General features: G+C 42.1%; 1 protein-coding gene across 2 annotated transcripts; it reads right to left on the bottom strand.

Moving 5' to 3' along the window:
- Nucleotides 1–22,918: 22,918 nt before the first annotated feature.
- SUB1 (SUB1 regulator of transcription) lies at nucleotides 22,919–44,812 on the bottom strand. Of its 2 annotated transcripts, none has more exon segments than NM_001105407.1 (5): nucleotides 22,919–25,932; nucleotides 27,609–27,717; nucleotides 38,536–38,658; nucleotides 42,131–42,203; nucleotides 44,766–44,804. In NM_001105407.1, coding segments are annotated over 4 exon segments (384 nt in total). In that variant the 5' UTR covers nucleotide 42,203; nucleotides 44,766–44,804; the 3' UTR covers nucleotides 22,919–25,852.
- Nucleotides 44,813–72,089: the final 27,277 nt, after the last annotated feature.

The raw sequence follows: 72,089 nt of genomic DNA on the forward strand, positions 1-72,089 counted from the left end.
CCAGTCATTTCCATTTGCCCTTCAGATTCCTCTGCCTTTGCATCAGTGTACAAATGCCTGCTTTTCTCCCCACCTTCTCCTCTCCTTACCCCCAGTTCAGTTCAGTTCAGTTGCTCAATCATGTCTGACTCTTTGCGACCCCATGGACCCCAGGGAGGCTTAAGTTTTTCTATAGACAAGAGGCAGGCAAAGGACATAGGGGGAGGGGGATTCTGTTCCTAGAAGGCTCCATACAGTTCTGCTCAACTACAACTTCACATCCTACTTCATATCACTGTGGATCAGTTAGTGACTCAGGTCCCAAAGAACACATAACCCCACATCTTTCCAAACTGCTCTAAACCACGTAGCCACTCTTCTCATCACCAAGACCACTAAACTGGCCTCACTTCTAATGTGGGCTCCTTCAGGGCACTGTTCACCCCACTGCAGGTCCTGACAGTTCACCTCTGATGGCTAGGAGGACACCCATTCCCACTCTGCATCCTTTAAGACCTACCTGGTACACTGCTACCCATACAGGTGATTTAGTCGCTAGTTCAGTTCAGTTTAGTCACTCAATTGTGTCTTTGCGACCCCAAGAACCACAGCATGCCAGGCCTCCCTGTCCATCACCAACTCCTGGAGTTCACCCAAACTCATATCCATTGAGTCAGTGATGCCTTCCAACCATCTCATCATCTGTCATCCCCTTTTCCTCCTGCCCTCAGTCTTTCCCAGCATCCGGGTCTTTTCCAATGAGTCAGCTCTTTGCATCAGGTGGCCAAAGTATTGGAGTTTCAGCTTCAGCATCAGTCCTTCCAACGAACACCCAGGACTGATCTCCTTTAGGATGGACTGGTTGGATCTCCTTGCTGTCCAAGGGACTCTCAAGAATCTTCTCCAACACCACTGTTCAAAAGCATCAATTCTTCGGCACTCAGCTTTCTTTATAGTCCAACTCTCACATCCATACATGACTACTGGAAAAACCATAGCCTTGACTAGATGGACCTTTGTTGACAAAGTAATGTCTCTCCCTTTTAATATGCTGTCTAGGTTGGTCATAGCTTTCCTTCCAAGGAGTAAGCGTCTTTTTAGTCCCTAAGTCATATCCAACTCTTGCGATCCCATGGACTGTAGCCCACCAGGCTCCTCTGTCCGTGGGATTCTCCAGGCAAGAATCCTGTAGTGGGTTGCCATTTCCTTCTCCAGGAGATCTTCCTGACCCAGGATCAAACCCAGGTCTCCTGCACTGCAAGCAGATTCCTTACCAACTGAGTTACCAGGAAAGCCCATTCAAGTAGCCCTTGATAAATGTTTACTGTAGGAATGAATGATTGAGAGGCTTGTTTTGATTCTAGGACATCAGGGCATTGAAAAGGTTTTGCTCATAGCTATTGCAAGGCCCAAATACTCAAAACTGAAAACATGGAAATTAAAATTTCTGAAGAAAAACTGAATCTCTCTTCCTGGCCTTTTGTATCATTGTTTGTTTGAAAACAAACAACAACAACCATAAAAACTCCTTTTGGAAATTCATCTCAACTGAGATCACAACACAATGCTCTAAGTTTCTGTAATTTTCTGTTTAAGGAATTCAGTGAGTTTAAGTCCTTCAAAATGCTCAAAGATGACTCCTGTGCACAAGGGTCAGAAGTTGAATCATAAATTGGCATCATCTCCCAGAACTCAGACCAGGGACCTGCTTTGAAGAATCACAGCAGAAGGCTAAAAATTATAGCGTCAATTGACTCAGGAAAATACGTGAAATCCTGGTGGTTTGCTGCTAAAATTCTCCTTTTTCTATCAGTTTTCATTTGGTAGATAAAATGCATGTATGAAAGATAGCCTTTTTTGAACATAGTCACAAAGATTAGATGCACATGATGTCTAGGTATAAATACGCCTTTTCAGCCCCTTCATGTTTGCTGTGGAACTCTGGGGGAGCCTACAGGGATTTTAGGATTTTCGTGTTGTCTGAGACTGTTGAGTAATTATGAAAAATAAACTCTCCAAGCAAGATCTGATTGAATTATTTGGTCTCCTCCTTCTTGGCTCCTGTATTGTGCTCATAGGATGTCTGTCATTTGGAAGGAAGGGTGATGCAAGATGGAGTAAAGTCACGACCATCCAGGACCTCGAGAGGAAGATGGCACATGAGCCATGTAGTCCACCAAGAGCGCCCAGCACACTTGGGTACTTGTTCTGGAGCACTGGGCAGGTAGCCGTGATTCACCGTGGTGCCACACACATGGAGACCAACGGGTGACGATTCCCAGCAAGGGGTCATCCTCTTCCGAAATCTTGAGGAGCCTCCTACATGGGGATCTATGCCGAGGGGTGGTCACTGCTGGCGGGTAAGTGGGGAATAGGGAAAAATAAATAAAAGGAGTTTAGAATTCTCTCTTGGGATAGAACTTAGAAGCTTTAGGTATCTTTCCTACCCAGGAACCAGGCAGCAAGGCAAGTCACTCCAGTGAAACCATTAACACGGACAATGTGGCCAAAGGATGACGTGCTTCCTGCTGTACTCAGTAACTCTCAGCTCTTTGTCATGTCCTAAGTCTTAGGAAAGCTTCTCTGCAGTGACACGAACTCGGCCGTGCTGTTGGTCTGAGTGGAAGGGTCTTGCTTCCCTGTTAAGGCCAGTTTTGTTAAAGGGGGAACAAGACTCCCCACCAGTACCACTACCCACCCCCACAGGTGGAGTTGGGGGTGCATATGAGAGAGCCCTCATGTGACAGTGGGACTTGGGGGACAAATATCAGGGCTATTGGATCTGGCTGTTCCTCCTCTCCAGGAAATTCTGTCCTCACCTTGAATGATAGCTTTTTGTTTATTTTATAAAATCAGGGGCAGGGAGCAATTACTCAAAGACACCACATTTTCCCAGATGAAATGATCTGATATATAAAATGAAAAAGGTTGTTACAGACTGAACTGTGTCCCCCTAAAACTCAAATGGTAGAACCCTAACCCTGCCCCCATGACGGGAAATGCCTAGTCACTCAGTCATGTCCAACTCTTTGTGACCCCATGGACTGCAGCCTGCCAGACTCCTCTGTCCATGCAATTTTTCCGGTTAAGAATACTGGAGTGGGTTGCCATTTCCTCATCCAGGGGATCGTCTCGACCCAGGGATCAAAACCGAGTCTCCTGTGTCTCCTGCACATGGGCAGATTCTTTACCGCTGAGTCATCAGGAAAACCCTTGAGGGGAGATAGGACTTTTACGTGAAAGTGAAAGTCATGTCCAACTCTTTGTGACCCCATGGACTGTAGCCTGCCAGGGTCCTCTGTCCATGGAATTCTCCAGGCCAGAATACTAGAGTAGGTAACCATTCCCTTTTCCAGGGGATCTTCCCAACCCAGGGATTGAACCCAGGTCTCTCTCATTGCAGGAGGATTCTTTACCATCTGAGCCACCAGGGAAGCCCTTTAAACAGGTGATTAAAGTCAAATGAGGTCATAAGTCTCATAGGACTGTGTCCATGTTTCCATTTATTCACCTGGTCTGTGGTGTTTTGCCATGGCAGTCCACGCGGACTAATCCAGAAGGCAGGACTGATCCAGAAGGTTCTAGAACATGTCTTGCCCTTTGCTGAGGTGCCTGTTAAAACTTGGGCTTTCCTCATAGCTCAGTTGGTAAAGAATCTGCCTGCAATGCAGGAGACCTGAGTTCAATTTGTGGGTCAGGAAATCCCCTGGAAAAGGACATGGCAACCCACTCCAGTATTCTTGCTTGGAGAATCCCATGGACAGAGCCTGGCAGGCTGCAGTCCAAGGGGTCACAACAGTAGAACACGACTTAGCGACTAAACCACCACCACCTGTTAAAACTTGACCTCTTTACAGGCTAGTGTAAATTCTCCAAGGACTGACCCCCTGGAGAAAGAAGCATCTAACAAACTTGCTATTGGCTTGAACAAAGACTCCTGGAGGAAAGGCACTCCCTGATTGAAAGACAAGAGCAGTTGTGTGGTTTAGCAGCATTTCCTTTTCCAGAAAACATCCACATTTTGAGGGAGAATCAATTCTTGTATCTGTAAACACCTCGATGGCTTTTTGCAGATTTCTCAGTAAGCTCTATATTCTTGCCTGCATCCTGGAGGGACTTTCAAATGCTTAGCTTGTTGCCCAGAAAACACTAGCCCTTCGGCTATTATTTGTCAACTTCAGCTGAACTTCAGAAGAAAATATCAATGACTGCATTTCTGAATTCTGAACTTGCTGAGGGCAGGAATGAGAGTGTTGGATTTATTCCCTTGTCCCCGCCCCCCCCCGCCCCCGCCCCGCCCCGGGGCACTTAATAGAGGGCATGCATTTGTCTTTCAGTAAGTGTTTGTTTAGACTTGACCTTTAACAAAACAAACACCCAGCCATTTGAAATATCTAGTGAAGACTGCTAGTTAGTTCTTTTCACGTTTGAATGAGCTTTTCTCATGTGTGCCTCAGTTTGACTCAAGTTTCTCAATCTGTTTTTCTTTTTTTCTTTTTAACATTCCTGGCGTTATGTCAATAGAACACTATAAAACAGCAGTCTTAACACAATCAGCAGAACATCTGAGTCACAACTAAGACCCAACCCAGGAATTTGAAATGCAAATAAACCATTTTTTTCCTGAATTTTCTAAATCAGAAGTACATAGTAAATACAATCCAGTAATACAAATGGTTAAAGAGACTGGAACTTTAACTTAAGCTTTGTTGTTTTTTTTTTTACAGTGTTGAATTCATAAAACACTTTCTGCATGATGCTGTTTACTTTCAATAATTTGAAAGCTATCTCTAACCCTTGTGAGTCAGAAGAACAGACTGAATCAGAAATGCAATAACTTTGATCACATAACAGCACAATGATCATATGTTAAGGTAAGTGATGTCTCTAAACTGTTTTCCCTTCATCCATTGGTGGAGGTTGGTGGTTTAGTCACTAAGTTGTATCCAACTCTTGAGACCCCATAGACGTAGCCCTCCAGGCTTCTCTGTCAAGAATACTGGAGTGGGTTGCCATTTCCTTCTCCAGGGGACCCTCCCAACCCAGAGATGGAACGTGCATCTCCTGCATTCAGGTGGATTCTTTACCACTGAGCCGTCGGGAAGCCCCTTCATCCATTGCTTTTGCTGAAATGCTTGTGTTGTTACTTTGAGACATCTCCCCGTACCATGATTTTGAAGTCATACGATAAGGATTTGTGGGGTCCACACTGGGGCATGGAAACACTTCTGCTCTTCCTTATCTGTGAATGAAATATTGACACATACAACTCAATGATCCCTGGGAAAATCATTGCTTCTAATTTAAACTCCTTCACGTTTGGAGGCTGATTCCTATTGTTCTCTGTCAGCCTGTGCACACACTGAAAACCCCTCTTGACTTTTGACCCTTAAAAAAAAAAAGAGCAGCTTGTGTTTTTGTTTTGGGGGTTTGTTTTTCTCTCCTGCCACCATCTCCTTTGTTTAGTCTGCCCATTTCTAGACACTCATGCCGAGTTCTGGCCTCTTCCAGTCCACATTCCTACAATCTCCTCTCTCCACTCAGAAGCTGACCGCATGGAAGTTGTTTCAAGTGCAGTGGTTTGGTTCATCTGCAGAATTTGAAAACTAAGGGCTTGTGGGCTCATCTAACATTAAATTTTTAAAATTCAGGGACTTCCCTGGTGGTGCAATGGTTAAAACTCTGTGTTCCCAATTCAAGGGGCTTGGGGTTCAATCCCTGGTCGGGGAACTAGACCCCACATGCTGTAACTAAGACTCAATACAGACAAATAAATAAATATTAAAATAATAATAATACAAGTAAAAAATAAAATAAAAATTCTTTATCCGTGTCAAAAAAAAAGAAAAGATTTGGCACCCCTGGGCCAACCTCTGGCCAAAGCGGAGTAGCAGCTGCTCTTTAGACCAGGCGTCCACTGCTCAGTCTAACCCAGACCCCACCGATCCCCTAGCGTAGCCGGCCCCCAGCTCATTTTGCTTCCCTCTCTGGTTTCTGAAGGCCTTTGAGTCCGAGGCCTCTTATCTGCATCCAGGGTTGCTCTGTGGACCAGGGGAGGACAGTAACACCCACCCACATTCCAGGTCACTAATCCAAACCTGCACAGTCCAGCACGCCAGCCACTGGCCTCACTGAGTGTTTAAAACATGGCTAAGGTGGCACAGACAGATTTTAGTTTAATTTTTTTATAATGGTTTAAAATAATAGCATATTGGTCAGTGCAGGTCTAGACCAAGAGAGATCATAAGATTGAAAGACTTTGTTACTCACACAGGACTGTTGCTCTATTATTAAGCTACTTAACTTCTCCGAGTCTCAATTTTCTCTTCTATGGAAAGGGAAGATATCAGTAACAGCACTGTGGAAGTGAAATGAGCGTCTCCCATAAGCGCACGTACGGTAAACAATGTATAAGAGATCTTTCTTGCTTTTCTCCTTTTGGGAGCCTAGGCAAGCAGTCAGGCAAGCAGCTGATCAAACTAGCTGGTTCTGTGCTGCAACCAGCCATATTCCCTCACACGTTTCCTTTCCACACATGAGAAAATTGAGGCTCTGAGAAGTTAAGCAGCTTGATAAACGCCCCCATGCTCATGAGTGGCAGACATAAGACTGAAATCCAGGAGACACGGGTTGGATCCCTGGTCCACGAAGATCCCACATGCCCAGAGCAACTAAGACTTGTGCCATAACTATTGAGCCAGCGCTCTAGAGCCCGGGAGCTGCAACCCACTGAGTTCACGAGCCACAACTACTGAAGCCCAAGTGCTAGAGCCCTTGCTCCCAACAATGAGAAGTCCTTGCGATGAGAAGCCAGAGCACTGAAAGGAAGAGTAACCCCATTTGCCACAACTAGAGAAAGCCTGTAGCAATGAAGACCCATAAATCTTTAAAAACAAAATTAAGGATCTGAGTGGAGTGCTTATAGAAATCTATAGTGTTGCTTCTGTATCTTTTTAAAGTCTGAAATTATTTCAAAAAGAATTTAAAGGTTTTTAAACTACAGATTGAGGTCTGTAGGGCCCTCATTAAGCCTCTGAGTTACTGTCACTTATAGAATTCCTGGTCACTTTCTCCTTATGTCTCAAAGATGACTTCACCCACTCAATATCCTAGTCTTTCTTTTCCCTGACCTATTCATCTAAAGCAAATTTTCTGCCTCTTCTCGGCCATCTCTGAAATCTTGAATTCAAGTACCCAAGTTATAGCTTTTTACCCAAAGTCCCAGTCCAAAAATTCTTTGAGTTCAACTGAGACATCCAGTCCACTAATAATACCATTTTTCCAGTATCCATCACCTACCCCTCCCCCCCACATCATATACTACCCTCCTCCTTTACCCAACTTCCAGATCCAACACTTAGATATTCTCTTGCAAACACTCAACTCCCTTGGCCATCTCAGCTTCTGTTCCACTCACCTGCAAGACTCAATACTCCTTAAACTATCTACAGAAACAGCTAACGTTGCTGGTGGGGAGTTGGGGTTGGGGGGTGTGGAATCTTACAAACATGCCTACTGGCCCATTTAAAACCACAAATACAAACGGACACTAATTCTCAAGTGGAAACTAACACAACCAGACACCCTCTTTTCAAAGTCTCAGTCCCAGTATTGGAATCAAGATCTTTGGTTATATTTCATTGCTGGCATTCCAATAATCATTGGGAAAGGAAGACAGTCAAAGTGTGACACAGAATGTCTTTGTGATTTATTTCTTTTTCATCCAGATAATTGTATTGTATTGTCATGATGCAAACAGAAAAAAAAATTTTTCATCTAGACTTTGTAAAATGAATTCCAATCCTTTCACATCTTTTTTTTTTTTTTTAATTATTATTATTTGCAGGCATCACCCAGATCACCCAGTCTTCTTAGAGATTCTTTCTGACATTGCTCCAAGATCATGTCCCAAATTCAGAAAGAACACTTGGAAATGATTTGTGTCTGTCACGTAAGAGATACCTATTTGGTCTCCAGCCTGTTTGGTACCTGGATTTCTGAAGTGGTAAGTGTCTTGCTGTTTGCTAATGAGATGACTGGGAGCTCCTGGACAGCCTCAGGGTGGGGGCTGATTGCCAAGGGAACCAAGCTAGTGATTAGAGAGTTGGAACTTTCAGCTCCACACCTTAATCTCTGGGGAGGAGAGATGATCAAGTTAATCACTATAGGCCAACGATTTAATCAGTTGTGTCTACAGTAATGGGGTCTTCATAAAAAATAAATGAAAATAAACCCTAAGCGAAGAGGTGTGGCGAGCTTCTGGGTTGTTGAACACATGGAGGTGCCAGGAGGCCCTGTTCTCCACCCTGGGCATCTCCTCCATCTGGCTGTTCCTGAGTTGTATCCTTGTACAATGCACTGTAATCTAGTGAGTCAACTGTTATTCTGATTTCTGGAGCTGTTCTAGCAAATTATCAAGCCTCTAGTTTATAGCTGGTCCATCAGAATCACAGGTGACAATCTGGACGTGTCAGCATCTGAAGTGGAGGAGGGAAGTCTTGAGGGCCTGAGCTCTTAAACCTCTAAGATCTGACTCTAATTCCAGGCAGTGTCAAAACTGATTTAAAGGACCCATAGTTGGTGTCTATAAATAACTGGAGAATTGCTTGCTGTAAGGGAGGGATAAAAATTCGTATTACGAGACCAGACGAATTTTTCCACACCAGTTTTTCCCTAACACCAGTGCCTAACACAAAGCGTGGTACTGGTCCAAAATGAATTAAGTACAGAAACTGAGAGTAGGTGCCCAGAAACACTTTACAGGAACTTGACATTGGTGCAACATCCAAGCTTGGGGTCAGCAGCAAAGGGCGGAGACCACTCAGGTATTTGTCTCCCTCTCAGGGGGAGCTGCCGGAGAAGGCAATGGCACCCCACTCCAGTACTCTTGCCTGGAAAATCCCATGGATGGAGGAGCCTGCTAGGCTGCAGTCCAGGGGGTCGCTAAGAGTCAGACACGACTAAGGGACTTCACTTTCACTTTTTACTTTCATGCATTGGAGAAGGAGATGGCAACCCACTCCAGTGTTCTTGCCTGGAGAATCCCAGGGACGGGGGAGCCTGGTGGGCTTCCGTCTATGGGGTCGCACAGAGTCAGAAACGACTGAAGCGACTTAGCAGCAGCAGCAGCAGCAGCAGGGGGAGCTGCAGGCCTGAGCCAAGCAGGAGTCACAAACAGCAGGACCTGGAGCATATGCAAAAATCTAAAAAATGTAAGCATTTCCTTTTATAACCTGTAGTTTTGACAATGATGTTGATTTTTAATCAGGTTTTTTTTTTCAGTTTATGGTTTTATACTGCCACCTAAATTGGGAAAATAATTTATATTGTTTATTAGCTTGTTTATTTTAAAAGATCTAATAGGAATGTTTACAATCATGATAGTAGATAAATTTTGGCAGTTTGGTTATTTACCAGTCATTTTTTTTTTTAGTTTGAAATACTTTGCAACTTTCAGAAGAGTTGCAAGAATAGTACAAAGAATCCCCATAAAACCTTTAACCAATTTTTAATATTTCACTAATCTGCTTCATAATTTTGTGTGTACTTATTAATATAAAATCAGATGTTCTAGTATGCTTATTGATGGAACAAAAAATGTGAATGACATAAAAGCTAATGGTTTAACATCAAGAATATTATCTTTATTATATGATTCTTTATTATATGATAATACAAAAGCTGATCATAAACAACTATTATCATTTGCTGAAGTACAGTGGTTACTGAAATGGGAAGTTTTGCTAAGAATGTTTGAACTCAGGAACAAACTCTTAATTTTAAAAGTTGGTTTCTTAAGTGGAAAAATAATTTGAAAAGGAATAAATACATGTATATGTATAACTGAATCACCTTGCTGTACACCTGAAACAAATACAACACTGTTAATCAACTGTGCTCCAATATAAAATAAAGAGTTTAAAAACATAAAAATAAAAGTTTGGTTTTGCTTTTTAAAGATATAATTTAAACAGCTATGTTTACTTATTTGCCTGATAGCTTCAGTACTTTAAATGATGTTAATGCTTTCATGTAACTTTTTCAATGGCAAATAAGATCTAATGGTTATAACTTGGAAAAACAAAATTTATAAACTGTAATAACATTTGCCATAACTTAACATTTATCAATGAATACTTCAGATAATGGATGGAATGTTTTTAATTATATTTTCATCAAAAGATGCAAATGTATCTTGATTTCATTTCTTTCATCAATATATGATTTACTTTTAACTATAACAATACAGAGTGAATTGTTAGAATTGACTACTTAGGAAGAATTGAAGCTCAGTTATGGAAATATAGCTTCACTTGCTTCACTATACATTAAGGTAAAATGTAGTATCTTGAACCTGTCCCTGTGAACTGACTTCTCTACTATATATGTTATGAAAACAGAATATAGGAACAGTTGATATATACATTAATCCCTGTCAGTAATACTATCATCAATCCAATTTAGATTAGATAAGTTTTAATAAGTGAGAAACAAGTTCATTTAACACATTAAAAGCCTATTATTTCTACACAGTAAACATTGATACACATTTACATCAAATACTTGGTACAAAACTTAAACAATGATACATATAGTGTTTGTTCAACACTTCATTCGGGCATTTAACATGAGGAACTAGAACCTCACTCTGTTTAGCTCTGTTTACACTCGCAGTGAATTGTGTGTACAGTTATTTTCTTTGCCCTATGTTCTGTTTGTTCTGATTATAAAATGCTGTGTGTTGACTCCTTAAAAAATCGCAACTTGTGTTTTCTGTGTACTTTTATATAACTTTTCTAATAATTTTTTGTTGTATTTTGCAAACGTATTGGCCACAACCAATTGGAAATGACGAATGTTTCACTACAGATAATTTGTGCAGCATGGCTACGCCTTGGACATTCCCTAGATTACCACTAGATGGTGACCAAGGATCTTCTCCCTGACGGCTTGCATGATCTTTGGAATGGCTCCTCCAATTGAGAAAGAAGGCATTTCATGTGCTAAAGCTTCTCCAGTGTAGTCTGGCAGAATTGTCAGACCTTTCCTATTTGTAAAGCCCATACAGAAGGCAATTCAGTCTCCCTTGTATGGAATGTGCTGCGTGCCAAGTCACTTCAGTTGTGTTCAACACTGTGCAACCCCATGGACTGTAGCTCGCCAGGCTCCTCTATCCATGGGATTCTTCAGGCAAGAATACTGGAGTGGGTTGCCATGCCCTCCTCCAGTCTTCCCAACCCAGGGATCAAACCTGCGTTGGCAGGCAGGTTTTTTACTACTAGGGCCACCATATGTAAGTGTTGAGATTGACTGATACAAATGAAGATATGGATGTTCATATTAATATGTTTTGCCAATTGTTGATAGGCTTCCCGCATGCACAGAAGCTTAACCATAGACCAAAACAACTGAAACAATTGCCATCACATCTGCCCATGACACTTACTGCCACTCGCTCAGGAACCACTCACAGAAAGTTCCTATATTTAAAAATAAGCTGTAGGAGTTCCCTGGTGGCCTGCTGGTTAGGATTCTGGACTGTCACTAACTGCCATGGCCCAGGTTCAATCCGTGCTTGGGGAATGGAGATCCTGCAAGCCATGTGGTATGGCCAAAATAAATAAATAATAAAAATAAACTTGATGCTATTACAAAAGCACAAATAAAATATGCCAAAGCTTCCCATTTATGAGAACCCAACCCTGATGAGCCTCCATAATCTACAACCAGAGCAATTCATTCCTTCAGCCACTGGAAGGGTGATAAAGACCTGCTTATCACCATTTTCATAAACTGCCAAGGCCTTTAGCTTTCAGCACATTCCTCCCCTGTGAAAAGACCTGTACCAATGGGGCAGAGGAGGCTTCCCTGGTGGCTCAGCGGTAAAGAATCTGCCTGCAATGCAGGAGAGCTGGGTTGAATCCCTGGGTCACGAATCCCCTGAAGAAAGAAATGGCAACTCACTGCAGTATTCTTGCCTGGGAAATCCCATGGACAGAGGAGCCTGGTGAGCTACAATCCATGGGGTCGCAAAGAGTCGGACAAGACTCAGCGACTACACAACAATCATGGGGCAGACAAGAAGAATGAAAACCTGTCTGTGGCCAAAAGTTTTATCATCCCCTGTAATAAATTATTCAGGCTTCCAGGTCAGCCACTTGTGGCTGGACTCCTGATGTCCAGCTTGGTTTTCCTGCCTTGGGGACTTACGCTGTCCACTCTTCAAGGTGGCCAACATCTCCTATCACCTTTCGAGTGAACAGGAGCTTCCTCATCGCCTTATCTAATTCTGACCTCATCTGTTTAAGCCATCTGGCAACCAGCTTTGGGAGTTGAACATGCTGGAAACCTCTGTCAAGGGCAGTGTGTGGCAGACTGGCGGCCCCTGGTAATTACCCCTGCACAGCAGAAGGCAGTCACCCACTGATGGCAGTAGTCAAGTTCCCCTGACAGCCATGAGCCTCTTTGGTACTGAGATGAGACAAAAAGAATATGTAGCCGTGTACTAGAGAGGAGGTTTGCCTGATTGAATTAAGGGGTCCAAACTTTGAAAAACTCTTCCTTCTTGGATTGATGATTCCTAGTTGATGATTTTAGGAAATGTTTACTTTTTTAAAGGTTTTTAAAATTAAGTACCATTTATTTATTTGGCTGTGTTTGGTCTTCATTGCTGGGCAGGCTTTTCTCTAGTTGCGGTGCACGGGCTTCTCTTATTGGGGAACACAGGCTCTAGGGCGTTCAGGCTTCAGTAGCTGAGGTCCCAGGCTCCAGAGCTCAGACTCAGTAGCTGCGGTACATGGGCTTAGTTGTCCGGTCACACGTGGGATTCTCCGAGACCAAGGATCGAACCTGTGCCTCCTGAACTGGCAGATGGATTCCTATCCACTGTGCCACCAGGGATACCCAGGAAATGTTTACTTGTGGCCATTGATATGATTGTTTTTAGAAGCCACATAGTGCAAGAGGAACAAACACTCTAAGTGAATCAAGTCTTTTGCAAGGTCAAAGACCAAGGTTTAAAGACATATTTCCTTTGATTCTAATCTAGAGGTCTGGGCAACAGAGACTCTTCATCCCCAAAACAGTTCTCTCTGTTAACTGTATTTGCCAATTACCAGTCAGTTTCCCATTAGATTATTCACGAAAGTGTGGGTAAAGATCAGGAAAACCAGAGGGTAACCATGCTCTAACCGTGGGCTACTAATAATAGAGGAGCTGTCACATCCCACCACCAAAAGGTGAAGGACAAGAGCAGTTACTGGAAACCCAACAGAAGAAACTCACAGGCAAGCATCAGTGATGAGAAACACTGCCAGCCCGATGTGACCCCAACTCCACCTCACTTTCCTTCCATCAGGGACCAAATCCAACCAGAAACAAGAGAGCACAGCCTACTGATATAATCTATCAACATCAGCCTCCCAGGACAGAGAACAAGGTGCAATGGGTCTGGAGAGATAGAACATATTGTTATGTACATATATGTATACAAGTATATGTGTGTGCATCTGTGTCTCAGTCTCTGTGTGTATGTACATATGCACTCCAGAGGACAGGTAGGTGGGTAGGCAGACAGAGATAGATACATAGACAGGGATGAGATAGAGACAGAGCTAGAGCTACCACCCAAGACTTTTTGCCTTCAGCATCCTTTCTGGTCCTTCACCTAATGGAAAGATCGAGCCCCTGTCACAGAGGAGGCGTGAAGTTCTATCAGCTACCATGTCAGTACTAGTTGCTATCCATTTTCTTATATTCCCATCTAGAGAAAGGGGAGGGAGACAAGAATTTACACAAAACAGTTATGATACTCCTGACATCAAAAGGCCTCTGTTGGTCGCTGTAGCTGCCTTTTCCCACGGCCCATTCTATGTGCCCCTTAACCTTTCCCAGCATCTTGGCTGGATCAGGATTACTTACCAGATGGCAAGTCCAAACTCTTCATTGCTACAGTGTTTGAGTCCTTTTCTCTAAAGGTCATTGCAGTTTTTCACTCACCAGGACAACTGATCAAGGGAGTATAAAATATCAATAAATGCCCAAGACAATTCATCAAGGGAATATAGTAAATGGTCAATAAATCCCCTGGTTTCCAAACATAGTTCTCCACAGCCATCAATCAATTCAATCTTACAAAACCTCCCTTCTCTGCCTCTGATTGGTCAGTGGCATGAGAAGCCCAAGAGGGCAACTCCACTGCCAATACATGGGAACCATTCTTCCCTTCCACACTAGGTCCCCAAAACTTACATGCTTTTCAAAGACTGCATAGAAAAGATGAGGGAAGAAGGTATTCTAATTAAAATGGAGAGGCCTGGCAATCCCCACCTTAACTAACCTAGCGACCAGAGTAAAACAACCTGGCCTGAGGTGCCTTCCAGTGTGAGACATGAAGTGCAAATCCTCACCCATGTATCAGCAGTGTTCCTCACCATGTATCAATAGTAGTGTTCCTCACCATGTATCAGCAGTGTTCCTCACCCATGTATCATAGTAGTGTCCTCACCATGTATCCAGCAGTGTTCCCTCACCCAATGTATCAGCGTGTTGCCTCACCATGTTATCAGCAGTGTTTCTCACCATTGTATCAGCAGTGTTACTCACCATGTATCAGCAGTGTTCCTCACCATGTATCAGCAGTGTTCCTCACATGTATCAATATAGTGTCCTCACCATGTATCAATAGTAGTGTTCCTCACCATGTATCAGCAGTGTTCCTCACCATGTAATCAGCAGTGTTCCTCACCATGTATCAGCAGTGTTCCTCACCATGTATCATAGTAGTGTTCCTCACCATGTATCAGCAGTGTGTTCCTCACCATGTATCAATAGTAAGTGTTCCTCACCAATGTAATCAGCAGTGTTCCTCATCATGTATCAGCAGTGTTCCTCACCCATGTATCAGCAGTGTTCCTCACCATGTATCAGCAGTGTTCCTCACCCATGTATCAATAGTAGTGTTCCTCACCATGTATCAGCAGTGTTCCTCACCCATGTATCAGCAGTGTTCCTCACCATGTATCAGCAGTGTTCCTCACCCATGTATCAGCAGTGTTCCTCACCATGTATCAGCAGTGTTCCTCACCCATGTATCAATAGTAGTGTTCCTCACCATGTATCAGCAGTGTTCCTCACCCATGTATCAGCAGTGTTCCTCACCATGTATCAATAGTAGTGTTCCTCACCATGTATCAGCAGTGTTCCTCACCCATGTATCAGCAGTGTTCCTCACCATGTATCAGCAGTGTTCCTCACCATGTATCAGCAGTGTTCCTCACCATGTATCAGCAGTGTTCCTCACCATGTATCAGCAGTGTTCCTCACCATGTATCAGCAGTGTTCCTCACCCATGTATCAGCAGTGTTCCTCACCATGTATCAATAGTAGTGTTCCTCACCATATATCAGCAGTGTTCCACACCATGTATCAGCAGTGTTCCTCACCATGTATCAGCAGTGTTCCTCACCATGTATCAATAGTAGTGTTCCTCACCATGTATCAGCAGTGTTCCTCACCATGTATCAGCAGTGTTCCTCACCATGTATCAGCAGTGTTCCTCACCATGTATCAATAGTACTGTTCCTCACCATGTATCAGCAGTGTTCCTCACCCATGTATCAGCAGTGTTCCTCACCATGTATCAATAGTAGTGTTCCTCACCGTGTATCAGCAGTGTTCCTCACCCATGTATCAGCAGTGTTCCTCACCATGTATCAATAGTAGTGTTCCTCACCGTGTATCAGCAGTGTTCCTCACCCATGTATCAGCAGTGTTCCTCACCCATGTATCAGCAGTGTTCCTCACCATGTATCAATAGTAGTGTTCCTCACCATGTATCAGCAGTGTTCCTCACCATGTATCAGCAGTGTTCCTCACCATGTATCAGCAGTGTTCCTCACCATGTATCAATAGTAGTGTTCCTCACCGTGTATCAGCAGTGTTCCTCACCATGTATCAATAGTATCCCTCATTCATTTATCAGTAGCATTCATCACCCATGTATCAATAGCATCTCACCCATGTGTCAGTAGTGTTCCTCATCCATGTATTAATAGTATTCCTGCAAAGACATTTCACCTGAATTGAGCCATGAGGAAACAGACAAATCCAGAATGTGGGATATCCTACAAGACACTTGGCTTGGACTCTCTTAAAAAAAAAAATCAGTGTTATTGAAAACATAAATAGTAGGTAATTATTCTATATTAAAAAGACTAATAACCAAATGAGTGCCATGAACCTTGACTAGATACCGCATCAGGTATCTAATTGTTAGGGGAACAATTGGGGATATTTAAACTGATTTTTAGGTAAAATTACCGAATTTTTCTAAGTTGTGAGAATAGTGGGATTTGGTAGAACAAAGTCTTTATTCTTGTGAAAGAAGCTGAAGTTCAACGGCTCTCTTCAGGAAGAGCATAAGCACAACTGTCTGGACCATGAACTTATCTACTGTTTCTTTCCATGGAGCCCCGCTTTTATTTGCAAGAACAGCTGACAAATTATGATTACTCTGACTTGTAGAGTTAGCAGACATTTCTCAAAAATGAACAAACTGAACCCAACACTTCAAGGAAAACAACAGATAGCATTTGTTGCCAATGGTGTAACTCAAACTTTTAAGCAAAAACTACAGTGCAACTGACCTTTAAGAAACTACCACCTGTCAAGTTTTGTGGTTGTTATCAAAGTGAAAGTTGCGCAGTCGGTCCGACTCTTTGCAACCCCATGGACTATACAGTCCAAGGAATTCTCCAGGCCAGAATACTGGAGTGGGTAGCCTTTCCCTTCTTCCCAACCCAGGGATCTAACATAGGTCTCCCAAGTTGCAGGCAGATTCTTTACCAGCTGAGCCACAAGGGAAGTCCAGTTGTTATCAAACAGTATCCATAATTATCGAAAACTCTATTAAAATACTGCTCCCTTTTGCAACTACACATTTCTGGGAGGCTGAGTTTTTTTTCACATACTTTGACCCAAACAACATACCACGAATAGTTCAGCCAAAAAGAGAGAATGTTCAGTGAAAGAAGCGAATAGGTGAAGGATATATGGTGTTTGTTCCTTTTACTATTTGTTCAACTTTTCTGTAGGTTAGAAAAGTTGCAAAATAAAATGTGTGGAGGGAGAAATTCAAGTCCAAGTTCATGGGGATGGAACACAAACATTCGTAAGTGGTCACTAAATAGAGAGGCCACTCCCATCTGTGTGTGTTAGACCCCCTGGTCTAACACACTTAGCAGCTACTCCCCCAAACGCTCTCTAGGCTCCTCCAGTAGACTGGAGAAATCATCAGATATGTTCCTCTGTTTCTATAGGGTTTCTCCAGGAGAAGCCCTGGAATTCTAGCGGAAATGTTAGGATCTAATGCTGGTTATAGAACTGGAGGCAGCAGCAGATGGTGTGGCCTGCTTCTGCAGGCAACAGAGGTCCAGGGAAATCTGGGGCCCAAATGGCATCTCCTTTCCCAACCAGTGCCCTTCACAGGTTCACAGGACTGGGCATTAATCGGTGCTACAACTCTGCAGTCCTTACAACCATCCTGGGCTTATCCCAGAACCACTGTGACCACAGATGACGGACCCTTTCAAAGCTGCCATTGAGGCTCTCTAGCTCTTCATGTGTCTTAATGTTTGTATTCACAGCTTTTACTTTTTCTTTCCTGGAGACCTGGGTTGGAGACCTGGGTTCAATCCCTGGGTTGGGAAGATCCCCTGAAGGAGGGCATGGCAACCCACTCCAGTAGTCTTGCCTGGAGAATCCCCATGGACAGAGGAGCCTGACGGGCTACCGTCCATGGGGCTGCAAAGAGTCGGACATGACTGAGTGACTAAGCGCAGCACAGGTGCTTTCCCGAGAGTGTCAAAAGGGAGGTGTCTGCAAAATCTTTAGTTAGAGCTAGCTATATTCATTCAGGAGCCACAGCCATTTGGTCTACAAAGTCTTGCTCTCTGACTAGAAGCTTCCATGCTACCACACTACTAAGTTTGAGTGGCTGTAGCCTCACCACATACCACAGTTAACTCTTGTCCCATTGCCCCCACCCGTCCTCTCCACATCTCAGATACAATTCTGAATATCAGCTTCCTGGGGTCATTTCTGGAGCCTATTACTGTAGCAGTCACAGTGCCAACAGGAAAGCAGGTGGTACGCTCAAATCACAACTTGAGCAGAGTTTGAGACTATTTACAAACATGAGTAGACTACAGGAAAAAGCAGAAGCAGCAACAGACTTTATTTCCTTGGGCTCCAAAATCACTGTAGACAGGGACCATAGCCATGAAATTAAGACACTTGCTCCCTGCAAGTAAAGCTATAACAAACCTAGACAGCGTATTAAAAAAGCAGAGATACAACTTTGCCAACAAATCCGTATAGTCAAAGCTATGTTTTTTCAGGCCCTCCCAGGGGCTTTCCTGATAGCTCAGTTGGTAAAGAATCTGCCTGCATTGCAGGCGACCTGGGTTCGATCCCTGGGTTGGGAAGATACCCTGGAGAAGGGAAAGGCTACCCACTCCAGTATTCTGGCCTGGAGAATTCCATGGACTGGATGCTACATGGGATCAGAAAAAGTCGGACACGACTGAGCAACTTTCACTTTCACTCCCAGGTGGCACAGTGGGAAAGAATCCACCTGCCAAATAGGAGATTCAGGAGACGCAGGTTCTATCCCTGGGTCAGGAAGACCCCTGGAGAAGGAAATGACAACCCACTCTGGTCTTTTTGCTTGGAAAATCCCATGGATAGAGGAGCCTGGCATGCTACAGTTCATGGGGTCACAAAAAGTCAGACACGACTTTGTGACTAAACCACCAACCCACGATTTTTCTAGTAGTCATGCACAAATGTGAGAGCTGGATCATAAACAAGACTGAGCACTGAAGAATTGAAGCTTTTGAATTGTAGTGCTGGAAAAGACTCTTGAGTCCCTTGGACTGCAAGGAGATTAAATCAGTCAATCCTGAAGGAAATCAACCCTGAAATATTCATTGGACGGGCTGATGCTGAAGCTCCAATACCTTGGTCACCTAATGCAAAGAGTATGCTGGGAAAGATTGAAGGCAAAAGGATAAGGGGGCAGCAGAGAATGAGATGGTCAGATGGCATCACCAACTCAATGGAAATGAATTTGAGCAAACCCTGGGAAGTAGTGGAGGACAGAGGAGCCTAGAGGGCTACAGTCCATGAGGCTGCAATTTCCTGGTGGGGTTCTGCACTGGCCAAAGTCAGCCAGGAGCCAGAAAGCAGGGGAGCCTGATGCCATGTCCGTTCAGGCTAGCCAACCAGGGCCAGAGTGGAGAGTGGATCTGAAGGTGCCCAGAAGACAGTGCATGCAGTGTAAAGAGCCTCTAGGTTCCAATTTCATGCTCATTAAAAAGGTGGGAGGAAGAAAATCAAGTCTGATTTTACATAATTCTCCTCTTTCCCAGTATCTTTAATTAGTTTACAATGTTGTGTTAGTTCCAGGTGTACAGCAAAGTTATACGTATATCCACTTTTTTAGATTATTTCCCCATAAAGGTCTACAGAGTATTGAGTAGAGTTTCCCACTATCTTCATGACAAATTGTAAGTTTTTCCTACATGATCACAAGGCCTATGGTACCTCAAGTTGGTGGCCAATAGGAAATCCTAGTCACCATGCACAAGAATAATTCAACCTACCTGTTTGGGGAGCTGTGGCTAGGCGCAACATCTAACTGGAGCAAACCAATACCAACTTTCTCAGAGTTTAATCTTGACTAAAGGGTTCAGCAAAGTCATCCACCCTGACACGCTACCAGGTGCTAAGGACACAAGTGTGGACAACAGCCCCTTCTACTGCGGCTGGGAATGTGGGGAAATTATTTTTTTGTCTGCACTGGGTCTTCATTACTGTGCTCAGGCTTTTCTCCAGTTGCGGCAAGAGGAGGCTTCTCTGGTTGCAGAGCTCAGGCTCTAGGGCACACAGGCTTAGCTGCTCTGAGGCGTGTGGAATCCTCCCAGACCAGGGGTGGAACCCATGTCCTGTGCAATGGCAGGCGGATTCTTAACCACTGACCTACCAGAGAAGTCGGGAATGATTTTAAGAAACTCTGAACAAGATGTGCTGGGTTAGGCGCTAATTCTACCTTATAAAGACAGTGAAAATCAAGATGAGGGTTACTTTGAGAGGGGCCATTGCTAAATCAATGACCCACAAGTCAATTCTGCCATCGTTCAAGGTCTATACTACAGGAACACAGGTAAACACAACCTCAGGTTTCGGAATGAGCCAGATGTGGATTGCAATTCTGCTTCTTCCACTTACTGTGTTGCTGTGACCAAATCAACTGTTTTCTGGAAACCTCAATTTCTACCTATAAAATATGAGTAACAAAAGTAACTCCTCATGGAATGATGACTATTAAATAGAAAAATTAGATTCTCAGTATCTGACATTGTCCATACTTCTCCATCTTGGCACTCAACAAATGGAAGTTATGCCACTGATAGTTTACAATAAGAGACGTTTTAAGGGGGATAAATTTCCAATACTTACAGGAAAGATGTAAGCACTCCATAGGTTTTTTTGCTGCCTAGAGATTGCTAGAGTTAAAAAGGTTTCAAAAATACAGACTATAATGTATTTTTTAATTTCTTTTAAAGTTATCACACCCATTAACCTTCTGGAGGCAGTTTTCTAGTGGAAGTGGCTTGCTGACAACACTACTTTGAATACTTCTTTTACAGCAAGTAATAGCTTTCTTTCTACTTAGAAATTCAAGAGCCATTGTTATGGGACTCCAATGTATTGAAAATATTCTCAACTGTTTCTAAGAGCTTTCTCTGCCTACCAGTTAATGACTCTATAGTGAGCAAGAAGCATTTCTCCATATTCAGGGGGAAAAAAGTGTCATAGATCAAAAAAGAATCTACTTATTAGTGCTTAGATACCAAAAGACCTTTGTTTCTGAACCAAGTTTTAAGGAAAACCATATGGCTTCTAAAATTATTTTTCAGTTAATAGTCTTCAAACCTCACCACCAAAAGGTACTTTCGAGCCTAGATCAAGGGCTGAAATTCTTAAATTCCTCAAAATCCTCAGATTTCTGCTATATATGTCTTCTCACTACCGTTTCATCTTTTTGGATCACTCAAAGTGTGAATAAATGAAAATGCTTTCTATATTCCAAGGCCAACTGTGAACAGAGGCAGCAGACCTCGAAGGTTCGTGACTGGCTCATGCATCAAGTTTGACCATACTGCCCAAACAGTGTTGGACAAGTCCACGGTCTAAACTTGAGAAGCTCAAGTGTGTGTGGTGTGTGTGTGTTGGGGAGTAGCAGGGAGTGGTTTGACAGCCAAAATGATCAGATTTCTGATGTCAAAACAGGGTGAAGTACATAACAAATTTTTTCTTTAAAATTATTAAAAGTACTCACAGTTAAGGTTGCACTGAGGAGTAAGTCACCAGAAAACAAAAGTGGAAAGTAACTGAAATTGCAGCTGAGGTCAATTCAAACATGCACTGAAACCAGCCAACTCTGCACATCAGATGCTGCACACACTTTCAGTCACACATCTGCCCCTGATTCACATGCTTCCACAGCCGCCCATTCCATCTTTCATTCACAACCAAGCTGTCTCCAACGCCTCAGTCAACCGGTTTCTAGGCCTTGTGCACCCTTGAGAACATCACTCAGGACCTACAAACTACCAAATCACCAGAGATGTCAATGTTGTAAAAGTGAAGGAAGTGAAGAACTGTGTCAAAGTGGAGACTAACAACCAAATGGGTTGTAAGCTTTTCCTATAAAGACATTATTGGAACAACTGGCAAAATTTGAATGCAATCTCTAGGTGAAGGGATATATGAGAATTCTCTGTATTGTTCTTGCAATAACTTATTTGGGAATTAGAAGGGGGCCAAACTGGAACTTCACATCACTTATGAGACACAGGAGCTACAATACACAGTATTTTAGCTAAGTTCTGGGTTGGAGGGTAGAAGCCCCTCGCATACAGCATTCTGTTATCAAGGTAGGATATAGTATCCAACCGCTGCGACTCAGGGAAAGTACTTATTTTCTACCAGAGTTTTTAAAAGTAAGTGGCCTAAATCATTTCCAAGCTAAAATAAGTTGCCAGACAAAAAAAGTATTCAAACTATCAAGAGCCAGACAGTGAAATAAGGAGAGAAAGGAATGCTTCATTTGAGGCAAAAACAGTAGTCCTTGTTAGTCCAGGACTAAATGGCTATAACGGGAGGTCTGGGAAGATATGAACTCTGTGATGAACTGACATGAGGTCAGGGGGAGTCCTGTGTAGCAAGATCTTTGACACAGAGGGCCGCAAGTCTTGAATAAACTGCTATATTGTAAATAATTCTGCATGATATTTTAACATTTCATGTTTCTCAAACTCCTTGTCTATACCATAACTGCTTTGAGCCATACCACAAAACTGCAAGGTCAGTGATTAACTGTGTAGATTCCAAGTACTATTTTCTTCCTGACTGGATTTTTGAGTCAATGTTTTATTAAAATTTACAGTTGATCAAGTGGAACCTTCAAGAGTTATAAGTAATCTTCCATGGATCTCTCTATCCCAGTGTAAGTTTCTCTAAATGGAAATTTAAACAATGAGAGATCTTAACTAAGCAAAACTACTAATCAAGAAGGGAAAAACAGTCTTTATAAATTAATTATAATAAGGAATAATCAGACCACAAAGCACTCACACAGGTAAAAGAAGCCATGTACACCTTAATATTTTTCATTTTTCCATTTGGGTCAAGTAAATGAAAACAGAAAGGACCTTACCACCCAGTCCCAGAGGTCCTTAGAAGATTTAACACTCAAAGGCTAATTCACATTCCAAAGCATTCACACAGAAAAGGTGTCCTAGTTAACAAAACCTATTCAACAGATAACTTAGCCATTCACCTTCGGGTCTGTGAAACTGGGATGACACAGAGGGCACATTTCTTGTTTTTATTTCAACATTTAAAATATTCACAGATGCAGTATTATATTCATTGACATCTCCATGGAAGATGTACCAAACAAAGCAGACAGGTATTCCACAAGTACAGGATTACATATTTGTTAACCATGTGAACGTTTACCACTAGAGTTTATCTAGAAAAACACCACTTTAAAAAAGAAAAAAAAGCAAAAAGTGTTTTGAGTGTTTCTCTGAATTTCCATAAAAAGTGAGCTGCAAATAATTTCAGGAGACATCCCAAGTATTAGCACTTTTAAATTTCAGAATTTCATAGTACTCTTCTAATATACCCCCATCAGGAACACATAATAGTTAATACTCAGTTCTTTCACTTTTCCCCTCAATAGCCAAGCCAGGATGTACCCTTTTTTCCTGTCTTTCTTCCTAAACACGTTATGCAGAATAGGCTGATCATCACAGCATTTTGACTGGCTAATGAGGTAGGAGCATTCTTTTTTCAAAAGAAGTTCTTAGGCATTTATGAAGCAAAACAAGAACAAAATTATAAGAGTTTTTTTCTAGTGGTTGTTCTTTAAATAAAATGCCAAGAGCCCTGGAAATTGGTCAGATGCTACTTGTAGTTTAAAAAGACATAGAAGAAAAATTCATTAGAGAGGCCCTACCACTGCACACATTCAAGGGCTGGCGTGAATTCAATTAATTTTGGCATCACTAGGTAAGAAACCATTGCCTCAAAATGCCATCCTTTCTTCCTGGAAGAAATTTTACCAAGAAGGTAAAGTTGAAACAGAAAACATTAGCCTATCTTTTCTTTCCAGCACAAGTTATTTTCTCTTCTTTTAACCCAGTTCTCATCCCTTTCTAAACACACACAAGATTGATAATTTCTGTATATTATATATTCAGTAATATATCAAAATGAATTTACCAAGAACCTTACCAAAAATCTGCCAGAGAAACACTCCTTAGGTGAAAGTGTTAATGACAATGTTAAACAGCTAGAAAATGCCTAGGTAACAGATTTCAGCACCATCTCTGTACTAGCAGATTGTTTCAAAATGCACATACCTCCTAATTTCACATAAACCTAGGAAAGTTACTCATTATTCCCTTTTCATTTATACCAAAATCAGAGTTATATGTTCTAACTACCCTTTCTGTATATATAATAAAGAATTTACAAATCTACCCAATTCAGTTACTCTGTTCCCAAATGACGGGGAAGTTTTCAAACAAGTATGATTTGTCTAAAATACGTATTCTGAACACTTTGGTACCTATTATGTGATATAGGCTAAAATATCAGAAAGGAGGATTTATTTCCTCAATTAATGCACATATTAGGGTTACTGCTTTAAAACATTTCTAAAAATATCTTTAAAATGTCAAAGAAACATAGCTGCCATAAAAAAAACTAGTAACTCCATGTGGCCTGGCAGATGGTTTTTGAAATAAGTCCTTGACAATTCTACTATAAAATGTTTTAGACGTAGTAATCAAACTTGGTATTATAGTGCAACTCACTGATATGGCAGTAACCTTTTGCAATTTGCTACCAAATGTCAGAAACAATTTTTCACGTCTTTAAACCTTTCTTTTTAACTGTTCTATCTAGAACTATGTCCTGTCAATGAGATTAAAATATCAGTATGTCATCGTCTAGGCTGAAGAGAATTCCTTCCTCTTCACTGCCCCCTTAATCTGTTACAGTTCCTTTACATTCTAAGGCACACCATGCCCTACTTATTGCTACAAAACCCCTGAAATCTGTGCCTCAGCCTATTTCTGCTTCATCATTATGGCTCAATGAAAATCAATTCAGAGTACCTGCTAAAACTTAGTTAACATTAAGTCTAGAATGCCATTGTCCAGTAGATGAACTGCAAAATAACCAAGTCTACTGAAGCAAAGGCCAAAAATCACAAATATGTGCTCAATATGCTCTTTCCCCTAAAAACTGACATTTACTATGACAGTTAAGCTCAGTGGTATCTCTGGCTGTCCATAATCCATACTCAATGTTATAAAATGTTAGGCCAGTAAGCTTTCATAATTTCTATTAAATCCTAGTCTAATGTAACAATATCTGATTTTATAGACATCATCCCATGGTGAGTATGTATAATAAGTGAAAGCAAATCAGACACCTAAGTTATTATTTTCTGCAGACTAAGCAATAAGATAACTACACAGAATACTACAGGTTATGACATACATTTACTTGCTCAGAGTTTTCAAACAAGCCATGTTGTTTATCAAACTATATCTCCTAATACTTAATACAATAGAATTAGTGATTGTAGTTCTCATATATTTTACTTACAAGTACCTTATTGAGATAACTAACATTTTGACAGCTTCAGACTTTCCAAATTAGCACAACATATTCAAGAGAAAGAGCAAAGGCAAAATGAAAATTGAACATGACAAGATAGTTATTAGAAAGAAACAGAAGTGAAGAAAAAGGGGGAAAGTGAAATATCACTGAGGTCGGGGGAAAAAAAAAATTAAACAAGTCCAGACATCTGATTAGAACAGATCAACTATGAATTTCACAAGTCAAAAGTTGATATATTCAATGCAAAGCAAACCCTTTTGAATGGAAAGGCTGAGCTAAAACTAAAAGGTAGATAAACTGTTATTTTTGGCCTTAAACAGTACCAACTCTTCTGATCAAAGAAGGCCACAACAGTTAAGATTGTATTACTTGATTTTATTTTACACTAGGTGGTGGACACAAAAGCAATCCTCCTTAATAAAACTGACAATTAGCTTCACTCAGAACATTTTTAATAATGCACATTTAAAAAAAAGTATTCATCTTACAAATTGTTCTGCAATCCAAATATACAACAGCTTGGAAAACAATGTTTAGAAAACAAAAGCCAATGTAAAAAGACAGAGTAAAACAACTAGAACAGTACAGGTTTTATATGGCTCTGATTTTACAGTTTTCTTACTGCATCATCAATGTCAGAAATCTGTTCCTTCAGCTGGCTCCATTGTTCAGGATTTAAAGATATACCTAAAAAAATGTTTAAAAATCAAAAGTTGAAAAATCTACTTAAGCTTTCTTGAGGATTTTCTACTTCCAACTAAAATACTGTTTTATCAAAACTGCCATTTCAAATGGCACAATGGCACACCAAGAATCAAATCTCTTACATTTATTTGTCATATTCATCACAATTACCTTTGTAGGTCATCCTTCTATCCAGTTTTACTTTCAACACCACATCCTACATAATGCCTATTACACCCAGTGAGAATAAATAATGATCTGAAGATTTGGCTCACAAACGCTTACAAACTAGCATTTTTTGGCTAGTTTGTAAGCTAGCCATACATGGCCAAGATTATATTTGGTTTGTGACACCCCATTTCTACAACCAGCTGTTTCCAACATTTGCTCAAAATTTCCACAGGAATTCAGCATGAATGACTTTGTGCTTTCTTCCAGAAGCACTCATTTCACTCTGGAAAAGTCCCTGAGACATGGGCCAAACACAACTTCTTAGACCACGCATACTAGGTTAAGAGTGCACTCTGGAGTCATGCTGCCAAGGTTCAAATACCAGCCTCACTGACACTAACTCCATTAAACCTCAGTTTCCTCACCTGTAAAAAGATGCTTATAACGCAAATAGCTGTTGTGAAAAACTCGCCAATGTGAATAAAATCTCAGCGTATCACCTGACAAACATTTTAAAAATTAGCTTATGACATGTTGTTCCTATTTAAGATAAAAAGTATGAACAGAAAGTACTTTGTACTTTAAACTTCTAGTGTTCTATTCTTTGACACATATAAAGAGAGAAACTAGAAGTGGAAGAATTAATAAATTTCTCAGAAAACTGCTAGGAGGCTGTGGAATTAAGAAGAGGGAGGAGAATGTGTTGGGACGACACTGAGGATTAATCAATCACTTTAGTAAATGTTTACAGTAACAAGAAATTTGCCATTGGCTACATTGGGGCAACTTGAATGATCAATCCAAAAGTGGCCTGAAGAAGAAAAGGGTGTGAAAACACTAAGGTTTTAAGTTTAATAAAGTCAAAATTCAATGAGGCAAACATGGTGCTTTTCAAAATGGCATGCAGGCAAAATAGAAAAAAATAAGGAGGCATTTTTCATTAGCTAAGGATCAATCTAAAGCAGCTAACTAGCCAAATATAAGGATTTCTATTGGTACACAAATGTTCTCTTGCTATTTCGTGAAAGAAAGTGTGCTTTTGTGATGATGTCATGCTTGGGACTGGATGAAGCACAAATGGAGGACAAAGTGGTTAAAGGATATCACCCTAGAATATCCTTTGGAGATGAATCAGAAGTCAACACTGTAAATTAGGATTTTCCATTCCTGATGCTAAACTTTCCCAATGTTCCCACTCTAGTTAGGAACTGAGATAATCTTCTTAAAGATACATTCAAATTAACAGTAAAGTGGCAACCAACTGAAGTGATATTAGGGGTATTACTGGGGGAGGAGGAGGTATTTCAACAGCTATATTTAAGACATCTCATAAAGTAAGTTAAATGTCACGTCCAAAAAGGCTACAGAAGACAAAGAGAATCAACTTGAGAATCTTTCAGTGCCAACCTATTCACTGCCAACATTATTTCAACTTCAAATAAAGTCCAAACAATTTCAAGCTTACATAATTCCAATATTAGGACCAAATTTAGGAAATTAAACCTTACCTTTTCTTCCTGGTTTCATTTCACCTTCGGCATCCATCCAATATTCTCTGATATCAATTAAGACTTTCCCTTTGAAGTCCCGAACACTAACATACCTCATTTTCCCAATCTACAATAGAAAAAAAAAACAAACCATATAACAGCTGTTCAACAATGATATCCATATTTATATTCTCACTTGCTGCACACTCACTCTACTTTTAATCACAAAAATAATTACAGTTCTCAATATCAACACTACATCAAAGGAGCTATCACTGTTCAAAAAGAAATCTTTCTAAGAAGATGAAACAAAGTACATCTCACATTTCCAATCATTTTTACATTAAATGTGGGACATACATTAATCAAGTTACTTGGCTTCAAAAGAGAAGGAAATACTGCCACATGGTATAACATGCATGAACCTTGAGATCTTATGCTAAGTGAAATAAGCCCATCACAAAAAGCTTCATACTGGATGATTCCACTTAATATGAGCTACCTGGAGCAGTCAGGTCATATAGAAAGTAGAATGGTGGTTACCAGGGGCTAGGGATTGGGAGGGGAGAAGGCAATGGCAACCCACTCCAGTACTCTTGTCTGGAAAATCCCATGAAGGGAGGAGCCTGGTAGGCTGCAGTCCATGGGGTCGCTGAGAGTCGGACAAGACTGAGGGACTTCACTTTCACTTTTCACTTTCATGCATTGGAGAAGGAAATGGCAACCGGCCGGGAGCCAGCGTGAGGAACTCCGCCCATGGCAAAGGTCATGAGGAAGGAGGCTCGGCATACACAAAGGCAGGATAGAGCCTCAGGAGTCCCCCTGGATATTCTCGAGCATCTACCCCCAAAACCAGAGTCTGCCTACTTTACTGCTTTGTGCTCTCACCTCTGACTTTACGGGGGGCTGTCCCCCACCACCATCTCGCTGTCTCTGAAAAAGAGTTAACTTACAGCTCCAGTTAATAACGTTCCTGGGCATAATAGGAGTGTTTAAATCCAAACCCCTCAGATGACTCTCTAACTTGCCTGACAAGTTTACCCGGACTCCTACAGCTATGCATAGGATTGTTTACAGTCTCCCAACCGCGAGAGGCACGGGAAGCTTAAGATATTCAAATAGCTTAGAGCCTCTCAGAGAGTTAGAAGCTGTCAGAATAAAACTAGTAGAAGATTTCATCGATGAGCCAGTGCTCGCTGCCAAGTTTCCACATCCCGTTTTGTATCCTTGAATGTGTATTAATTAATATAGTTGGTATGTAGAAAAAATAAGTAGTGGCCCTGGTGTTAGCAACTTTAGACCCTTAAGGTAATAAATTCTTTCCTTTGTTGTAAACCCACTGCACCTCTGCCCTATAGGAATGCAACTTTATCTAACACCTTTGGAGGATGGCGCCAAACTTTAAAATAATTACTCTTAGAGAAAATAAGTCTTATGGTTGACAAACCTTTGTCAGAGTCATAAAATGTTAACAGGCCTTCTGGCCAGAAGATGATGTAAATCACCTAAACCATTTGTACACGATAAGTTTGCAGAAAAGAAACCCTGGTTTCGATAAGGATCAAAGACTGATGACGTTGCATGATTTCACACCCCCTATTATCCTCTATGTGCAACTTATGGTATAAAAGCCCCTGTTGAAAATAAAGCTATGGGCCTTGCTCACTGAAGCTTGGTCTCCCCATGTAATTCTTTCTTTCACCTTCTGGCTGAATTTCCATCTGGAGCGCGGAGGCCTGCCAAGCCTACTAATTTTGCCTGGGCATCTAAGATCTGACCTGGGAGGCCTTAGTGTCTCCTCTCCCTCGGGAGAACGGGAAGACGCCTGTGGCCTACGTGGGTGGTGCAAACTTCTTGTCTTGAAGTTTTATTGGTTTTCTGCATAAACCAAGTTATTCAGCCTCTTTGCTCCACTGAATTTTCTCACTGAGCTATCCCTATTTAACCACACTTTATATTTCTAATTAATACTCAATTAAGCTATTGTTTTGCTGATGCCGTCTCCCCTTCGAATTCCCTGAATCCACCGGGGCAGGACCCCGGCAGCAACCCACTCCAGTGTTCTTGCCTGGAGAATCCCATAGACAGGGGAGCCTGGTGGGCTGCCGTCTATGGGGTCGCACAGAGTCAGACACAACTGAAGCGACTTAGCAGCAGGGATAGGGAGAAAGGGGGAGTTGTTATGTAATAGTTTTACAAGATGAAAAGCTCTGGAAATCTGTTTCACAACAAATGTGAAAATATTTAACATTACTGTATGCTTAAAAATGGGGAAGATGGTTAAGTTTTATGTTAAGTATTTTTTTTACAATAAAAATCATGAGAAAGCAAAATCTAGTACAAACTACAACCGAAGGAATCCACAGACTCAGCCAGCTACACTGGTTTAGCAACCATTCTAAATGTAAGAATCCAGAGTTCCAGTCAATGGGAACAAGAGAGCTTTTTCTTTTAGACATTCATTTCAAATGACATTTTAATACACTCTGCTTACAGTCTCAAACTGAGAACTTAGAACTTTTCATAGAAAACTATTTTTCAAAAATCTTCTATTGCTGCTTAACTACAAATGGCACAGGGAAGGAAAAGCTTTTACTCCACAGCGTTTACAAGCACCTTCCAACGTATCTTATGCTGCTGTAATGTACTGTCTAGCACTTAAGCTAAGAAATTACACTTTCTAATCAAAACTTCTACTATCTCTACCTACCTCTTACCCATTTTAAACCTACTCTTCAATCTTACTAACTTAAATAAAATACTAGCAATGATTTTGTGCCTAAGACACATCAAAAAGTTCCTTTCCTTACAAACCTGGCTCCCTTCATTATTAATCCCTTTTATTGGGATTGTGCTAACACAAGTACACACTTATGGCTTTCATCTTGCCTATGATCCTCTCAAGCTGCTTTTTCTTATCTCAGATCTTATTCATTTTGCTTTAGTTTTTCATTCTCAAATAAGTTTCTTGTCCTGTTGGTGTGACCCCTACTTTCAGGGTATGTCTCATGATTTGTGGAGAAAATACAATCCATTGAGTATGGTTAAATGCCTTAAATCTCTTACCCACATCATCATGAATTCATAAGTTCTATACCTTTTGTATCCCATTTCTTGCATATATAGTTGACTCTTGAAACAACGCAGGGGGGTTAATCCAAGCATAAATTATAGTCAGGCCCTCCATATCTGAGGATTAAACCAACCACAAACCATGAAGTATTTAGTATTGAAAACTATCCATGTATAACTGGACCCAGGCAGTTCAAATCTGCACTGTATTGTACATTCTTTCCCTTTCCATTGGTTTCATATCTACCATTTCCAAACATGTTCTGTCTTCCCTTTCTAAAGTTACCAGTGATCTTATTGTCAGTATTAATGGCTTATTTTTTAGTCCTCTTTGTATCCCTACTGCCTGTCATATTGGGTTCCCAACAAACTGTTTTAATGGATGAATGAAATAAGACCAAAATAATTATCACAGTGAAACTCTCAATAGTGATTTATAATATTGACTTCAACGAATTGACTTAAATGTAAAGTCATCTTAGGCACCTATAGCACTGAAGTGAACATCATTTCATTCTGGTTTTGTGGTAAACCCATGTGACAGATGAATAGATATAATTAAAATACACTAAAAACCTCCAAAATTAATACTGATTGGGTAAGTCAACTCTGCATTCAGTGTGGGCTTGAGCAGTAGAAGAGACTGCAAGTGGTGGAATCTGACCTTGAAAAACTACAAGCCATTAATTAGGGAAAAAGTGATGAAATAGACAAAGGAAAGGAGAAAATACAATACTGATGAGATTCAAGGATAGGCTGAATAGATGGAGCGAATACTGAAAAGGACTTGAAATGCCAGTAAGATAGTTCTGAAGCCTTTATATAGGTCTTTGGAATAAGAACCAAAAAAGAAAGAAAAACAAAGGAGAATAACACCACCTTTTCTGCAAATCTTCCTTATATTACTGAGAAATCTGATGTAGAAAACGGTTACAACTTTAAAATCTCACTAGGAAAAAAAGTTAAAGATCAAGACCAAAAGCAATCTACTTTTAAAAAGAGACAATATAAGTATATGAATGGCATTTTACAGTCAAATTAATAATAATAATACTCCGTTATTTTATGTAAACAGCATGGTACAATACAGTTCACACTACACACTGTTGGCTAGCTACGCTAACTTCTACCTCGATCCCTGGAAACTTCTCATAAGCTTCCTCATCCACAATTTCAATGATGTGCATAATCGTTTTTTGTTTGCCAAAGTGAAAGTGAAAGTGAAGTCGCTCAGTCCTGTCCGACTCTTTGTGACCCCATGGACGTAGCCTACCAGGCTTCTCGGTCCATGGGATTCTCCAGGCAAGAATACTGGAGTGGGTTGCCATTTCCTTCTCCAGGGGATCTTCCCGACCCAGGAATCCCAGGTCTCCCGCATTGGAGGCAGATGCTTTAACCTCTGAGCCACCAGGGAAGCCCAAAGATGAACTTAAAGAGGTATTTTCTTCCTCCCAAACATGGCTGACCATCACATATTTAAACCTTTATGATTTTACAATTTGAAGTCCCTAAATATTTTTCAAATAACTTGTGATTGTAATAAATAAATTATTTAAAGTAGGGAAAAAGTATAGATTAATAAACTGATACTAAAATTTGGCAAAAATGCTTCAGAGAACACCAGCACCAAAGAACTGTGCGGGTGAAAAGGAAAAGAAAGCCTGATGACACAGAATGACACTGCTCCACCAAAATCTGAAACTTACTGTAACCAAAACTTACTGTGCATTTTGTATACTCTCCCTTAATAAATCCAGCGTCTACTTTAACACAAATCTCCAAATAAAGATGGACCCTACAGAAATCTGCACTGTGTTTATTCTGTAACTTTTCATTCTCCCAGTCCAAAGCAGCAAATCCACAGTGCACACATTCATTCCAGAGCTTAAGTGATAGACATTACAGGAAAAGAGAGAACACCTTGCCCCTGACATCAGGAATAAACAAAGGTGTCTGCTCTTACCATTTCTTTTCAATACTGTTCTGAAATACTGAATATTATTTCAATACTGAAGTAATAGCAATAAAGTAAGAAAAAGAAATGGATGATATAAAAGCAAACAAAATCATCAACAGAGAAAATTCTAACACATCATTAAAAAATATATACTTAACATTTATAAAATATAGAATGTTATAATTTACATATATTATGTAATACATATATTTTTAGCAACGAATGACTAGAAAATGTTAGGAAACAATACATGTGAGATAGAATCAAAACACACAAAATGCTTTGGAATAAATTTGACAGAAGATATACCAGAAAAATTACAAAACAGAAATTCAAAAAGATCTAAATTAATGGAGAAAGATACCAATATGATCAAGTTGTAGATTTTTTCCAAACTGTTCTTCAGCTTCCCCGATTCTAATCAAAATCCCAGTAGACTTTTTGATAAAAACTGACAAACTGATTATAAAATGTGTATGTAAATACAAAATACACAGAATAGCAAAAATAATAATTTTGCTATTATTGTTTGCTAATAATAATTCTGAAGGTGAAAAACAAGAACAATGTTAAAGGACTTACACTACCTGACTGCAAAATTCACCATAAAAGTACAGTAATTAAGACAGTGTGGTACTGAAGACAGGCATATAGATCAATGGAATACAACAGAGTTTAGAAATAGGTATTTTATATATTTACTGATTTTCTTTATAAATATCCAAGGTGAGTCAACAGGAAAAGAACAGTCTTTTCAACAAACGGTAATAGAACAACTAGATTATCTGTACAGGGGTGAAAAATGAGTCTCAACAACTACCTCACACTACACACAGAGAAAACTAATTCTACTAGTTTTCTAATGAGCAGACCTATTCTATTAGTGACCTATTTCTAATTAGTGACCTATTCTCAAAAAATGAGTATTTAGTATTTTTTTTTTAATCTTGTCTTATGGCTAATGCTTAAAATTCTCCAGGCCAGGCTTCAGCAATATGTGAACCGTGAACTTCCTGATGTTCAAGCTGGTTTTAGAAAAGGCAGAGGAACCAGAGATCAAATTGCCAACATCTGCTGGATCATGGAAAAATCAAGGGAGTTCCAGAAAAACATATATTTCTGCTTTATTGACTATGCCAAAGCCTTTGACTGTGTGGATCACAATAAACTGTGGAAAATTCTGAAAGAGATGGGAATACCAGACCACCTGATCTGCCTCTTGAGAAATATGTATGCAGGTCAGGAAGCAACAGTTAGAACTGGACATTGAACAACCGACGGGTTCCAAATAGGAAAAGGAGTTTGTCAAGGCTGTATATTGTCACCCTGCTTATTTAACTTATATGCAGAGTACATCATGAGAAACGCTGGACTGGAAGAAACCCAAGCTGGAATCAAGATTGCAGGGAGAAATACCAATAACCTCATATATGCAGATGACACCACCCTTATGGCAGAAAGTGAAGAGGAACTAAAAAGCCTCTGGATTAAGGTGAAAGTGGAGAGTGAAAAAGTTGGCTTAAAGCTCAACATTCAGAAAACGAAGATCATGGCATCTGGTCTCATCACTTCATGGGAAATAGATGGGGAAACAGTGGAAACAGTGTCAGACTTTATTTTTCTGGGCTCCAAAATCATTGCAAATGGTGACTGCAGCCATGAAATTAAAAGACGCTTACTCCTTGGAAGGAAAGTTATGACCAACCTAGATAGCATATTCAAAAGCAGAGACATTACTTTGCCAACAAAGGTTCGTCTAGTCAAGGCTATGGTTTTTCCTATGGTCATGTATGGATGTGAGAGTTGGACTGTCAAGAAGGCTGAGCACCGAAGAATTGATGCTTTTGAACTGTGGTGTTGGAGAAGACTCTTGAGAGTCCCTTGGACTGCAAGGAGATCCAACTAGTCCATTCTAAAGGAGATCATTCCTTTCTTTGGAAGGAATGATGCTAAAGCTGAAACTCCAGTACTTTGGCCACCTCATGCAAAGAGTTGACTCATTGGAAAAGACTGATGCTGGGAGGGATTGGGGGCAAGAGGAGAAGGGGATGACAGAGGATGAGATGGCTGGATGGCATCACTGACTCGATGGACGTGAGTCTCAGTGAACTCCGGGAGTTGGTGATGGACAGGGAGGCCTGGCGTGCTGCAATTCATGGGGTCGCAAAGAGTCGGACACAACTGAGCAACTGATCTGATCTGATCTGACCTGATGGCTACTCCAAACAATTTTAATTTAGATTTTAGATTTGTCTTTGGTAAAGTGTACCTGATAACCCAGATCCTTGAAGATTCTAGCAATCTCTAACAAAGTTCCACTTTGGAAGCTATTTTCTAGGCATTTTCTTGGTAAATGAAAAATATAGAAAACATACAGTACTATTTTTAAAATTAAATAAAACTTATTACGAATTTACAAAATACGAGAGTAACTGATTTTCCTTTTAAAAACCCCATCCTGCACCTTTCTAATAAATTATCAAACCATTATTACTAATAAAGTCCTCATTTTATATAACCAATGTACTCACTCTAACGTGCTTTGGATTCAAATTAAAAGTCAGTATTAACCACCAAACATACCACTTCAAGGAAAAAGCTCTAATGGCAATGAAATTAAATGTATTATCTCTTCAATCAATCAATCCTAAAGGAAATCAACCCTGAATATTCACTGGAAGGACTGAAGCTGAAGCTCTAATACTTTGCCATCTGATGAAAGAGTCAACTCATTGGAAAGGACCCTGATGCTGGGAAAACTTGAGGGCAGGAGGAGAAGGGGACAACAGAGGATGAGATGGTTAGATGGCATCAACTCAATGGACATGGAGTCTGAACAAGCTCCAGGAGACAGATGAGAGGACAGGGAAACCTGGTGTGATGCATTCCACGGGGTCACAAAGAATCAGACTCGACCTAGCAACTGAACAATAACAATTCTTAGAATGCCTACACAGACTACTTTCACAGACTAGATCTTGAAAAGTCACTCTGAAAGTAAGGCCTATGTCCCTCCCAGAGGCACTTTCAAAAGAATGAGGAGTCTATAAATAGCCTTTCAGGCTTGAAGTGAAGTGAAGTAGCTCAGTCGTGTCTGACTCTTTGCGACCCCGTGGACTGTAGCCTACCAGGCTCCTCCATCCATGGGATTCTCCAGGCAAGAATACTGGAGAGGGTTGCCATTTCCTTCTCCAGGGGATCTTCCCGACCCAGGGATCGAACCCAGGTCTCCTGCATTGCAGGCAGACGCTTTAACCTCTGAGCCACCAGGCCCTTTCAAATGAAGGTTTAAGAAGTGAACTCACTTTTTTTTGGTGAGATAACCTCCCCATAATAAAAGAACTAGTTTCCCCAGCCTGCTCTAATAGAATAAAATCTCTAAACGTGGGTACTAGTTTATCTGTACAAACAAGGGTAAGGTAGACAAGATAAAATCCACTAAGAGGCTACAGAGGCTCTATTATTATCCAAGTACAAGTAGGCATATAGCTAACAGAACTGATCAGAGAAAAGCCCAAGATAGTTGCCAAGTAAATACTTGAAAGAAGTCTGTATCTTTAGTATAAACATTAAGTTGAAATATTCCAAAGTAGTCCTTCATTCCACACAGGAGGAAAGGCTATGAAAGGAAGTGATACTCTCTTGCAGATTTTACATTTCATTCTGCCCCTTAAAATAGCTTTCCAGTGCACTTAGGAGAAAGTTCAACTCCTAAAAACGGCCTCCCAGTTGGAAAGCCCTGCAAGAGCTGACCCTTCACCTTCTTTACCAACTAGACCTCCTACCTACACTCTCAACCAACCTTCCTGCACAATCCAAGCTCCTTCCCACTTCAAGGCATCTGCACAATGCCCTCTACTTTGAAAATGCTTTCCTCTCCCCCACACTTGGCACAGCTGGCTGCTCCTTTATGTCGTAAGCTTCAAATGTCACTTCCTCAGGAAAGATTCTGAGCATTTTCTCACTCATAATCATCTGCACTTTTAACTTCTTAGCCCTTATCATAGTTTTAATCATATTATCTACTCAAATAAATGAGGGCCCTTTCGTAATTCTTCCTTACAAACAGCAATTTATGTTCTCTATCAAATTAGTCTACTCCTAGTACCTCTAAAATATACAAAAGTCAGAAGACTAAAGCCCATAAGTAAATAATCTGCACTTTGTCATTTTTTTACATAATTTTTAATTTTAAAATGTATGTATTTAAAATGTACAATTTGATTCAATATTCAGACACTCAGAGTGAAAAAACTACTAGTATATTCAGGCTAACACATTACCATTTTTTGCATGACTGGTACATCTGAAAATCCACTTGCTGCTGCTGCTAAGTCGCTTCAGTCGTGTCTGACTCTGTGCAACCCCATAGACGGCAGCCCACCAGGCTCCCCCGTCCCTGGGATTCTGCAGGCAAGAACGCTGGAGTGGGTTGCCATTTCCTTCTCCGATGCATGAAAGTAAAAAGTGAAAGTGAAGATGCTCAGTCGTGTCCGACTCTTAGCGACCCCGTGGACTGCAGCCCACCAGGCTCCTCCGTGCATGGGATTTTCCAGGCAAGAGTACTGGAGTGAAAATCCACTTAGTACAGTTCAAATATTCAATACAGTGTTAAGTACAGTTATCATGTGCCTTATTTCTTAATCCAGACATATAATAAGGCAAAACTGAATAAAAACATCCAATTTCTAGTTTCCCATTCTCACCTTAAACCTGGTACTCTGTCTTTCAAGGACATCACTAACTTTTCAAAAGAGTGCACACACACACACAAGCCTCGCTTTCTAATAAAAACATGTTTGCATTCTCATCTTGTCCAACCTTCTGGCTTCAACTAATACTAACATCTTCTTATCTTTTTTATGTTCCCACAAAGCACTTACTTTTTTCTTGCTCCCATTACCACACTCTTCTTACTTTCCTTCACCTTCTCTTACCTATATCCTCTTTTTCCTTCCATCCTAAGTTATCACAAGACACGTACTCAATCCCCTCCTCTTCCCCCTCTGGTTTATGCTTACTTCAGTGGAAGGCTTCAGTCAACCATACTAATGTTTCCCACATGAACATTTCCCAACTAAATGCTCCAGGTGGTGAAGGAAAGACACTTTACCACACTTATAATCAGGTCCCAAAGGCCAAACTTAACCACCTTTGCCATTTGTCAGTGAAACCATCTCTACTATCTCAAATTTGAAACCAGTCTTCACTGATTGCTTCATTCCTCCAGTCCACTCTTCCTCACTAGCTCTCTTAATCATCACTATTCCATCTGCCAGGAAAACCATCTAAGCCCTTATCACCTCACATCAATTTATCATCACTGCCTCTCCCATAAATCCTTCTTGTATCACGATGCCAATAACAAGTCTCCCTAAAACAAGATAAGAAACCCAAGGGAAAAAGCTGTATCAGTAATTTCATCAAAGCCCTCTAATGCATTTCCCTCACTACTCAACCTTATTTCTAACCCCCCACCCCACCCAATATATAAACAGAAGGCTCATTTTCTCATTTACCTTTTCTGTTATCAAGCCAAAATTAGGCAGGTCATATTGCAGTCTCCCCTCTAGTAATGTCCTATCCACACTGCACAGCCCAATGCTAGACCTACCTCCTCCAATGTGCTCTATAAATGTGCAGTTTTCAATCTTTATTTTTTTGATTCCTCTAACTTTTAAACTCCCTGTGTTTTAAATACAGAAAAACCACAGAACTCTAGATCGTAACAAAAATCTAGCATCATATAAATTGCTTTCATTTCTACCAACTTCTTCTTATATTTCAAGGACTATCCTTAGTCGAGAGAATAATATACAGAAGAGATTAGTAGGCATTATTAGATGAGGTATTTTTCATATTCTTCAGATCAAGTTGGGTAACACTTCTTCTGGATTAAGGAAATACCAGTTTTACCTGAAACATGTTATCATCTCTGCTGCTGCTGCTCTGCTTGGAGGATGACAGCGCTCTGGAAGTTTCACCAGTTTTTTGCTTCTTTACAGGTTTTTCTGGAGCAACTTGCTTTTTCCTCTTTAGCTTGAAAGAAAAACAAAAATATGGTTAAAATTTGCATAAGAACAAAACGTATCTCAGCTTCAGAAGATTGCATTACTTTTTAAGACTTAGAGGATCAAAAGATTACCTTAATAAAAAATCATAAATATATACACAGGCAAGTTTTAAGTTTTCCCTGACAACAGAACTATGCAACTAACATACCACTGTTATCTAGTACAATGTTTTCAAACTTTTGGGCTTCTTGGAAAACCAAGATACTTCAGGCATTAGAGTGGTATTCACCAGACCAACAGTTATATTATAGATTGGGATCCCACATAATATTTCTCTGTGAGGAAAAAAAGACTGAGGGGGGCTACTGTTGCTTTTAAATGCACTTAAAACTTTTGGAAACCACAAGTCTACTAGTTATTTTTTACAAAGAAAAACATACTAATTAGAAAGACAACAACCAATTTATGATTATTTATGCCTGCCTATTCCAAAAGGGACTGGGACTTCCCTGACGGTTTAGTGGTTAAGACTCTGTGATCCCACTGCAGGGGGCCAGGGTTCAATCCCTGGTCAGGGAACTAGATCCATCCCACATGCCATAACTAAAAAAAAGAAGAAGAAAAAATTCTGCATGTCGCAGGAAGACAGAAAATCCCAAGTGCCACAACTAAGACCCACTGCAGCCAAATATATAAAATACTTTAAAAAAAAAAAAAAGGATGAGAAAACCAAAAGGGACTTAAATTGGTTCAGGGAGTTTGAGTAGGGAAAGCTAAGAAAGCTATTTTGTACTGGAGACCAGAGGTCAACAACTCATCACAAAACTTCCTCATCACAAAAAAATCACTTTAGACAGCAATGTGTTAGACCAGCATTCAAAATCAAAACATTTAAAAGCAGCATTACTGTAAAAGCTTTTTATATAGACTCATTATTTTAAAAAAAATGAGTCTATATAAAAAGCTTTTCATGTTCAAAAGCAGAGACATTACTTTGCCAACAAAGGTCCGTCTAGTCAAGGCTATGGTTTTTCCTGTGGTCATGTATGGATGTGAGAGTTGGACTGTGAAGAAGGCTGAGAGCCGAAGAATCGATGCTTTTGAACTGTGGTGTTGGAGAAGACTCCTGAGAGTCCCTTGGACTGCAAGGAGATGCAACCAGTCCATTCTGAAGGAGATCAGCCCTGAGATTTCTTTGGAAGGAATGATGCTAAAGCTGAAACTCCAGTACTTTGGCCACCTCATGCAAAGAGTTGACTCATTGGAAAAGACTCTGATGCTGGGAGGGATTGGGGGCAGGAGGAGAAGGGGACGACAGAGGATGAGATGGCTGGATGGCATCACTAACTCGATGGATGTCTCAGTGAACTCCAGGAGTTGGTGAAGGACAGGAAGGCCTGGCGTGCTGCGCTTTATGGGGTCGCAAAGAGTCGGACACGACTGAGCAACTGATCTGATCTGATCTGATCTGATAGACTCATTATCTTGCCTGGAAAATCCCATGGACGGAGGAGCCTGGTAGGCTGCTGTCCATGGGGTCACGAAGAGTCAGACACAACTGAGCGACTTAACTTTCACTTTTCATTTTGATGCATTGGAGAAGGAAATGGCAACCCACTCCAGTATTCTTGCCTGGAGAATCCCAGGGACAGGGGAGCCTGGTGGGCTGCCATCTATGGGGTCGCACAAAGTCGGACACGACTGAAGCGCCTTAGCAGCAGCAGCATTCTCAAAAAGAGCCAACAGTCCATGAAAATCGATAGAGTTCCCAATTCAAACAGTAGAGGGCAGTCATGTTCCTTGAAGTGAAGTGAAGTGAAAGTGGCCAACTCTTTGGGACCCCATGGACTATACAGTTTGCGGAATTCTCCAGGCCAGAATACTGGAGTGGGTAGCTGTTCCCTTCTCCAGGGGATCTTCCCAACCCAGGGATTGAACCCAGGTCTCCCGCATTGCGGAAGATTCTTTACCAGCTGAGCCACCCCCTCGTTCCCTAAACCCAACACTGGAGTGGGTAGCCTATCCCTTTGCAGGCTGGTGGAGCTTCCAGACTCAGGTGGATTTTCCTGACCCAGGGAATGCAGGGGTCTCCTGCACTGCAGGCAGGTTCTTTACCAACTGAGCTATCAGGGAAGCTCCTTAGTTCCTTAGTGGAAGGTATAAATTATTACTGTTTTACCAAATTATATGATACTAGGCAAAATAAAATGTATATATTTATGTACACAAACTTAAAGAGTGGATTCATCTAATGGAAGTACTTGCATGATTAATGGTACTATTTGGGATAAATAGCAAAAATTAGCTCACTAAGCAATTACTCTTTTTATCAGTTCTGTATAGTCCCTGTAGACTGGTGCATTCCCTGCACGTAAAAGCTCAGTAAAGAATCTGTTAAATCAATGTGTTCAAATGATATACTGTGTGCAAATTAAAAACTAAAAGACATTTCCTTCTCAAATATAGCTATGCATGCTCTTTGAAGCTTTTTTCAATCTTCCAAGCGAAATTATGATATGTATTTCAAGATTCTCATAGAAGCTCTCTTTTAACTAATACTATTAACTGAGCTCAGAACACAACTATGTAAGCTACTAGAAGATAAAGGACAGTTCTGTGTGGAAGAAGCCCTCACTACAGTGTGAGATGCTCAGTTAAGCAGAATGCACAGTTAAGCTTACAGCACAATTATCATCTAATGCAGAAAAACTCTTTTCTATCAAAATGGGTAATTTCATGCTAGCTTTGCTGAGTGCTGATTTAACTAAAAGGAGAGGATCAGAGTAAATAACATTCTAATTTAAAATGTACCAAGCCAAATTTTATGTAATCTTCAGAGGCTGGATAAACAAGGCTAAGAAGACTATCAAACCGATACCTGTTTTCAAAAAGTTCATATAATATGGCTCAACTACTATACAGAATGGGCTTCCCAGGTAGAAAATCTGTCTGCTAATGCAGGTAGAAAATCTGCCTGCGAATGCAGGAGACTCAAGTTTGATTCCAGGGTAGAGAAGATCCCCTGGAGGAGGAAATGGCAACCCACTCCAGTATTTTTGCTTAGAAATCCCATGGACAGAGGAGCCTGGTGGGCTACAGTCCATGGGGTTGCAGAGAGGCAGACATGACTTAGAATGCACAAGCACTATAAAGAATACCTACAGTTGAAGAAGCCTACTAAGCAATAGCTAATAGTGGCTTTGGCCTAAACTTAGTGCTATTCCCCCGGGGTCTAAGGTAGTGGTTGTAAGGCTCCTAAAAAGCCTCAACAGGAAACTTTGAAGTCAGAAAACTTGCTCAAGTCTGACTTCAGGGCGTGGCCTGCATGTATACCACAAGCATCTAGGCATTTCAGTCAAGTGGGTCAGGGGCCACCTGCACTTTCAGAAACATCCATCCAGGCTCTCATTTTAGGGTTCCGATACACTTTGCTGTCCTTCAGAACCAATACTGCTGAATTAAGTATCACAAAAACAACCTGGTGTAGTAATAGTCACCTTTTTGTCAACTTCACTGTCAGAATCGCTACCAGAAGAGCTTGAAGAAACAAGTTCCTTTGACTTAGGCATTCTGAAAGAAAAATACATTATGTAAATAATTCATAAACTTTTTCATTACCTTCAACTTAACTCTCCCCCAAAGAGTCAAGAAGTTCCACAGTTCATTCCACCACTGTGTGGCACTGGAGTTGTTACACTGAGCACATGCTATAGAAGTTATGCTCTAATCTAAAGCTCTTCCATGTTGAAAATAACATGCAGAGGGAAGAGTTCTAAACCCAGCAAGGAACTAAATGTCATACACATCTCATACTCCTACATCTCTTTCTTTCTCAAAGTCAGTGGGTCTTTTCATACTTCATTTTAGCAGGGTTAGATGCTTATGGATAAGAGTTAGATGTTTACAGATAGAGTAAATTGCAAAGAGACAGCTGACAGCAATCATTGTCAAACCAGGAAGAAATATGAACAATTCTCAGTATTGCTTTATATTTCCTACCAATGAGACTTACATACAATTATTCATTGCAGGAATTAATCCCAATGTACACATAGCATGGTGGACAACTGTACTATATAGCTGTCTGTATCTAATTAGTTTTACCATTATAATCATACTTTTCATGTTCTGTATAGGTTAATTTTTTCGTTTTGACCATTCCAATCAAACGAGCAAGTTCTGATTCAAAGTTATACATAATTAATGTTCACTTACATTTCACACTGATTTTCTACTCTGAAATATAACTAAAATTTGAAGAACCTGCTTACGGGAGGGGTAAATCCTTTCCTCCAATTCCTTCTATGACCCTAGTTCCCTAGATTTTGGATATCCCCCCAGACAGAGGTACATAGGCTAGTGTCTTCCCTGTGGAGTTTACAGAGTGCTTGAACCTAAAGCAGAGTCTTGTGCCTCTATGTTTCCCAAATTTCAAGGAATTTCATGCTGTACCTCTTTTCAAAGCACTTGTAATACCAAGTGGTAAAACTCCATATATTTTCATAGCAAGTATCTTTTGCTCCCTACACCTCCAATTCAGAAGAGACTGAGCCCTATTAATTTCTATATGCCCTCAAGGGCCCAATATACACAACAGACACTGTAAATGTTTGCTGAATAAATGAGAAAAAAAAAGACTTCAAACAACTATAAATAATTCAACTTTGGACTAAACTTGCATAGCAATGGCATTCAATGTGTCTCACAAGAGGAGGTCAAGGTAAAAGAAATGGGCCATCCCTACTCTAGCCACTAAATTCAAAAAGCTCAAACCATGCCACCCAGCCATGTTGATTTTAACTGGCAATTTCTTGACAACAAGAAGAGTAAATTCAGAGGAGAGCCAGCAACGTTTACAACCACATTTTATACATTAATCCAGTTACTGCTCCACTTTACAGCCTCATCTCCAAAATCAATGTAGTCGTTTCTGTATGCTAGCTGCTAATAATGCCAAGAAGCTTTTTTTTAAGGTAATTAAATTGAACATAACCTATTTTTCACTTTGAAACGGTCAAGCATAACTACACCATCTGCTCATTAAAGGTGCCCGGGGTGGCTAAGATCATTTCAAAGAACCACCTCGTGTTTAACCCAAATAAGTCCCTCCGTCATGAAAACCAGGTAGTGGTAACTAAACTATTCTTTGAACTACTAACAAAATATATTTTCACTTTTACTTAATGAGCCTTTACTGTTCGGGAGCGGGGAGTGGGGACGGCGTGGCTCGTAATTCAGGCAAAGTAACACCGAAAGCGCTCGTGCGGAATATACAGAAATAACAAAAACAGCTTAAAAAAAAAAAAAAAAAGGAAATCGATCTTTGATAAAGGCCTGGGGGAAGAAGGATTAGAAAATAAGAGGTAAAGATAAACCAGAACTAAAGGGCACTAGAATTCGGTACAACACGAGGGTGGTAAGCACCCAAACGGGGGAAGCGGGTCCCGGGATGCCAACAAGCCGCCCGAACCCCGGGACTGGCGATGGCTGGGGCGGTGGGAGACAGGTTGGTCGGAGGGGGCGTAGGAGGCGGCGAAATGCAGAGGAGACGGAGTGGGAAGAGGAGGGACTTGCACCAAGCGCCATTTTCTTCCCTCGAAGAGCTCACTGCCCCCCAACACACCAGCCGTTCACTCCTCCACCCCCGGACTCCACCGCCGCACCCCCGGCCTCCTCCGACCCGGTCCGCTCCCTCCCGCCCCTAGAGCGTCCCTGCTCCGGGGAGAGGATGAGGACCCCAGAGACGCAGGCCCCGCACGCGCCCCCGCCCGGGACCGGGCCGCTGCTGCATTGTCCCGGGGGCGCCCCGGGCCCCTTCCCATGGCTCCTCGGCCCCGCCCGGCCGCACCCGCCGCCCGAGATCGCCTCACGCGCTACCCAGGGGCCGTTCCCGGGAGCCAGCTTCAGGCGCCAAGGGGCCTGAAATGTGTGGGGCTCGTAGTCGGGGACGGAGGAGAGGGTCCGGGAAGGCCGCGGAAGGGAAGGGGGCGATCAGGCAGCGCCGCCATTTCCTGCGGCCGTAGCCGACAAGGAACCCGGGCGTCAGGCGGATAGCGGCCCAGCTGGGAAGGTAGGGGTCGGCTGAGCGGTGCTTCGACGGGTAGGAGTGGGGGCGGGGTCCCGTGCACTCACGCTCCGCTCCAGTAGCCGAATTGCCTCCTGCTCTCTCACTAGCGACTGACAGAGAAACGGAAGTGACGACAGCAGAGAGACGCCGGCCCCGCCCCGCTGAGATTACGCACACGCGATGGGGCGTGGCTTCCTCGCCAAAAACCGACACCGAAACCCTTTCCAGGGCCTTAAAGGGCCCACCCCTCATCCTGAAGTGACACCGGGAAAGATGCAGCGGAGATTGGATTTGACTGTGAGTGAAAGAGGGGACGAATTAAACATGAATGACGAGCACCGATGGTTTTTCCAGTAGTCATGTATAGATGTGAGAGTTGGACTATAAAGAAAGCTGAGCACCGAAGAATCGATGCTTTTGAACTGTGGTGTTGGAGAAGACTCTTCAGAGTCCCTTGGACAGCAAGGAGATCCGACCAGTCCATCCTTAAGGAAATCAGTCCTGAATACTCATTGGAAGGACTGATGCTGAAGCTGAAACTCCAATACTTGGGCCACCTGATGCGAAGAACTGACTCATTTGAAAAAACCCTGATTCTGGGAAAGATTGACGGCGGGAGAAGAAGGGGACGATAGAGGATGAGAAGGTTGGATGGCATCACTGACTCAATGGACATGAGTTTGAGTAAACTCCGGAAGTTGATGATGGACAGGGAGGCCTGGCGTGCTGCAGTCCATGCGGTGGCAAAGAGTCCGACATGACTGAGCGACTAAACTGATGAGCACCGGGCTTTGCACTTGTTCCGTACATGTTTCTTGTATTAAAGTGAAATGTCTGAAAAAAGATCTGAAAAAGTACAACACTTCTGGCCCATTTTCCAAGAAATGATCCTTGCCCACTACCCCCTACTCTGGTATTTGATCCAGGCTGGTAGAATTCAAAGGAAGGAAGCCACAGTCATAACGTTTAATTCCAGAAAGTGCAAAAAAGTCTTCCCAGAAGTCCTTACCACACACCCACACACTTATTCCTAAACTGAAGTTCTGGGAACTCCCTGGAAGTCCAGTGGTTAGGACTTGGCACTTTCACTGCCAGATGCCTGAAGTTCAATCCCTGGTCAGGGAACTAAGATCCTGCAAGTTGTGGGGCAAAAAAAAAAAATGTACCTAAACTGAAGTTCTGCAAATGTGAGTTCACAGAAGGCAAGAGATATCCGTGCCATAAGCAGGAATATGACTCATAGAGTCTTTGAATCTATATTTAATTAATGCCTATTATAGCCAAGAATACATATTCAACACACATTTATCAAGCATCCACTATGTTCCAGGCACTGCAGTGAGGCACTTCACATATAACACTCGTCCTAATAAGCACTTTCCAGTGTAGAAATGATTGTTCTCTCCATTTTATAAAGAAACCAAGGGTTTACAAGGTTAAATGAGTTCTGCTGTAGGTGATACAGAGAATGAGTCATGAGTCAAACCGTGGATGCTGCAGGCTGAGGGAGACCTCAAACACTCTAGCCCACTTCTATGCATGCAACATCAGGCTACATGACTACTTCTTAAAAATGAAATACTTGCTGTCTAGTTCCTTTTATGCAAAGCACAAAAAAAGCAAAAATAATCCATAGCGATCTAGGTCAGGTTAGCCTCAGGGGACTATCACTTGGAGTGAGTATGAAGGAATCTGCTGGGATGCTGAATATATCTTGGTCTGGGTAGTAATTAGATGAGCACTGTTCAATTGCTAAGTCATGTCCGTCTCTGTGACCCCATGGACTGCAGCACTCCGGGCTTCCTTGTCTTTCACTGTCTCCTGGAGTTTGTTCAAACTCATGTCCATTGAGCCGCTGATGCTATCCAGTTCATCCTCTGCTGCCCTCTTCTCCTCTTGCCTTCAATCTTTCCCAGCATCAGGGTCTTTTCCAATGAGTTGGCTCTTCACATCAGGTGGCCAAAGTATTGGAACTTCAACTTCAGCATCAGTGCTTCCAGTGAACTTTCAGGGTTGATTTCCTTTAGGATTGACTGGGTTGATCTACTTGCTGTCCAAAGGACTCTCAAGTCTTCTCCAGCACCACAGTGCAAAAGCATCAATTTTTCAGCTCTCAGCCTTCTATATGGTCCAACTCACATGTGTACGTGATCACTGGAAAAACCATAGCTTTGATTATACAGACCTTTGCTGGCAAAGTGATGTATCTGCTGTTTAATACGCTGTCTAGGTTTATCATACCTTTTCTTCCTAGGAGCAAGCATCTTCTAATTTCATGGCTGCAGTCACCATCCACAGTGATTTTGGAGCCCAAAAAAATAAAGTCTGCCTCTGTTTCCACTTTTTTCCCATTTATTTGCCATGAAGTGATGGGACCGAATGCCATGCTGTTCGTTTTTTTTAATGTTGACTTTTTTTTTTTTTAGAAATTCATTGAACACATTTTTATTGAGCACCTACTATGTACACCAGCCACTGACTCAGATGCTGGTGGTACAAATACAGCAGAAGAGAAAACAGACAAAAACCTCAGCCCTTACAGAGCTCCTGAAGCTTACATTCCTGTGAAATTAAGGCAAGAAAATTAATCCATGGAGAAAAGGACAAGTTATGAGCCAAAGAACAGTTCCTCTGAGGAGTTACAAAATGGATCCCTATTCTTGAAGTCATAAAGAAACAATGAAGTCCCTATGGGGTCAGTCAAAAAGACACGGCCCTGCTGAGCTCCCTGACCCAAGTCTGAGAAAGTAAGGGCTCACATTCTCCCCTTTACTACAATCTAAGGGTGGAGGTCAATGCACCGTGATCTCTAGGCGGTCCACAAGGCCATGTAAGAGTCTTATCTCCAAACCAGAGGAAAGCAATGGTCCTGCAAATTTGTTTCAATCAAGACAAGAGTCTCTCAAATATGAAATTCAATGAAGATGAACAAAACTGTAAGTAATAAAAAAAACAAAAGAACCATGAAACAAAAATTGTTCACAGCATGATAATTGAGAACATAGAAAAGATTTTTGCCTAAGAAAATATTTAATCCTTAGCCCAAAAGTAATAAAATAGAAAATTACTATGAACTAGGGTGGCAATTTTAAATACACTCAGATAATTTTGATTTTAAATGTTCTGCTTTTCTAAAGTAAGACAAACTTGAAAGTATTTAGTCAAACTTGGTTTTCTGAAATGGTTTAATGTACAAGCCATTTCTTGATTGTCTCCTAATGATTTATTTAGTACCGTCTGAGCTCCTGCATCCTCATTGTTTAATCAGGCCCCAGCCTCTTAATATTCCACCAAGCCTGGACTGGTTTGGACCCAGACGTGGAACAGAGTGATTCTTTTGATGTTTACATGTATCTGTGTGTCTCCATTTCAAAGTTACGTGTACATGGTTTAGAAGAACTTATTTTATAAGCACTCCACTTGGGAGACACACTGAGATTTAATGAAAGCCATATTCTCCTAGATAATGATGGTCTGTGTCAGCGTCTCACCTGAAAGGGGTATGTGGAAGCTCAGGGTTCATATGTTGGTTGTTCTGGTTTTTATTTGCTCGATTGTGCCTGTAATCATATCATTCAGAAACCTAAAGTGCAGACGCATCTTGCTCCTAATGTGTCGTGTTGAATCCTACCTAACCCCATTTCCACAGCTCCCTACTGTGACTGCGTTCAAAAATACTCCTCTGTCTCCCCACTGAGATGCTTACAATTTAGTGCCTCTTAATAAGCAGTGGTTCTACTGCTTGATTGTAAATTGCAGTTGTATTTCTACTGAGTAAAGGAACCAGAGGTACAACACTGTGAGGATTTCCTGCTACTTACCTGGTTTTGCTTCCAGCTGTGTGAATATTTGGTTCTTGCTATATTGTATAGTAATAGCTTTCCAAACTGAAGATTCGTGACTAATTTTTTGGTATGGGTGATGCTGGACTCTTTATCATTTGAAATGTTATTCTACTTTTACAGTAAAACCTCACTGATTCCTCCTGGAATTGAAGATAATGACTTAAAGTTGAAGAGTTTGCTAAAGCAAATTAATTGTACATAAGGAAGCCTGATGGGTCTGAACTACTTAAATGCTTTTTAAAAATCACCCTTTTTCCACTTGATATGCATAGTTTCTAATCACTCTCGTCAATTATATTAAAATACCTTCCATGACGATCTTTATGTGGCCACACCTTTATTTAGATGCACTGAATTTGCGCTTTATACCTGATAGATATACACACATATTTAATGGAGGATTTAAATTGTTTTTTTAATTTATGAACATTTTTCACCTAATCAAACTTGCCTTGCCATAATGAATTTTTAATTAACGATGTTTTATTGTAGCTTATTTTTCTCTCAGTGCATCTTGCTGAGTCTGAGTCTTGCTGTAGTCTGTTTCCATTCTGCTTTTCAAATTATTTCTTTCATTTACAGTCTCTTAAAGCCAATGAGCCCTGTTCTATTTTGTGAAGGCACAAAGACTTCTAGGAAACTTGTACAATGAATGTTGAGTTTCAAGCCAGCTTCTTCACTCTCCTCTTTCACCCTCAGCAAGAGATAGGCATATATAGATGTAATGCATGCACGCATGCATGCTAAGTCGCTTCAGTCATGTCCCACTCTGCAACCCCATGGACTGAAGCCCACCAGGCTCCTCTGTCCATGCAATTCTTCCAACAAGAATACTGGAGTGGTTTGCCATGCCCTCCTCCAGGGGATCTTCCCAACCCAGGAGTCAAACCTCCATCTCTTCTGTCTCTTGCATTGGCAAGCAGGTTCTTTACCACTAGCACCACCTGGGAAGCCCATTCAGATGTAAAATTTCATTTGATACTTGGGTATTTTACAATATATAAAATAGACTTCAATGAGAAAAATGAAAAAGTCAAAAATAAAAATATGAAAATTAAACTGTAAAAAGATGAAACTCACTCAGGAACCACTGTTCCAGCATGGTAGCTTGCAAGCCTGGAGTTTACACACCCAAAGGTAGTTAGGGAAGCACCCTCACTGACTATGACCAGCCAACTAGAGTTCCCTTGGGGCCAGTAGTGCCCTGGGGCTTTGTAGGAGGTGTTTGATTGGACTGAGCTTATGTAGTGGGGTAACTAGAGGATCATTGGGTGGCCTGGGCGCTGAAAGCTATGGATATGGTTCTCTCTGGCTATGGAAAGACAGAGTCCAGGAAACTGGGTGGAGTCATTTGACTCACGGTATCTGTTCCCTCCCCTCCAAGACGGGCTTCCCAGGTGGCACTAGTGGTAGAGAACCCACCAGGTGATGCAAGAGACATAAGAGACGCAGGTTCCATCTCTGGGTCTGGAAGATACCCTGGAGGAGGAAATGGCAACCCTGCTCCACTGTCTTAGCCTGGAGAATCCCATGGACATAGGAGCCCGGGGGACTATGGTCCATGGGGTCACAAAGAGTGGGACAAGACTGAAGTCACTTAGCATGCACACATTCCTCCAAGATAGAAAGAGCTACACCTCTCTTTACTCAAGTTCAGGAAACTGCCCAAAGGTCCTTCCCCAGTTTATTCCCTCATTTCATAAACTGTGTATTGAGCATCTACCATATGCCAGAACTGCTCTGTGCTGAGAATTCAGGAATGAACAAAACTGACTGGTTCACTGTAAACTCATGGAGCAGACAATAAGCAAATAAAGAATTAAATAGAGATGGTAATTTCAGATAAGTGCTATAAAAAATAAAAGAAAAACAAGATGAAGTAGTAAAGAGTGTTGGGGTGAAGTTAATTTAGACCCTGAAAGGGGTGAAATGGGAGTATTCAGGCAGGGACCCTAATGAAAAGAGACAACCAGGCTAAAATTTAGGTGCTAGGGGTTCGAAGCAGAGAAAGCAGCATGTGTTAAGGCCCTAAGGTTGAGACGAGTTTAAATAACAGCATATTCTCCTGACGTAGAACCCCACTTGAGACCATAGGCTGTACAGAGGGGGAGCCCACACGGCAGCTCCCCAGGCTCAATGCCAGGACTGCCCAAGCCCCAGGAAATGCCAGCTCTGCAGAGTCACCAGAGCCCAGTTCTAGCCTTTCTCGAAGATCCAAGACGGCACCACTGCCTCTTCCTCCTCACTCATCACTCCTCTTAATTAGCACCAAGGAATCCCGAAGCTTCCCTCCTGTGGGTTCTGTGCCCAGAGGAATAGATTGTGTTAGCCAAGGGTTTGTTCTTTGAGGTATCAGTGTATGTGAAATGGGCTTCCCTGGTAGCTCAGCTGGTAAAGAACCTGCCTGCAATGTAGGAGACCCCAGTTCGATTCCTGGGTCAGGAAAATCCCCTGCAAAGGGATAGGCTACCCACTCCAGTATTCTTGGGCTTTCCTGGTGGCTCAGCTGATAAAGAATCCACCTGCAATGCAGGAGACCTGGGTTCAGTCCCTCAGTTTGGAAGATCCCCTGGAGAAGGGAACGGCTACCCACTCCAGTATTCTGGCCTGGAGAATTCTATGGACTGTATAGTCCATGGGGTTGCAAAGAATCGGACACAACTGAGCAATTTTCGCTTCACATACATGAAACGGTACAAGACTCCGTGTAACTGTCAAGTGAAAGCTACAACCACAAATACTATAAAATTTCACAGAGACCTGGGCCTCTGAACTGGAATAGACTGAGAATGCTTTGAAGAGGAAAACAGCCTTAAGCTTGACCAAGGGAGAGGAGAGAGAACCTTTGAAGTGGGAATAGAGGAAGACTCTGAGCTAGGTATGACCACGAAATGAGTAAGGTACATTGAGAGGCTATGAGCAGTGGATTCTATCAGTGTAGAAAGAGAGCATGGAGGAACAATAGGAAATTCATCTGGAAAAGCAGAGTGAAGCCAGATGGCAGAGGGCCCTTAATGAAGTGCAAGGAGTTTGGATTTTGTCACATGGTAAAAGAAAGGACTGAGATGCGGTTTGGGGTTCAGGGCAGGCAGCCCTAAAATGTGCCACTTTGTTGCATGGATTACTTTAAGTTAAAATAACTTAAGAAACAGCTAATACATGAAGGACATTCTGACCCTCCTTTGTCCACTTGTGAGCAGGAAATAAATCTCCCATGTGAAAAGTACCCTCCCTGGAGCAAGAGATAGAGAGGCATCCTTTATCACCAGAGACAGGGACTTCAAGGCCAAGAAGTTGGAGGAAAAACCTTGTTACTTCTTTACTAATTCCCAAGCCCAAACTTTTTTGTCTTGTCAGTTCTTCACAAATTTATTTTTCCTTTGTCTAAAAAGGATTAAAGAAATTGCCCGCTTTGGTCACTTCTTTAAATCTCCTATTCTATAAGCTCCTGCACATACAAATTAAATTTGGTTTTCTCCTATTAATCTGTCTTGTGTCAATTTAATTATTAGACCAGCCAGAAGAACCAAGAGGAACAGGGGGGAAATTTCCCCTCCTTGATAGGCTGAAAAAAGAAGAAAGAACTGGAAACTAGACACTCTACAGAGGAGGTGGTTCTGTTATGGTAAGATGTGATGAATTCCTAGAATATCAGAGTCACTTTCATTTGCACGTGGCCCGAGCTGATGGGTTTCCCAGATGGCCCTAGTGGTAAAGAATCTGCCTGCCAATGCAAGAGATGGAAGAGTTGCAGGTTCGATCCCTGGGTCAAGAAGATCCCCTGAAGGAAGGCATGGCAATCCACTCCAGTATTCTTGTCTGGAGAATCCCATGGACAGAGGAGCCTGGCAGGCTATGGTCCATAGGATTGCAAAGAGTCTGACTGAAGCAACTTGGCACGCATGCATGCCAGCTGAGCTGTCTGTGCCCCTGTCCAGGTCCAACAGAGGGAGCACTAGGAGTAATAAGGGAAAGGAAGGTCTGTTCTTCTAAACTTAAACCGCTGGGTCCAGATAATTCTGCTTTGAAATTCATTTGCCTGAATGCAGAGAGGAGAGAGGCAACCTTCCTTCTTTGCCACTGATTATTGCACAGTTGTGGAACTGTGTGGTCTCAAGGTGGCCACCAAAAATAAACTCTTAGGTCCCAATGTGCAACAGGAAAGGACATGTACCTAGGAGAGAAAGGAGGCCATGGGCCCAGCAGGATGACACTCGGTAAAAACAGCATTCCACAGTGATCAGCAGGCCCTGGATCCATCTCACTCCCTGCAGCAAGTGGTCCAAGAAGAGTCCTCTCAGGGCCACTATGGCAGAGAATGTATGGGGTGCAGAAGTCCAGAATATGAAGAGGGAGGACAAGTGGAGGGATGTTCAGAGATTTGGCAAAATAGAAGCAGAATCCTGAAGAGTTCAGAATACAAACCTGAAATGGCATGGAAGTCTTGGGGTGCGGGGTGGGGGGGTGAAAAAAAAGGTGAACAATTTTTCCAGGAGTTATGTATGGATGTGAGAGTTGGACCATAAAGAAGGCTGAACACCAAAGAATTGATGATTTTGAACTGTGGTGTTGGAGAAGACTCTTGAGAATCCCTTGGACTGCAAGGAGATCAAACCAGTCAGTCTTAAAGGAAACCAACCCTGAATATTCATTGAAAGGACTGATGTGGAAGCTGAAGCTCCCTTCTCCAGTAAGAGGAGAAGGGGACGACAGAGGACGAGATGGTTGGATGCATCACTGACTCAGTGGACGTGAGTATGAGCAAGTATAGGGAGAGAGTGAAGGATAGGGAAGCCTGTCGTGCTGCAGTTCTTGGGGTCACAGAGTTGGACACAGCTTAGTGACTGAACAACAACAATGGAGCAATTAGATCCATGGTGCACATCCAGCCCACCCTTGGAGGAGAAGGCAGTTAAATCTTTTGGGGGAGAAGGAGAGGGTCTGTGTGAAGAGTTAAGGAAAAAATAGACTACCAAAGATGGAGTCAAAGTCTGAGCATTAATGTGAAAACATCCCTCCCGAAACTCTTTTCACCCTTCTAGTGCTATTTGACTTTTTTAAAAATATAGGCAAAAATACAAATTAATTCCTTAAAAAAACATACTTTATGAAACTCCAGAATCACTGCAGATGGTGACTGCAGCCATGAAATTAAAAGACGCTTACTCCTTGGAAGGAAAGTTATGACCAACCTAGATAGCATATTGAAAAGCAGAGACATTACTTTGCCAACAAAGATCCGTCTAGTCAAGGCTATGGTTTTTCCAGTGGTCATGTATGGATGTGAGAGTTGGACTGTGAAGAAAGCTGAGGGCCGAAGAATTGATGCTTTTGAACTGTGGTGTTGGAGAAGACTCTTGAGAGTCCCTTGGACTGCAAGGAGATCCAACCAGTCCATTCTAAAGGAGATCAGTCCTGGGTGTTCTGTGGAAGGAATAATGCTAAAGCTGAAACTCCAGTACTTCGGCCACCTCATGCGAAGAGTTGACTCATTGGAAAAGAGTCTGATGCTGGGAGGGATTGGGGGCAGGAGGAGAAGGGGACGACAGAGGATGAGATGGCTGGATGGCATTATGGACTCGATGGACATGAGTCTGAGTGAACTCTGGGAGTTGGTGATGGACAGGGAGGCCTGGCGTGCTGCAATTCATGGGGTCGAAAAGAGTCGGACACGACTGAGCAACTGAACTGAGCTGAACTGAACTGAAAGTAACCATGCATGACTACAGCCTGCCAGGCTCCTCAGTCCATGGGATTTTCCAAGTAAGAATACCGGAGTGGGTTGCCATTTCTTGTTCCAGGGAATCTTCCCTATCCAGGGATTGAACCCTTGTCTCCTGCAAGTCTCCTGCATTGGCAGGAGGATTCTTTTCCACCAAACTACCAGGGAAATCCATCCTTCTTGTACTTGCTGTTTTTTTTTTTTTTTTTAAGTGCCTCTAGCTCAAAATAATGTTGATGTCAATATTAAGGCATATTTTGGGATGACATATTTGTTTTCCTTCAAAATCATGCTTAATGTTCCAGGTAAACCAAGCAGGCATAAATGAACATAGAATCCTCTGCACCTCCATCCCTTGTCCCTTTAACAGAAGTTTTCATTCAGTCTGTGTCACTGAGGGGACCAAGTGGTGTGCCTGTGGTAGGTTTGGGTTTCATTTCTCTGAGCCTCAGGAGGTGGAGAATGGTTAAGGAAGTATGAATTTTTAGAAGCAGGGAGATATGATGCTTTGCATGCAAATGTAGCTGGTTCCATTTTCCTGGGTTGTGGTTCCTGGCAAAACTATTAGGAAATCTTTGTTCAGAAGTGATTTCTATTATTTTTAAGTAAATATAATGTCAAAAAAATTTACATTTGAGTAAAAGAGAAAGGAGAAATTTTATTTACAGCAAAATAGGATTGCAGTTGCTTCCAAAACCTGCATGTATTTCTACAGGATGGTGATGGGAGTTGCTCCTTTCACAAAAAATTCTTAGAGGGAATCTTTGGATATGAAAGGACTAGAGTTCCTGGTTCAAGTCTGGGTCTAGAAACAGTGGATAATGCAAAAAGAAGGCCAGGGGGCTTCCCTTGTGCTACAGTGGTAAAGAATCTGCCTGCCAATGCAGGAGACACAGGTTCAATCTCTGATCTGGGAAGATCCCTCTTACCTCAGATCAACCAAGCCCGGGAACCACAACTACTGAGACCACATGGCACCAAGTACTGACCCTTGCTCCCTAAACCTGAGCTCAGCAACAAGAGAAACCACTGCAATGAGAAGCGCTCGCACCACAGCTAGAGAGTAGCCCCTACTAACCACAACTAGAGAAAAGTCCACACAGCAGCGAGAACCCAGCCCAACCAAAACTAAGTAAATAAATTAAAATTTTAAAAAACAAAAAAAGGAGGCTAGGGACTTCTCTGGTGGTCCAGTGGTTAAGACTCTAACTTCCAGTGCAGGGGGTTTGGGTTCGAGCCCTTGTCGGAGAACTAAGATCCCACATGCCTGGTGGTGCCACCAAAAGAAAGAGAAGAAGGCTAAGGAAATGAATTGAAATTGGAGTATCCATAGGTAGACCAGAAAGGGAGGCGGTTTGGGGAGCTGAGAGGAGAAGGAAAAGAGCTAGGGAAAGCACTTAGTAACCACGGAAGACCAGAACTTGAGGAAGAGACGGCTATCAAGAAACTCCTAGAAACCTGCTAGAGAGTTTGGGGAAACTTTCAAACGGTTCCTCACACTTCATTGCACTGTTAATACCTTCTATTACTCATTCCTCCCAAAACTTCAGGAAAAGATTTAGACAAGCAGCAGGATATTATATTGAAACATGACCCATTTTGGCTCCAGTTCCCAGCACTTCCTCCCTCCTGACCCTCTCTCCCCCACCCCCACTTTCTCACTCCCATCATTCCACAAAGAGAAGAATGTCAGAGCAGAGCAAGGGGGTCGGATTCTTGGCTTTCAGCTTTCAAAATCTTAGGATTCCAGGCATAAATTATAGATTTAAAATAACATGTAATTAGTCACATTCTAACCTGTCTGCCCCTACTCCCACCGGAGATTTTCCCACTAGGGAAATCTCCCACTAGCAGATTTTCCCTAGTCTGCGAGAGAAGAGAAATGGAATGTCTTTAGTGCCTTTGAGAAGCAGTTGTTCTCTGTCCCCAGGCCAGCCCTGGGGGAAGATCCCCAGAGAGTTTGGGGATTGGGAGCAAAGCAAATCATTGCCTATCTTTCCAGATGGGCACCCTCTCGGAGGTCCTCTGCACCCCCAGGGTGTGCGTGGAAATGTCTATGTGACGCGTCAAGGATGGCAGGCCTAAGGCAGCCTCGCTGAATCCTGGAACCCCTCGGGGTGCTGTAGCACTCAGCAGGATATCTTCCTCACTCGCCAAGAGTAGCAAAGATGTGGCACCAACAGCCAGAAGATCCTGACAAAGAGATCTCACCAGCCTTGATCTGAATAGAGTGGACAGAAGAAAGAACATATCAACAAACGCCAAGATGAAGAAGTAAGAAGGACAAAAACCAGACAGTATGATCCCTTTTTCTTTTTTGATCATGCAACAGGGCATGTGGGATCTTAGTTCCCTGACCAGGGATCAAACTCACAAACCCTGCGTTGGAAGTGCAGAGTTTTAACCACTGGACCACCAAGGAAGTCCAAGTGAGGTCAATTTCTATTTGTGAAAACCAAAAAAAGTCTCAGATTCATGATGGATGAGTAATTAAGACATTTATAAAATGAAGTCTTTATATGGATCACTAATTTGCCTTAGTGACAATTCAAAAAAAGAGGTGGGTGTAAATATGTTATTACTGTTTGAACAAGTGCATCACCTCCCAAGGAGACTGCTATGGCAGACAGTACATAAAGGTATCATCTTGCTTAGGTAAATTTTTTGGACTGCTCATAACTTAACATGCATCCTATGTTGCTATGCCTGTGGCATATGAAACCAATATGAAAATCTAATCCAAGCGTTCTCCTCTTTAGCTGGGGTCTGATGCAAGACTTTACCTGGCTGGGTAACCGTCACATCCGTAGGGAGACTGTTCAGAAGCACCACGTGAACTATCGAATATAGGAACCAGTACGTTAGTCACAGTGATTAGAAGGACAATCCAATCTGTCAAGGTCTTTGCTGAAACAAGAACTCAACCCACCAACAGCCCTGTTAAAGACACTTAACCCAAGACCTAAATGATGCCTGTGTTGAGAAAACTCAAAAAAGAAAAAAAAAAAAAAAGAACAATCAGGCAACACTTTAGAATACTGGAGTTCAGGATGTCTGACTCTGGACCATCACAGAAACCAACAGCTGAGGGTCAAGATGACAACGCCACTTTCCCTCACTCAGAACTGTGGTCTTTTCAAAGTACAGTCTCTTTAGTAAACATGTTGTTCAAAAAAATCAGCTTATTACTTTCAGTTTCAAAAATTCAACTATGATTAACCAAGGAAGACAAGTACATCGCTTCTGGTGTCTCTGTTTTTTAAAAGGCCTACTTTTTAGTAACACTTTTTATATGTGACATGCTTGTCCCTCAGTGACTTCTGCTAGACTATCAGGCCTAGACTGTAAGAACTAAATAGTTTTGCTCTTCCACAGTAGGGTCCAGGCTATTGTTAGTTTTATATCCCCAGTAATGCTGAACTTGGAAAGTCATGTGTAAGTATGTCTAAGTCATGTATAAGTCCGACTAGGGTATAAAACCAATGAGGAAAACATGACCTGCACACAAAGGGACATAGCAAAGTGAAGAAATCAACACCATCACTTCTGTCTTATTTATTTTTGATGAAAAACATGAATGAATACTTTTTCTCGCCCTATTTAAAAGGCTACTTTAGAAATAATGCAATTTGCACAATGTGGATGGACCGAGAGATTATCGAACTAAGTCAATCAGAAAGAGAAAGACAAATACCATTAAATATCACTTATATGTGAAGAGAAAGAAGGATTAGAAGTGCCCGGAACTCTATTATTGTCACTCAGAATTGATATGTGGGGGACTATATAGAGTGACAGAAAAATGCTGAAGAGCAGAGACCAGAGGCCAAAAGTGGTCTTGACCAGAAAAGGGCTGGGGCAAGTCATTTCACCTCTTTGACCCTCACTTTCCTGTTCTGTCAAAGGTCGGACTAAATATTCCATGTGATTCAAGACAACTGTGTAACCAATTGTAACCAATGGGCTGTTTTTATTTTCATTTTTGTTTCTTTATTCTGCCAGCAAGTTTTATTTTGATTGTTCCTCTTTTTTTTAACGTTTTGTCATTGAGTTACTTACATCCACAATTAAGCATCTCTTTTCTGTATCTATTCATTCTCAGGCACCAGGTGTTAAAATAATGGAACTACAGACATAACCTGTTTTGTTGCATTTCACTTTATTGTGCTTTGCAGACATTGCATTCCTTACAAATTGAAGTGTGGGAACCCTGCATTGAGCAAATCTATCAATGCCCTTTTCCAATAACATTTGCTCACTTCATGTCTCTGTGCCATGTTTTGGTAATTCTCACAATATTTCAAACCCTCCACCAGCAAAAACGTTACAACTTATTGAAGGTTCAGATAGTTAGCATTTTTTTCTAGCAATAAAGTATTTTAAATTAAGGTATGTACTTTTTTAGATATAATGCTATTGCACACTTAATAGACTATGTATAATGTGAGCATGCAATGCAGGAGACCCCAGTTCGATTCCTGGGTCGGGAAGATCCAATGGAGAAGGGATAGGCTACCCATTCCAGTATTCTTGGGCTTCCCTGGTGGCTCAGCTGGTAAACACTCTGCCTGAATGCTAGAGACCTGAGTTTGATCCTTGGGTTGGGAAGATCCCCTGGAGAAGGAAAAGGCTACCCACTCTAGTATTCTGGTCTGGAGAATTCCATAGACTGTATAGTCCATGGGGTCACAACAAGTCATACATGACTGAGTGATTTTCACTTAGTGTGAACATAACTTTTATATGCACCGGGAAACCAAAACATTCACATGACTTGCTTCATTGCGATATGCAATTTATTGCAGTGGTCTGGAACTGAACATGAAATATCTCTTGAGGTCGGCCTATCTTTCGATTTTGATGCAGTGCACACTCTTTCTTGTTCCTTCTAAGTTGACAGCAGTCCGCACCCTTAACGAAGGACCCAAGCCGGAAGGATGCCCTCGTAGCCACAGCAGGTGCAAAAGAGAACTGGACTGTTTCAGCGTAAGAGCAATGAACCGTCTCCAGAATAAATACAGTACCGTGATTAATCTTTTGAAACAATGAACCAAGCAGAGTAACACAAATACTAAATTGGGCTGTCTTCCAGGATGACCTTTCTTTAAGAATGTAAAGTAGGCAAAGATGTATCTGCTTCTGCAGCTGTCAATCTGAACAGAATCAGACCAACTCCCCCTATGACACATCCCATCCGGTTGGACAGGTGTGGAAGGTAGGCATTCTTAGCCAAGAAGAAGAAGTAGGCTATTTTCACTTTGACTTGCCCTTCTTTGTATGTGCCCAAAATAGAGCTATTTATAAAATGTTCTGAAGTAAACGATTAATACAAGTGAGGAGCTTTCGAGGCACCCTCCTGAACACTGGTTCAGTTTCTTCTCTTGCAGCCATAAGAGCTGCAGCGACTGCCAGCAGGAGAACAAGAAGGAGGTCAGTGCAGGTGAGAGGAATGTGGAAATCGGAGCTCCGCCTCCCAAACTCCCCAGGGAATCTTCTCCTGGCCTTGGAGAAGAGCCCCACAGCCTCACCACTCCACAACAGCTCCCTCGTGTCGTCTTCAATACACAGCCAGGATTACTACCAACGTCATTATGGTGCTTGTTATTATTCTGCCTTTTTATTACTCTCAGGTGGGGGAAGCTGACATCCTGAGCTTAAATGTGGGACGCCAGTGATCATGCGCACGCCCTCATACTAAATTAGGTTATCAAATTGTTGAATAAACAAGGACTGCTTCTCTATAGTAAGGGCCAATAAAATCAATAAATACTGAGTGGGTCCTATGAGCCAGATATTCTCAGCCATTCTGAGATAAAGGTTATTCATTCAAAAGATAATTAAAGTGACTGCTAATTGGGTATATGGCTTCTCTGTGGGATGATGAAAATGCCCCGGAGTTAGTGGTGATTTCTGTACAACTTTATGAATACACTAAAAACCACTGAGCTGTATGCTTTAAAAGGGTGAATTTTATGGTATGTGAATTATACAGATCTCAGTTTTTTTAAAGGTAATTAAGGAGTGGCTAGTATGTGCCATAGACACTGTGCTAGGAACTGGGTAAAAAATATTAACTCTTTGAGCCTCCTACTGTATGTTGGATACTATGCAAAGTCCTTTTATTGAATCTTCATAAGCTCCCTAAAAGGAGGGAGTATTAGTATCCAATTTTATAGCTAAAGAAATGGATGTAGAGTCTTTTGCTTAAAATCAAAATTAGGTAGAATCACATGAAACTGCTATTTTGTAGACTACTTTTCTGTTCAAATGTCAGTTTCTTAGAGCTGAATCTAATAAGTACCTCTATCTGTCCAAGTTCATAATTACATACACCAGAAAACTACTCTAATGAGACTGCTAAGGCACTTCAGTCATCTCTGACTCTTTGCAACCCCATGGACTGTAGCCCACTAGGCTCCTCTGCCCATGGGATTCTCCAGACAAGAATACTAGAGTGGATTGCCATGCACTCCTCCAGGGCTAATGAGATTAGGCATTTGTAAAGAGCTAGAAGATGGTAAGGACCTAGTTTCCTGAATGACAGCGTGCTTCTATTGTGTGAGGCCACAGAGACTTTGAGTTCCATCTGCTGGGTTACCTGGCACCACTCATCCTGACCAACACACCAGGTCTACTGGACCCCAGAGCCTGTGCTGTTACTTCGTAATATACCCCTTCAGGTTGTTTAGGACTCAATGAGAGATCCAGGCACAGTGTACTAGAATACTAGAATCAAAGATAGAACAAGTCCCACAAGAATGGAGCCAACAATGAATCATAGGATTAACGAAACACAGAGCACAAAAAACAGGGGCTTAACCAAAGAAGGGGCTTATTCTTCTCACAAAGCAAGAAGACTAGAGGTAAGCAGATCAGGGCTAGAACACTCTGATTCCATTAGGGACCCAAGGTAAGTCTACCTTTCCCCCCACCATTCTTAGTATGTGGCATTCTGAGAAGATAAGTCCAAGGACAAAGGAGCATGCCAGATAAATCAACCTCAGCTTCTCTTCTAAAGAGCCTTCTCTCAAGTCTCTCCCAGAAATGGCCACTGGCAAGAAGTATCCATGGCTGCTTGTAGCCTTGAGAGAGACCGTGCAGTGTGCTGATTCTTAAGATAGTCACATTTACCACCATATACAAAATCAGAGCTCTGTTTGTAATGGAAAGTGGAAAGTGCACACCTAATATTGTCTGCTTATTTATAAAGGAGGAAAGTTCAAAAGCCCAATAGGCAAGTTATTTGCAAAAGCCTATTACGTGCTTCAGTGCTGAAGAAGCTGAAGTTGAACGGTTGTATGAAGACCTACAAGACCTTTTAGAACTAACACCCAAAAAAGATGTCCTTTTCATTATAGGGGACTGGAATGCAAAAGTAGGAAGTCAAGAAACACCTGGAGTAACAGGCAAATTTGGCCTTGGAATACAGAATGAAGCAGGGCAAAGACTAATAGAGTTTTGCCAAGAAAATGCACTGGTCATAACAAACACCCTCTTCCAACAACACAAGAGAAGACTCTACACATGGACATCACCAGATGGTCAACACCGAAATCAGATTGATTATATTCTTTGCAGCCAAAGATGGAGAAGCTCTATACAGTCAGCAAAAACAAGACCAGGAGCTGACTGTGGCTCAGACCATGAACTCCTTATTGCCAAATTCAGACTGAAATTGAAGAAAGTAGGGAAAACCACTAGACCATTCAGGTATGACCTCAGTCAAATCCCTTATGATTATACAGTGGAAGTGAGAAATAGATTTAAGGGCCTAGATCTGATAGATAGAGTGCCTGATGAACTATGGAATGAGGTTCGTGACATTGTACAGGAGACAGGGATCAAGACCATCCCCATGGAAAAGAAATGCAAAAAAGCAAAATCGCTGTCTGGGGAGGCCTTACAAATAGCTGTAAAAAGAAGAGAAGCGAAAAGCAAAGGAGAAAAGGAAAGATATAAGCATCTGAATGCAGAGTTCCAAAGAATAGCAAGAAGAGATAAGAAAGCCTTCTTCAGCGATCAATGCAAAGAAATAGAGGAAAACAACAGAATGGGAAAGACTAGAAATCTCTTCAAGAAAATCAGAGACACCAAAGGAACATTTCATGCAAAGATGGGCTCACTAAAGGACAGAAATGGTATGGACCTAACAGAAGCAGAAGATATTAAGAAGAGATGACAAGAATACACAGAAGAACTGTACAAAAAAGATCTTCACAACCCAGATAATCACGATGGTGTGATCACTGACCTAGAGCCAGACATCCTGGAATGTGAAGTCAAGTGGGCCTTAGGAAGTATCACTATGAACAAAGCTAGTGGAGGTGATAGAATTCCAGTTGAGCTATTCCAAATCCTGAAAGATGATGCTGTGAAAGTGCTGCACTCAATATGCCAGCAAATTTGGAAAACTCAGCAGTGGCCACAGGACTGGAAAAGGTCAGTTTTCATTCCAATCCCAAAGAAAGCCAATGCCAAAGAATGCTCAAACTACCGCACAATTGCACTCATCTCACACTGTAGTAAAGTAATGCTTAAAATTCTCCAAGCCAGGCTTCAGAAATATATGAACCGTGAACTTCCTGATGTTCAAGCTGGTTTTAGAAAAGGCAGAAGAAACAGAGATCAAATTGCCAACATCCACTGGATCATGGAAAAAGCAAGAGAGTTCCAGAAAAACATCTATTTCTGCTTTATTGACTATGCCAAAGCCTTTGACTGTGTGGATTACAATAAATTGTGGAAAATTCTGAAAGAGATGGGAATACCAGACCACCTGATCTGCCTCTTGAGAAATTTGTATGCAGGTCAGGAAGCAACAGTTAGAACTGGACATGGAACAACAGACTGGTTCCAAATAGGAAAAGGAGTACATCAAGGCTGTATATTGTCACCCTGCTTATTTAACTTATATGCAGAGTACATCATGAGAAATGCTGGACTGGAAGAAACACAAGCTGGAATCAAGATTGCAGGGAGAAATATCAATAACCTCAGATATGCAGATGATACCACCGTTATGGCAGAAAGTGAAGAGGAACTCAAAAGCCTCTTGATGAAAGTGAAAGTGGAGAGTGAAAAGGTTGGCTTAAAGCTCAACATTCAGAAAACGAAGATCATGGCATCCAGTCCCATCACTTCATGGGAAATAGATGGGGAAACAGTGGAAACAGTGTCAGACTTTATTTTTCTGGGCTCCAAAATCATTGCAGATGGTGACTGCAGCCATGAAATTAAAAGACGCTTACTCCTTGGAAGGAAAGTTTTGACCAACCTAGACAGCATATTCAAAAGCAGAGACATTACTTTGCCAACAAAGTTCCGTCTAGTCAAGGCTATGGTTTTTCCTGTGGTCATGTATGGATGTGAGAGTTGGACTGTGAAGAAGGCTGAGCACCGAAGAATTGATGCTTTTGAACTGTGGTGTTGGAGAAGACTCTTGAGAGTCCCTTGGACTGCAAGATCCAACCAGTCCATTCTGAAGGAGATCAGCCCTGGGATTTCTTTGGAAGGAATGATGCTAAAGCTGAAACTCCAGTACTTTGGCCACCTCATGCAAAGAGTTGACTCATTGGAAAAGACTCTGATGCTGGGAGGGATTGGGGTCAGGAGGAGAAGGGGACGACAGAGGATGAGATGGCTGGATGGCATCACTGACTCGATGGACGTGAGTCTGAGTGAACTCCGGGAGTTGGTGATGGACAGGGAGGCCTGGCGTGCTGCGATTCATGGGGTCGCAAAGAGTTGGACATGACTGAGCGACTGATCTGATCTGATCTGATCTGATTACATGGGTCAGCCAGAATTTGAACCCAGGTTTGGTTGCTTCTAAACCAGTACTTTTAACCCTGGGCTACACTGATTCACGGAGTATGTGGTCTAGAACACCATGTGTACTATTTACTAAACTACAAGGATTGTGTATTGGTTCCCTGGTGCTGCTGTAAAAAATAGGCATAAACTTAGTGGTTTAAAACAATACAGATCGGGACTTCCCTGGTGGTCAGTGGTTAAGAACCCACCTGTCAATGCAGGGGACACAGGTTTGATCCCCGGTCCGAGAAGATTCCACACGCCATGGGGCAACTAAACCTGTGCACCACAACTACTGAGCCTGCGCTCTGCGACAAGAAAAGCCACCGCAATGAGAAGCCTGAGCCACTGGCTGCAACCAGAGAGTAGCCCCTGCTCACTACCACTAGAGAAAACCCGCGCACAGCAACGGAGACACAGTGCAGCTAAAAACAGATAAAAATTTAAAGACAAAATCACAGATGTCTTCCTTTGTAGCTTCGGAGTCCAGAAGTCTGAAACCAGTCTCACTGAGCTAAAGTCAAAGTATTGACGGGGCAGCTCCCTTCTGCAGTCTCTGAGGGGAGAATCTGTTTCCTTGTTTTCCTCACTTCTGGCTTCTGGAGGCTGCCCACATTCCTTGGCTCATAATTCCTGCTCAAATCACTCCAACCTCTGGCTTCCATCATCTCCTGCTTCTGTAGTCAAATTTCCCTCTGCCTCCCTTCTATAAGGACATCTGTGATCATCTTAGGAGCCCATCTGCATAATCCAGGATAAACTCCCATCTCAAGATCCTTAATCACATCTGTAAATCCCTTCTTTTACCACATAAGGTAAAAGGCCCCAGGTTCCAGGGATTAGGACATGGCCATTATTTTGTTGTTCTTGTTCAGTTGCTAAGTCATTTCCATATCTTTGTGACCCCATGGACTGCAGTACACCAGGCTCCTCTGTCCTTCACTCTCTCCCAGAGTTTGCTCAAATTCATGTCCATTAAGTCGGTGGTGCTATCCAACCATCTCGTTCTCTGTTGCCCCCTTCTACTCTCGCCCTCAATCTTTTCCCAGCATCAGGGTCTTTTCCAATGAGTTGGCCAAAGTATTAGGGCTTCAACTTCACCATCAGTCCTTTCAATGAATATTCAAGGTTGATTTCCTTTAGGACTGACAAGTCTGATCTCCTTGCAGTCCATTATTTAACCTACCACAAATAGTAAGTTAGAAATTAATAATGTGCCAAGAAAAAGAGGATGACAACGTTGGCAAGTACCTTAAATAAGGAACAAACTGAGCACTACAGGGATTCAGAAGGTCAAAAGAAAGATACTGCTTGTATAGTCAGAAAGAGGAGTATATAAATGATTTGGAAATGGAAAGATAGTACAGACAACTTAGAGAACCACATAAAATAATCCTGGAGTAGGCTCGGTGAGAGCTGAGAAGAAGAATGCGAGGCTAAGAGACCTTGTTAGGGTTTATTTCCAAAGCTGGACAAAAGGACGTTTGCTGTCACTCACAATCCTGGGGAATTTCACGTTTTGTATCCTCCTATGTCCTGCCAATGGCATGAGGCAGCTCCAGGCCCTTGTGAGGATTGGGCAATCTCAGGGTCAGGACTAGAATGAAACAAGAGTTGCCTGGGGCACTCTCAGACAGGTGCTGCCCTGAACCTGAGCTTTCAGGACCTTGAGAGTGAGTGTCTCCATGAATTTTGTGCCCTGAGCAAACCACTCTCTCTTACTTTAGTCTCAGCTCTGGAAGCTTCTAGATAAGCAAGGCTTGCTTAGGCTCTGAGGAGTACAGCAAGGCCTAAGCCACATCAAGAAAGATATTGTAAGCAGTGTACTTTATCAAACTTCCTCCATCTTGACTCCTGACAGACACCTTTATTTCTGAGTCTAGACAATTTTAATGGAAGTGAAAGAGGAGAGTGAAAAAGCTGGCTTAAAACTCAACTTTCAAAAAACGAAGATCATGGCATTCGGTCCCACCACTTCATGGTAAATAGATGGGGAAACAAAGGAAACAGTGACAGACTTCATTTTCTTGGGCTCCAAAATCACTGCAGATGGTGACTGCAGCTATGAAATTAAAAGATGGCTTGCTCCTTGGAAGAAAAGCTATGACAAACCTAGACAGCATATTAAAAAGCAGAGACATTACTTTGTCAACAAAGATCCATATAGTTAAAGCCATGGTTTTTCCAGTAGTCATGTATGAATGTGAAGAGTTGGACCATAAAGAAGGCTGAGCACCGAAGAATTGATGCTTTTGAACTGTGGTGCTGAAGAAGACTCTTGAGAATCACTTAGACTACAAGGAGATCAGTCAATCCTAAAGGAAATCAACCCTGAATATTCACTGGAAAGACTGATGTTGAAGCTGATACTTTGGCCACATGATGTGAAGGGCTGATTCATTAGAAAAGTCCCTGATACTGGGAAGGATTGAAGGCAGGAGAAGAAGGGGACAACAGAGGATGAAATGGTTGGATGGCATCACCGACCCGATGGCATCACCGACATGAGTTTGAGCAGGCTTCGGGAGTCGGTGATAGACAGGGAAGCCTGGTGTGCTGCAGTCCATGGAGTAGCAAAGAATCGGACACGACTGAGCAACTGAACAGCAAGAATGACAGTTTTGATGAGGCAAGGCATCCCCTCACCCAGGGGAGCCCTCAAACAAAAGCTGGATGTCTCCTGCCATTTGCTTTAAGTTCACATTCTTTAAATTTCAAGTGCCTTTTTAAAAAAAAAAAAAAAAGGTAAAAGGAAGCCCCAGCCTGATGGAGTCTTCCCCGAACTGGGGCCTTGCACACATCTCTCTGAGGACCAAAGGAGGCATGTAGGAAGCCTGGCCATTCACACACCCGTGTGACCTTGACCCCTTGGACTGCCTGTGCACAGCTCATTGGTTGATTCAGGGGCAAAACAGAGCAAGCTTGGAAAGACAAGGGTTAAAAGTAGCAAAGTCTAAATAGGAGTATTTGTTTTTATTCCTTTTAAAAACGTGCCGTTTCTCCTGAGGAGGCTGTCCTGGAGAAAGGAGAAGAGGGGCCAAGAATGCAGGAGAAAGAGAGAAGCCAGGGATGTTTGTAATTACACCTTAAGTTCATGTTTCCACAAGGCTGGGAAGAGGGGCCCCTCTGAAGAATTTGTTCTTGGGAATGTTTTCTCAACCCTGACAGTGTTGATATGGGGCCAGATAATTCTTTGCTGTGGGGGCTGTGCACTGCTGGCCATTTAGCAGCAACCCTGGTCTCTCCTCACTGTGGCATCCCTCCCCCAGTCCTGAGTGGTGCATTCCCGGGTGGCTCGGGGGTGAAGGAGACACAGGAGATGAGGGTTTGATCCCTGGCTGGGGAAGATCCTCTGGAGAAGGAAATGGCAACCCATTCCAGTATTCTTGCCTGAAGAATCCCATGGACAGAGGAACCTCTCAAGCTACAGTTCATGGGGTCACAAAAGGCAGACAGGACTGAGTATACACACACAGAGAGTCACAAAAACCAAAACATGTCTCCAAACATTGCCAAACACCCCCCTGCGGTGAGGGGGGGTAAGTAGTCTCTGCTTGAGAATTCCACTTTTGGGGGGTTGCCAAGGATTTGGTTGACTTAAGCAGAGTAACTTGCCCATTATAGGACATTCCTGTGAATTCTGAATGAGAAGAAAGTATTCTTTCCATGACATATCACAGCATAGTAACTCATTCTAGTCATCCTAAAATGATATCTAAAAGAATATTACAACTGTTTATTTTTATATATTATATGAGATCTCTGACTTAGTAAGGAGGAAGGATGGAGAGGCCCTGCTATACCCTTCACAAAGACTTCCAAACACCACATAACTCTCCGTCCACAAAACCTCACCCACAAACGTCCCCTCATCCTGTCCTTCTTGTCTGAAAAGTGATGTCAAGGGCTATAATTAATTATCTTTTAAAATTTATAATTCAGGGAATTTCAATGAAAATCATCATAGATGATTTATAGATGGTAATTTTTTATTACCATAGATGGTAATTTTTTAAAGTGCTGAATTATATATATATAGTTCAGCAAAGAAGTTCAGCAAAAATAATACATATATATATACACATACATATAGTTCGGCAAAGGAGATATATATAGTATTGGGCTTCCCTGGTGGCTCAGAGGGTAAAGAATCTGCCTGCAATGCAGGAGACCTGGTCGATCCCTGGGTCAGGAAGATCCTGTGGAGAAGGGAATGGCTACCCACTCCAGTACTCTTGCCTGGAGAATCCCATGAACAGAGGAGCCTAGCAGGCTACCATCCTTGGGGTCGCAAAGAATCGCACAGGACTGAGCAACTAAGCATGCTATTGCTTGTATGTTGCTATGGCAACCCACCTATAGGTACCAAAGATAATAGTAAAATGGATGGTGTTAGTACAGCTTCAAGTGCTTCCACATAGTCATTTCACTGGGTGCAGGAAAGGGATTAGTAGCATGTCTTGTGCATCTGGCATCTATGATGGTTTAGGGATAATGGTCCCTTAACTGTCTCTGTGACCAGAGAGGATGTGCAAGGGGAGAAACTGCCTGTCAGCCTATCCCTCTCTGCAGCCCTTATGTCCTGTCTCATGGCTTTCAAGGTAATCACATTGCTCAAAAGGAGGCCCTGGCCCACCAGGCCCACCTTCTCCCTCTGTCCCTGTTCTAGCCCAGTCCCCTCCCCTACTGATTCTATCTGCAGCTCCAGCTCTGCGGCTCTCTCCTCTCAGGAGCATCAATTTCAATTGCATTAAGCCAGCCTCTGAGCATCCGTATAGCACTTCCCCTGCTGCCTCCCATACAGCTGGCCTGGTGATGAGCTCTGGTATAGAACAGACATGGGCTGTTGTTGCCTTGACCATCTACCCCATGAATAAGTCTGGGAGGTGGGCTGCTATATCGCAGATTCCCCACAAGAGTGGGAGAAACAAACAGTGTCAGAAGGATGAATAGACAGAAAGCTATAATGGGGGAAAGGACACAGTTTTTTTAAAAAAGGTTCTTTCAAAGCAGGCTGCTATAAAGGTTCCTGGTACTGTTTAAACTGGGCTATCAGTGTGCATTGTATTTCCTCCCATGCCTCCTGTTGGTTTTTCCTGCAGGCTTATCCTCAATGAGATCAGGCCTGAGAGCAAAGCCACCCCCACCAGCTATAAATATCCTCGCTGACACCAAATTATAGAAAGGCCATGTATGTTTGGACTTAAGGGTAGTTGTATTAGGGTTCTCCAAAGGAAACAGAATCAATAGTGTGTGTGTGTGTGTGTGTGTGTGTGTGTGTGTGTGTGTGTGTGTGTGTGTGTGTGGAGAGAGAGCAGGAGGGAGGGAGAGAGGGTGTAGTGAGAGCAAGAGAGAGAGATTGATTTATTTTAAGGAATTGGCACACATGATTGTAGGGGATGGCAAGTCTGAAATCTGCAAAGCAAGCTAGAGACCCAGGGAAGAGCTGATACTGCGGTCTTGAGTACAAAGGCAGACTGCAGGCAGAATCCCCTCTTTCTTGGGGAATTTCTGTCTTTGCCCTTAAGGCCTTCAGCTGATTGGATGAGGCCCACCCACATTATGGAGAGTAATCTGATGCTCTCAAAGTCAACCAATTTAAACATTTATCACATCTTAAAAAATGCCTTTAGAACAACATCTAAACTGGTGTTTCATCTAGACATGACCTATTTAGGTTGACACATAAGACTGAACATCAGGGCACTCCTAAATTCCTACCTAGTGGAATAGGACTAGATTCAATGGGACTTGAATCAGAGCTGAAGTACAGGCAAGCTGTTTCTAGGGAGTCTTTCTGAAATGGTCTGGGTATGGGGAACCTGAAGATTAATGAGAGGCTCTGCCTTCCGCATGCCTTCTCCACTGCCATCTTGTTCAAGGCTGCTCCCGACTGCTTGCTGGTCTTCATCACTCATTCAAAGTCAGGAGGGTGAGCTTCAGCCTTCAAGTTGGGTCTAGTCCAAAAATTACTGCAGTGCCAGTGCAAGAAGCCTCGTGCCTTCTCCACTGCCATCTTGTTCAAAGCTGCCATTCCCTTCTCCAGGGGATTTTCCCAACCCAGGGACAGAACCTGGGTCTTCTGCATTGCAGGCAGATTCTTTACTGTCTGAACCACCAGGGAAGCCCACCCAGTTATCTAGCAATGGTCTCTTCCAGCTCTAAGACTCTGATTTCATGAGCCTACTGGCATGTGGTCTCTGATTGCAGGACGCTCCACCTAATCCATGGCCAATCTGACCCATATTTTAAGAGGGAGCATTGTGGACAGCTATTATTTATTATTCTACCTATTCATGTATTACTTCAATAAATTTGTGCCTACTCTATGGACGAGAACCTTCTGTGGTATTAGGACAGATACAAAGATATTAAATACAGTATCCTGACTTCAGGACATTTAAAACCTGGCTGGGTAATGAATTGGTTAGGATGTATTTGCCTGCAAACAGAATTCCTGATCAATGATGGCTTAAGGCCCCTAGATCTTTGTTTATCTGCAACCTCAAGAAGTTTGGGGGTCCACAGTCCTGGAGCCAGTTCTGGGTTTCAGAGATATCCACTCTTTTCAAGGACACAGCCTCTATCTAACATCCTTTTGGCCTCTTATCCATAAGTTTGTCACCTCACAGTCACATGGTGGCTGTTACAACTCCAAGCTGTATATCTTCACACTAGTACACTGAGAAGGAAAGTAGAAGGCATAAGGAAAGAAAAGAGTTTTGCAAGATAGGCTCCAATTTTTTTCTCAAGGAAAAAAATTTGCCAGGTGCCCATCAAAAGACTTCCCCTATATCTTCTCACCTGGAATTGGGTCATGTGCCCAACCCTAGTCTCATCTTGAAGAAGGGAGATGGGTTCCATAACAGTCCATCTCTGGGTACCTCTAGCTGACCAAAAAGTCAGGGACTTTCCTGGTGGTCCAGTGCTTAAGAAGCATGAATCAGCAATACAGTCCTAGATTAAGCAAGAATCAGCCTCGTCAATAGGCCAACTTTCTGATCCTGGCCCCCACCTCTTCCTGTCTCCTTGTACAGTGCTTGTTAAGACACAAGCTAGAGGTCTGGGTTACTTTTTCCCTCTTCTGTGAAAATAGCAATGGAGAGGATGGAAGGCATCTCGGTGAATTCTGTGTCCCTTCCTACTTACAAATCCTGCGCCAGTTCTAGATAGCAGAGTAAAAGTGTATCACAGAAGATAACTAATGTGTCAGATGCGGGCCCTGGCATTGTCTGTCCTTTACCTCTGAAAGTGGAGCCCGTCCCTCCAGCCCTGCAAGATCAGGTTAACTTCATCCTCCGATTAACAAAGAGGCTTCAGAATGAAAGGTAGCTCACCTGGGCTTTGAACTCTGGCCTGGACATATTTGGTAAATCCCTGGCATGTCTCAGTTTCCTGCCCTCTCAGGTGGCAGCGATTGTATCTACCTCACAGGACTGTTGGAAGGACTAAACGAGAGAAAACGCACTAAGAACTGAGCACAGTGTCTGGCACATAGTAATTAATTTAAAATCTTGAAGTTGAAATTACTATCTTACTTCCCTAAATGGATTCTAAGATTGAAGCAAGGATCAGGACTTCCACAGTAGTCCAGTGGCTATGACTCTGTGCTCCTAGTGCAGGGGGCCTGGGTTCCAACCCTGGTCAGGGAACTAGATCCCACACGTGGCAGCTAACTAAAGATGCATGCCTTAACTAAAGATCCCACATGCCTCAAAGAAAATCAAAGATTCCTTGTGCCACAACCAAGACCCAGATAAACCAAGTAGTTAAAATTAAAAAAAATTTTTATTAAAAGACTGAAGCAAAGAGTATGTTTACTATCTTGCTTACATGTTTTCTTTTCTGACAGTGCCGCCCCCCCAACTCATCTAGCATGACATGTCAGATGGCCATTGAGAATGAATGAATGGGATATTATTCGGCCCTAAAAAAGGAATGAAATTCTGATGCATGCTACAGCATGGATGAAACTGGAGGATACTATGCTATGTTAGAGAAGCTAGTCA

This window comes from Bos taurus, chromosome 20, assembly GCF_002263795.3.
Source record: "Bos taurus isolate L1 Dominette 01449 registration number 42190680 breed Hereford chromosome 20, ARS-UCD2.0, whole genome shotgun sequence".
Classification (NCBI taxonomy): domain Eukaryota; kingdom Metazoa; phylum Chordata; class Mammalia; order Artiodactyla; family Bovidae; genus Bos; species Bos taurus.

Excerpts from the sequence above, each read along its gene's own strand:
- SUB1 (XM_059878746.1), bottom strand. The coding sequence starts at position 42,202 with ATGCCTAAGTCAAAGGAACTTGTTTCTTCAAGCTCTTCTGGTAGCGAT. Across the intron at positions 38,659-42,130 it reads ACAGTGAAGTTGACAAAAAG|CTAAAGAGGAAAAAGCAAGT; the intron begins GTGACTATTACT and ends TTTTCTTTCAAG. Across the intron at positions 25,933-27,608 it reads AATGAAACCAGGAAGAAAAG|GTATATCTTTAAATCCTGAA; the intron begins GTAAGGTTTAAT and ends ACATTTTTTTAG.